This window comes from Pyxicephalus adspersus, chromosome 3 (genome assembly GCF_032062135.1).
Source record: "Pyxicephalus adspersus chromosome 3, UCB_Pads_2.0, whole genome shotgun sequence".
Lineage (NCBI taxonomy): Eukaryota > Metazoa > Chordata > Amphibia > Anura > Pyxicephalidae > Pyxicephalus > Pyxicephalus adspersus.
This window is the reverse complement of record NC_092860.1, coordinates 22,422,878-22,494,421: the sequence shown is the minus strand read 5'-3', so window position 1 is coordinate 22,494,421 and position 71,544 is coordinate 22,422,878. Positions and strand designations below refer to the sequence as shown.

The following is a 71,544-nucleotide window of genomic DNA, read 5'->3' as shown; positions in this document are numbered from 1 at the left end:
GAGTCCGGACCGCGGTAAACCGCGATCGCTGGCCGCGCGTACTTTCGCGCTTCCAGCGAGCGCGGATTTTATTGATGAATCAGGGGCAAAGTGTCTCTAAGTGAAGGTATCCTCATTGATAGATGAACTGGATTTTGTTCTTTGAGTGAAAGCTGATGCCAGATGACTCGCTGGGCAATGATCAAGTATCAGCACCAAACCTCATTCCAAAGCGTAGGAGACTACTAGACACAAGCAGAAGTGCCTTAGATGATTTCCCACTTTAGATATATAGCTATACAGCTGTTGACTGTGAAGTACATTGCTATTTTTCTGGAGGTATAAGGACAAAATGATTTTGAGTTTAGGCACAATTATATTTACTGAGTGTTCCCTATAACATAGCAAAATTTTACCTTTTGCATTTAGTTTGTTCTGCCAATTTTTCAGGTAAACAAAAACCCATATTTTCTAAACTATATTCAGGTATAGATGAAATCTTTTACACCCTGGCCTTTTAGCATTTTAGGAAATCCACCAACAAGTCACCTATTGCATTGTTTCTGGGTTTGCATTCTCCACCTTGGTGTTTTATTGTTTCTGCTTAAAATAATGATAATCTTCCTAGCACTCATATACTGTACAATCAAAACAATTGCACATGAACCTCTGCAACAGAGTGCATGCAGCAGAAAACAAGTCAAGTGCCTGTGTCAGTACCAATTCTCTATTTGTGCACATTTCTTGTTGAATAACTATGGCAATTATTGCGTCACTTCAGACATGTTTCTGCTTGTATCAGTCTGGTACCAATTGTGTTTCTGCATACTTCAGTATGATACCTATTGGGTCTTGGTGTATTTTTTGATTATGTCAGTACAGCAGATAACTGTGTAAATATGTTACTGCTTTGCTAATTATTATTATTATTATTAATTTGGTTTTGTTTCAGCTTTTCGAAGTATGATCATGCTTTCTTATTTCAAGTACAAGTGCGGAGATGAAAGCAAAGTGAGGGCGTTCCCCACATTTATTCTGTATGTCCCCGGAGTTGGGAATGCACAGTGCACAATGATATGGGTGCCTACAGTCTAGAATAGTTGATGAAAGTCACCAGGGTTGGCTAACAGGGTGAATCTTGACCTGGAATTGTCTTTGAGTGCAGGTGTCAGTAGCAGGCCACAGATGGACTTGTCAGGTGGCAACAGGTAAGCAGAAACAAACTGTGGTCATAAGACAGGTGAACAGCAACATGTTTAGGCACACATGTTTGCAAGATAGATAATGATATTCCAACATGTTACTGTCCATGCTCTGACACTTAAAGGTATATGTTTAATTCTAGGATTGGTGTGGGTATCTGTAGGGATGATATTTCAGCAGCGAGTAAATGCATGGTTGCCCACAATCCAAGGCCTATGGTTTTGTACAGTATCAGGTAAATGGTGATGTAATGAGGCAGTCACCAGTCCTGCCCATTGCTGCTTTTATTACTTCCTCAGGAACTCACAATAGGCATTGATGTAGGTCAGTATGTGGGGATGTAATTCCCAAAGAAGGACATCCCCTCCAAATGAGGGACAGTTGTTGTTATGTTTCTTATGGAAGACATATGAGTTGACAAGGGCAGCATTTTTTGCTTCTCCAACCTAAACTTTTCAACACTGAATGGGTACAAGTGCCTGAATGGTGTTCATAGCAGCTGGACATTAGGGATGAAGGGGTCAATCATATGTGACCATGTGCAGAACAAGAGATGCCAGACTCTGTTTTCAAGAATCGCTTCAGTACAGCGGAATCTAAATGAGGAGCCAAGACGTGGCACCGGGAGTGACGCACAGGAAGCAGGTGGTAAGCAATTGTCTGACTACAATAGGCAGGAGAGATTAGACATCTGTAAAGCTACACAATGTTTTTTTGAGAAGTTCCAAATATAATACTTATGATTTACACAAATAAAGGCATTTGTTTTAGGAATTTTCATTGTTTAATTTTGGGTTCAGTTGGGGTATAAATAGAATGTCTGGTGCCAAAGTGAACACCAGGTGTGAATGCATTCCTGTGCTCGTGCTAGTAGAAATGCATGAAAACAAAACTGCAGATGGAAAGCCACACACATGTGTCGTTGCCCATCAAACCAATTTTCTCTTAAAGCTGGGAGCTATAAACCTCCTAGCATGTGCAAAAACAAAAATAGCTAACTCTAGCAGACCTAAACAAGTAACGCTGCAATATTTATAGACCACATGTGTCACACTTACCTACCTCTTCCCCTCTAAAGCACAGGCATCTCTCTCCTGTGCATATGGGCAGTTCTGACTCAGGGCGTGCCTTCATTCCCAAGATTTATAACCTTCGTCCAACTCGCCGGCCAATCAGAAAATGGCCCCTTAACCTGGCTATTTAGCTAGCTTAGACACATCATTCAGGGTTTGTGCAACGTGTCCCCATTGTGCCGAGGCCCTAATTCTGTTGGGCTAGTTCCTGTTCACCTGGTGCCTAATTCTGTTTTTCCTCAGTCCAGCTCCTGCTTTAACCACTGGTTGTCCAGTCTATTGGTTTCCAGCCAACTTCCCTGTACTGTTCCAGTGTTTCTGTCTGTCGCTGGATATCCTTGAGTCACATGTGCCTCCTATTGCTTCCAGTGTCTTCTGTGTTCCCCGTGCCCTCAGTGGCCCCTGTGTCACTAGTGTCTGTTTCCTGGATCCCTGGCAATTGACCCCCTGCATTTGACCTGACCTCTCTTGCTTGCTGCCTGCCTTGACCCCGGCCTTCCTCGACTATCCTTCTGCTTTGTGATTTGGTACCGTGTTTTGCCCACCTTGGTGTGCCCAAGGACCGCAACCTGGCAGTAACCAGCAGCGCAACATCCTCATCATCAAAGGCTCTGGAGAAAACCTGGTTACTGCTTAGACCCTGCGCCTTGGCCCTTCTCAGGGCTCATACTACATCCGTGCAAGCCGTAGCGCCCCCTGGTGGTCCTGTCTCTCCGTGCGTGACAGTATGATGTAAAACTGCTTGGCTCCAAAAGTTAGAATTAAGTTTCTATTCTGTAGGCACCTAATCCTGAGTTAAACCAATATGCAAGGATTTACTCCCTCTCCCACGATATTTTCTTTACCGAGCCAATCTTCACTAAGTATATTGTTTCAATGTATGAAAAAGTTTAGAGATGATTGCAGTTCTTGGTCTCTTTAGCTTTGCTGACTGTGCCCTGACTTATGGTGAACTCAGTCCTGCCTGATGTAGAAACTCAGCATAGCAATGCATATGTGGGATTTCTGGCATATCTGATAAAGAATAACCACAAGACAATGCTATTAATTTTACTGTTATCATTCAGGCATTTATGACATTTATGCGTTAGTGTGTATTCATTAAGTACAGTATTTATGCTACACATTGTAAAATATTATCTAAGCAGTAATGGGTCTCTTGGGCATGACTTCCTGGTAGGTCGATCACATTTCGTATGATACTGGCTTCTTTCCATTGCTTTTCTTCCCCTTTCTCATATCTGTTGTGGCCTCACTATAAATACAAGTGCAATCTATCATAGTTTATGACTCCTCATAATTCTTACTGCCTTACTGATATCTTGCACATTTCTGTTTGTATTGTGATAAACTTGCTCTACTGGTCTATGTCTACCATACTTTTTTTGCAACATAGGGATTATCCGAATGGGATCCCCAAATTCTACCTCTCTCTGGGAGTAAAGGAAATCACTTTGCACCTCTCCAAATACAAACTGAACTTATTTCTGGCAGCATTCTTGTGACTTCAGTGAAAATTACTGTTTAAAATAAACAGCCTTTATGAATTAAACTCAAAAGATACCATGATAATCTGAGAACTAACAAGGAACAGCTGGGCAATGGGGATACATGGGACAGTGGATGTTAAAAGAAAAAGCCATTAAAGCAGACCCATATTGAAATGATAACTTAATGATAATAAAGCTATGGTAACTGTCCAGCTAGGATGTACTAAGAAAGAGCAGCCCAAGGCTTCTGCAAAATATGTTTACCTAAACCCCCTGCCTAGGTCTTTTTCTATTGACATTTTGCTGATCCAGTGCCACAAATGTGTCCACACCAGCCGGTCCCCAACAATTCCTTAGCGATGACATCTTCAAAAAGGCCCCTTGCAGCTGGAAAGCGGATAGGAAGTGTCCACATCATGCAGACTGTGATATGGAAAACCCAGAGCAGTAAAGAAGGAAGAAGAAGTAATCCAGAGGACTCAAAGCTATGTAAAGATAGCTTTAGGTAAGTGAAGCTCTGCTTTAATGAGAAAAAGAAGTAAGCAGTTGCCTCCACGCGTTTAATTTATAAAAGGTGTACATCTAAAGCCTACAGTCTATGCATAAAACAATTTTTTTGGAAGTCAGTAATTGCATGCCACCTTTCACACACACACACACATCCACTCAAGTGACCCTACTTAGGTTTAAAAAGTGACCTCGTTTAGGGATTGCAGTCAAAGTCTTGGTCCTATACCAAGTTGTATACTTTCGAATGGAAACACAGTGAAGAACGTGGCATAGTAGGTAAGAAATGTGGCCTGATTTATAGAAGCTTTCCAAGACTGGAGAATCTGGGTTATTAAGCAAACCTGCAATGGACTTCTTACAACTAATTTGGCATTAGTTAGCAAATATTTTCAATTTTTCAACAGATTTACTTCAGGTTTGCTATATCCCCCAGGTTCTCCCATGATTGTCTATCTTCTCCAGCCTTGGAGAGCTTTAATAAATCAGACCCATGGAGTCCGCAGGTGATGAAGATTTCTCTTGTTCACTGCACAAGATACTTCAATTAGCAGAATGCCTCCTCAAAATAAATGAATTTTATTTACTGTATATAAAGTGTACTCTTTCCCCTGGGTAATGGGATGGAAATCTGGAAGCTCCCCAACAAACCAGCCACATCCTTCTTGGGAGACAAGTTGTTCAGAAGAGATTATATCCTTCCAAACTGGACTCCATCTTTTAATATTGAGTGTGTGCATGGGGTCTGATATAGTATAATAGGAGGAGGGACATACGCTCAATGTCCTCCTTTTCCTTGCCATCTAAGCATGCTTAGATAGGAGTCCATTGTATTTACATTTTTTTGTAATTTAAATGTTGCCCTTTAGGCAAGTATGCCATAGCTTGCCAATTAACCTTGCAAATTAAATAATTTCTTTCCAAGATTCAGCCCCCATAGATTTTAGTCTTCGGTTCCAAGCATAACAGTTAATCAAACATCACAACAATTTTAAGAAATCCATCAAAAATTGGCAACTCAAGTTGGGAAATTTAGATAACCCTACTAACTTCTATTCACATTCTACTCACATATATATATATATTTATATTTATATATATATATATATGCTTTTCTAGAAGCACAGAATATAACTAGGAATTAAAGTTTTAAAGTAAAGATAACAGAGACTGTTATTCCAGGGAACATCTGATTGCCTCAGAGAATCAGGAATGATTTTTTTCCCGTCGAAGCAAATTGTACCAGGGTTTTTTTTGCCTTCCTCTGGATCAACTATGTCCATAGGATTTTATATCTGGGATATGTTTATTTCCCTAGTGGTTGAACTTGATATGGACTTATGTATTTTTTCAACCTGACTTACTATGTAACTATATTTATATTTATGCTGTGTATGTGTAAAATAGAAAATGAATAATCAGGAAAAGCTGTGTTTCCCTTTAAAAAGCTTATGCCTACAGCAGGGCATTGAAAGGAGAGCGGAGACATACACAGTCATGGAAAAGGGGGATGAATAGTGATTATATAGTACAAAGCTTCCCGAACACTGAGAAATATAGCTGAAACTAGAAGATAAAAGGAAGAAGGCTGCAGCAGAAGGATAAAAGGGAAAGAGTTTTAAAAAGAGAGAAGACTGAAATTATGAAAGGCAGAATATGATGTTTGATGTGCAGCTGTAATGCAGAGCACTTGGACAAATAAAGTCTATTGCTGCAGCTGTTCATGTCTGGCTTCTGACTGTAATATTATATTCCCAGAAATAATGTGATATAACGCTCTGCAGAATCTATCTCTAGGTGCAATGAGCTGCTGGGGAATTTCTGTTCTACAAATCCTGCTATATTGATCTCTATATCGTTAGCTCTCCAGGGAGAACATATACTGTATATCTTTGTCTATAATGCCTGATTAGTATTCTAGACACAGTCACTAGATACTACAAAACATGTGTGGTCACATTGGCCCTCAGGATAAGATGCAATCATGGCTCGGTAAAGCTGATCAATGTTTTATACGGACTGGCCAGCTTAGAAATTGGGCCTGAAAAAATGGCATCCTTATTAAATATTATGCCTGCAACTCAGTTTCATAAAGGTGAATAAATCATATTCCTAGATAAATTAATAAATAATAAAATGGAAGTAAATCCATTAGAAGCACCAATAGCTGACAGTAAATATTTACTGTAGCCCATTGGTCTTCTCAATATAGTTTAACTAGTTAGCAATTTTGTCTTTTTCTGATGTAGAAATGGCTGCAGATATGCCAGCAAATTGAACCCTTTAACTATACAATGAACATGCAAATTGTGATCTCTGTCCACTGTGCTTTAAAATCATTGGGAGCCAGAGGAAGACATGATGTTATGTAAGTGTATGTAAACTCCAACCTTGAATTTCTTTTATTGGCTTCTTTTGGTCTGTTCAACTTATGATTCAAGCATTTTGATATATTTGTTTGAAATACCTGTTGCTAAAGTAAAAAAAATAGCAGTGCCTTGTGTTTAAACTCAAGAACCAATTGACCTAATCAGTTCTGTTCTTGCACTAGAAAATAATTACACTGCAATAAAATGATTGAGGTTACTTTAGGTGTGTATAAGCAAGCACTGATTTTCGTGGATTTCCCATGAAGCTTGGTGTCTTTAAGTGAGCTCTTCCAGTGTGCTCAGTCAAGTACCAATGTTTGGAATTAGGATATCAACCTACAAATCCTTATTCCAGAAAGTTCAACTCTTTATTTGGTCATTGATTAAACAAATATAGGCAATCCCACACTTGCAGCCTCCATCTATGGCACCTTTTCTTTCCCTTTTTATATAGCTTTTGCAGTGGAATTAAGTGTGGGCACATAACACACAGGGTCATCATTATTTATGGTTTTCTGCAGTGGAGGGAAGACCTAATTAAAGCCCATGAAGGACTTCAGTGACCATCTATGTAGCATTTTCCTGGTACTTCAGGGTGCATTGATGGACACTCTAGGCTCACATCTAATGAGTTGGAAGGTACTGGGCGACTTCAATTCTTTATTTAAACAACTCCTGAGGAATTTGTATGACTAAAACTACCAAACATGGTTTTGTAGATAGACTGGCAATGACATGACTTCATATTTTTATTGGTGGAACCTCTATAATTGTAATAGAACCTGAACTTCTAAAACCATAGGCCTCTGAACCAATGATCCCTATTTCTTCCACAGAATGTCTGAACACAGGACGCTATGTTTGGGAACATTTCCTAGGACCTCCTCCAAGGTGCCATTTTTTCAATGTACAGAATGAGACGTGCCGCCATCAATGCATGACAATGCACAACATAGGACTTTCCACAGATATTAAAGATAGTTGTCATTTTTTATTGGTGGCACTAAGGAGAGAAGCTCAAAGCCTAACTTTAGGCAAAACATGCATTGAATATTTTGGATATTGGGAGGTTACAACCCTTTATCTGATTTTCTTTGATGTCTGTGATGTCCTTCTAATAATTTTTGAACACTTGGGAATGAAGGGATTTTAGCATCAGAGACTCTTAGTGATTGAAGAAGCTGATTTTTTTGTGTGGTTTGATTCTAAATAAAATAATCCATTTTAAAGCCAAACCTATAAATTCAGGGAAATCACTGCACAAGGTACTTCAATTAGCAGAATGCCTCTTCAAAGTAAATTATATTTATTTACTGTATATAAAGTGGACTTCTTTTCGAAGAATATCTTGAAAATTCCTTTTAACCAGATGGCTGTCAGTAACCCAGAAGGTACCGATTCTAAGAAACCTATTTAAATCACATTTAAAATGCAGACTGGTTAGTGTCATCATTATTACAGAATTTGTTACAGACCAGAAAATGTTCTACAGTTTTGTTGTGCAGTGCATTGTATAGTTTGTATTTGGTTGTGCAATGCTCTGCAGGTCTCTAGGGGTCCCAGGCTTCCTTTCAGCTGTTCCATAGCTGGCTCCATGGTCTTCCATGCGTGAGGGAGGGAGGGTGAGTCCTGTTTAGTGACCTCTTCTCTCTGGTGTTGGGGATGTGACAGCTCATACAGATGCTGCTTGTCACCTCTGGTTCTGCATGGTTCCACCAACTGTCACCCACGCACACATCACACAGGATGATGCCTTAACCCTTCCCTGTCTCCTTCTCTGGAGGTAAACGGGTTAACCCAACAAACAAGTTACAAAGCAAATAATGCTATCCAATGGCCTGGGAATAAGAAAAACAAATACCACAAATGATAAAATAAATTCCTTTATTAAAAGTTGCATTATTTTTTTAAGCTTGATTATTCGTTTCCTCATCTAATCAAAAGACATCCTGTGTATTCAACATGGACCAGCTGCTTTTTTATGCTTGATTATAGTGCTAGGTTTGCTTCTGACCTTTTGAATACAAATTATCAAACATCTAATGAACAATAACATTTTGGCTGCATATTGCTATGGAATCAGAATGTGTTGTGCATTTGTTTAATATATGGTAGTCAGGGCCAGCTAGAAAATCACAACCCTCGCTATAAACTTAAGCAACTTAAGCAACATTTTCTCCCACATACAGAAAACACATTATTGATGTTGGTTTTGTAACCCCTGGGCCACATATTATCTAGACAAATTCAGGCAGTGGTAGGTCTGTGGATAATGTACTGGGATGAATATATTTTATTGTTTGGAGAAGAATTGTTATCTGCTTGCCAGAAGTAGGGTTGACACCTCTAATAGAGAATAAAAATGTTGGCTTTCTAAAAGCCATCATAAATTTATTACTGATGATAAGGTTATTACATTTTGCTTTGTTGCACTGGGCTATGATGTTTTGGAACAAGCAATCACAGACACACAAATGGAAACAAAGATACACATAAAACATAGTTACATTATATCACTTAGATATAGATATTAGATTAGATAACTTGATTCTCTGATCTCAAATCATAGCATGCAGCAATACCATGTAATTTTTACTAGTATTAAATATCTGATGATAGTCTTGCTACATGTTAAAATAGGCTTGGTGTTTTGATGGGACCAGATATAAGTTGGTTCTCTGGTTCAAAGACCCCTAAATACATCTAGTATAGAAAGTACTACATCTACAAAGCCAACCTAGACTTGGACTTCATTGCATAGTGAATGGTTACTCTATCTGTGTGATCAACTGGTGTTATCATTTGGTCAATGAATGAAAGAGTTATGGTTTTTTAGCACATCTTTTGTGGCTGGAAAAACGTATTTCTTGCTGGACTAGGAAGTGGTTAGGAGCGAAGTTGAGTTTGCATCAGAATACTGCAGTCAACTACAAGTCAGAAATGGCCCTTAAGTCCAAAGCTCAGGCTGTAATTAAAAAACAGGGCAAGAAATTTATCATTTTAACAAACGAAAATCTGATGACAGATATAACGTTCAGGAATTTGGAAACAACTGAAGCAATTTTCAGTGCCCCACTATCCATGGTTAAAAGTTCTCATTGAGCAAATCCCAAAGACTTGCTGTTAGTGTCTTCATTTGGAAAGAGTGACCTTAAGTCAAAATAAAGGTTGTTGTCATCACAAAATGTGGGAATGGTTAGTATAAATATGTATATATGGCTTAAGCACACATATGGGTATACATACATACTATTTACAAGAGCAGAGGAAGGTAAGGGGATTGGGGAGGAAAGAAAGGGGGATCTACCTCTAAGCTTTGACAAAATCATTCTGACCCTAAATCCATACAACTTAGGGTTTTCTCTTCTTGAATCACTTGCAAGTCCAAAGAAAATCCTTGATGAAGCTTTGTACAGGAGGTCACAAAGTTCATCGATGTCCCAGGTGTATTTGAGATTGTGCAAATGATTATCCAAGATGCCTAACATCCTGATCATCACAAGACTGCATAATACACAGATGTGAGCAGTAAATAGGACCAGAGGAGCATTGTGCTAAGGATTCCCAGGCATCAACCAATGAAAGATCAATCAGTGTCCCCACTAAGCAAACAATAGCTCTTGATCTTCATCTACCCCAAAAAGAAAGCTGCTTGTAGCCTTTTTTTACTGGAGGCATTCATTATACTTATATTCAGGTTGTATAGATATGAATTTACCCAAGTCCAACAAGCACTAAACATCATAAACAGTTGCTGTTTTTAAAACAAAATTATTGATTGTTGTTTTACAGTTTTTGCAGGACTCAAATAACTTACTTGCAGCCATTTTCAGTCTACAGTCTAGTGATGGCAGCTTGGCATTTCTCAAGGAAGTTTTCCTAATAATGATAATGTTAGACTATGCCTGTGTAATGTGAGCTGAATAGGTGACTTTTAGCCTCTTCTGAAATCCCTGTAATAGGGTGACAGTATAAAAGATGAACAGGGAGGCAGAGTGTTGTCACCCCATTATTATTATTATTATTACACAGTATTTATATAACGCCAACATATTACCTAGCTCTGTAAAAAGTCCATTCAGCTGTCCCTCAAAGGGGCTCACAATGTCCCTACCATAGTCATATGTCAATAATACAGTCTAAGGCCAATTTTGGGAGGAAGCCAATTAACCTATCTGCATGTTTTTGTATTGTGGGAGGAAACCAGAGAACCCAGAGAAAACATGGGGAGAACCCGCAAATTCCATGCATATAAAGTCCTGGCAAATATTTGAACCTGGGACCTAGCGCTGCAAAGACCAGAGTGCTAACCACTGAACCACCCTAAGACACAAACTTATATAGTGAGATCATCATGTATTATTTTAATTAAAACATCATATCTAAAAAGGTCAAAGAAAAGAATGAACGCATGAACAGAGAGGAGTAAAGGGTTGAAAGATAGAATAAGTCTATAGCAAAAGTACAGAAACAAAGGTTAGAGAACTGTTTAACAAAAATCCTCAACATTCCAAATGACAAATAACTGTAATGTTTCAGGGTGAAGAATAAATGCATATTTTAGATACAGCCTTCTGAAATATGTATACATAGATTTTGAAACATCTGGATTTAAATTCCTTTTTAATGAGTGCTTTTTTTTTAACACAAGGAACTAGTAGAAATTCCAGGCTCTCGTATCATCAGTGAAAAATGGCCTATGTCAAAAATAACTAAAGAAAGTAAATCACTTAAAAAGAAAAAAATATTTATAGAACAGATGGTTAGCATATACATATGTCAGATTGGCTCTTGTATACTGGGTGAGGGCCAAACAGCCTCAGAGATGGCATCACACACAGCTGAGAAATACTATTTGGAGTTTCAACAATAATACAGTTCATTTATTGACTTAACTTGGGCTACGTCGATAATCCTAATATTTGTGTTTGAGAAATTTTCAGTTTTAAGGACAGCCATGGTTTAGTACCTAATGTTTGATTTTATTTAAGGCTGAACTCCATTCGAATGCCTAAAGTTAGAGATAAAATAAATATAGGGGAGCTGTTTTACATATTTATTATTTTATCTATCTAGTCATGTGATTTACATTGATCTGCTACAGGTATTGCTAGATGGATGACACAATTTACCAGTAAGGAGTGCAGTGGTGCTCTGATGATTGGACAGCGGCAGCAGTAGCAGACTTATGGGGCAATCAACTCATCACAGCAAATAATACCATTCAACTGCTTGGAAAAGATATTATACTAAAGAATTTACTTTTTATAAATACATGTAGAAAAAAATCACCACACTTTTTGAGTGTCTATTTGTGTAGCCTTGCAGCCTCTTGTCATGTGATTCTTTGCTGTGTAACTTCCATTCCGTCCCTTGCTCCAGTGTGCTTTTCGGGAGGATTCAGTGCAGACAGGAAGAAAGCAGTGCTTGAACTAAGAAATACACTTGGCTGCCCTTTAGCAAGTTCCCATTTAGGTGTTATTCAGAGCATATCACCACTTAGTGGATGTAGAAAGATGCAGCCGGATGATCATGACAGATTGATTTCATAGCGACACGATAGCGATTGTGTGTCTACAAGTCAGTTTCAAATGTTGTGCGTTTGTTTAGGACCTTTCATCTCAATGAATTCATGAATCATTACAACTGGAAATAAAAAAAAAACACACAAACACTCTTTGATATAGTTTGTACTTTAGACCCCTCAAGGTAGTTTGTCTGTACAAACTATATCCAAAGGCTTTCTATACACAGAACTGCACTTTACTGATTGCATAAGCAGCACTTATTTGGTAATGTTTGATCTAGGTTGGTGCATCTATAGCTATGTATGTCTCTGTATATCGGTCGTTCTGAATTTAAGTCTGGGAAACCCCATTGGCAAGCCATTGAAGTACATAACGACCTTGGCAGTAATTAACAGTAATTGGTAGGGGTTCCCTTTCTCAGTTACAGGGACAGCATTCAAATTTTCTTTTACCCATGTAATATGCACATCATCACTACTAGAGCTTATAGTAGGAAAACATATATATATTAAATACATACAGGGGACTGGGGACCTGGGGACCAACAGAGGTAGTGAGAAGAAGGGTCCATCAACCATGCTATTTTCAGAAAGGTAAAAGAGTCCAAAGGCCCAACAAAGAAGGCAAAAACTAACTTTGGTGGCTTTTGAATGGGGCCAACTTCCCCATACTATCCCAGATGGCCCTACTATGGGTCAGTCTGACCCTTAATAGGCATAATGGCATACAAGCATACAAGCGACCAGATCCCTGCTCTTTCACCTTGGAAATTTATTGCAAAAGCTATTCAATTAATATGTTTTTATCCTCAACAACATTGGTAATTATGGTGAAAAAGTTCCAAGATCTCTACCCTAGGGGGCTGCTAGATGGTGCCATTCCAAAGGAAATTGCACTTCCGCTTCAACGAGTCCAGTCTATCTAATTATCTAGACTGTCTGGATCAACATTAGGCATATTGCTTTTAAGAAATGATATTATAAATACATATTATTTAACCTGAGACCTGCATTGTTTTCTTTATCAGATGACTCAGAAATGACCTTCTTCCCTGCCTCACCAACGGAGACTGTAGTGTTTCCAAGCTGGTTGGCCTCTGTCCAGGTAATCTGAGAGCTATTAGAGTGAAGTTATCTTAAGGTATTAAGAGATGTAATCTGACAAGAGAAATTAGCATTAACCGTCAATTGTAGGGGTATATACCATATTGTATGCTGTATTTGTACATGTCAATCAGTATTTGATGGAAGGCGTAAATAATAGTAATAGCAAAAAATGGCAGATCAATTTATAACTAGGACAGGAAAGGTGCACATGGGCAGGGCAGTCCACTGAACAATGCAAAAAATTCCCAGTATTGAGCCACGTGCCCTATTACATATAAACATTCAGCAAAATATTTGCTTCACCATACTTTTTAAAGCATTAAAATTAATGCAGACTTTATTGTCTGTTGTGTTTCATGCCAAAGCCCATATTATTGGCCTGCAGGGATGCCCCAAGGGGTTAGCATCGGAATATCTAGCAGAGGAATGCCTGAAAGTTGGATATACAATGAATCCACCAACTATGTGTATTTGGCTTAAAAATATTCTCCAGGAATGAGTTAATCTCTTTCCAATTATACCCAAATGAAGACTGTTCATGATTTACATCCCCCAGCTCATTAACTTCCATGGGAGAGCTGAGGGTTGTTTGATGTCTCAGCCATTATCTTTGATCAGCTGTTCTGAGAAGACTGGCTATTAGTGGAAGTGATGCTAAAAATACTCATAGAACTATAGGTAGTCTCTTTGAAGGAAACATATAGTCTTGGAACATAGCAAAGCAACACATAGGTGGATTATGCAGAGCACTGCTGAAAATGGAGCAGGTCCAGTTGTGTATTGAGCATAACCGCATGCTAGTGTTCAGCAAAACATGCTGTACTCCATATGCACCAACACAGCGCAAATGTGTGAATAGGCCCTTAATATTTCAACGCACCTTGTTTCTGTGCCAATTTTGTAATTATATATACAAAATATATGGAGGCTCTACTGGCAGTGCTATATAAAAATTCAGTTCTACTGCCTCTACGGAATGCAATACACCACTTGTGGCTCATATCTAACCTCCGGCACTTTGCCCTAAAAATGGGCAGTGCAGGACAATCAAAATAAATGTACTCTTAGATGGAGAGGAAGATAAGACTATGTCGCTGCTTTCTGCACAGAGAAGAAACTGCATCTAGCAACATCAGTTCTTTAATTGCATCCTGTGCATCTGACAGCTTGCATAGACTGTGGACTTTAATGGTTCAGGGTCATTATCCACTGCAACTTTTACAACATTTATTGATGCATAGGGGGTCTACCAACCTGTTTCCCCAAAGCTAGGGAGATAGTAGCATGTATTCCTTGCGTGCAAATATTCAAAAAAGTACCTTTGTGCTCACATGGGCCAGTTTCATGAAGAAGATCTAAGCATAACTGGATCTAGGGGACAGATACAAGTTTTTTGGGAAAAAAAGATAATAAATACTCCACTAGTCTTCTGTTACTCCAGATGGTCAGCTATGCGATAGGCTCCCTGTTCCCAGGAATACAAAGAGTGTTCCAAATATAAGAAACCTTCCTTATACCAGCCAACTAAAACTGAGCACACATCTGGAACAAGGAAAATCCCCACTGCATAGCAGTACAGGATTTTCCTGAAGGCAGCTGGAAGACAAAACCAGTTAGAAGGTTCGGAGAAATGCTTTCTCAGATGTGAGTAAATTTAATATTTTTATTATACTTCCTGGGGTTCAGTGCATTTGGATTATCACTTATTATAAATACAAACTTTTTCCAGCTTTCTCTGGATCTTGCAGAGGTGAAGGTTTCATCTGGTTTGAAATGTTCTGTGGGATTGTAACAGAAGATTTACATTTTAGCTATGTCAATACACTCTCACTGATATTAGTTACTCAACAGGATCTGCTAGCCTTCAAAGACCTTGAAATGTAATGGTATACAGTAAACATTTTCTGCTTCTGTGAGTTATGATCTACCAGTAAATTGAGCTTAACTTTCTTAGATTAGCAATTAAATTCAATCTAACTTTCTTAGAAACTAAATAATTTGACTAACTGCTACTAGCTACATTACGTGATGATCTGGATAAATGAAAACACAGATAGTGCAAATTCCTGCATGTTAACATTTACTAACTTCTTTTTGGAGGAAGACAGTTAGACGGAAGACGGTATGGTTTTTAGCAAAAAAAGGATAAATCTTCCATTACAATATCTTAGGTATCACTGCACAACTTTTTGTTGGCCACAACTTCAGAAAAGTACAGCAATGGGGGAAGAAGACACAAATTTGTCTGGACTTAATAAGGTAAGTCTAACATGGGGATGAGATACTGGAATTATGAAAGTCATTCATACTGATAAATAGTAAAATTCACCTGACATGATGTAGGGAATGTATACCACTGTCTTACCTGACCATGTTGGAAAATACATTTTATAACTAGGGATTGAGATTAAACTATATCAGACTTCATAAGGACTAGAGACATCTCTTTGAACTACAGGGTGAGCCTTGTAAAACCTCCTCCACCACTCTACTAGCAGAAGCCATAGAACCCCTATGGCTTAGGGCGCCCAGAGACATAAAATGACAGTCACCTCATCTGGTAGAATGGGAAATTATCTTAGATGGCCACAAATCTACCAGACAGCTGCTTTCGAAGAGAACTGCAGGTATAGTAAGAATCTATGGCATATCTCAGTCAGACAAAAAAAAGATTCCAGTACAGATCCAATAGTATGATTTTATTTCTATATCACAGTAAAACAGTATATTGTATGGACAGACACATTTTGACACAAAATTTCACAGGCCAGGGGCATATATATCTCTATTCCACAATACAACTCAAAAAATCATCCAAAATATTTTGCCTCTGTGTCCTTTAATTTTCATGGCTCATGAGCCTGCCGACTTCCTGGCCAGGGTAAAGTTTCCCAGCTGATATACTGTAATGTTAAGTAAATACTTTCTTTATATCATATACTCTAAAGTCATTAATATCTTCTTATATTTGGTCCCATAAAAATTTCTGATAATCAGGCATAAAGTGAAATGATGGGCAAAACTGACTGGTCTCACGATAGCATTTCATCAAATGAGAACCAGGCAAGCTAATGATTATAGGAAATGAAGACAGATCGCCATATACAAGTGCATGCCAAGCAAAACTGTTGGGTTTAGGGTGGGGTTGTAACTGAGTCATGAAGTCCTGTTAACCCCTTCACTTGGAGGGGTTCGGTTTTGTACTAGGAAGTGTTCAAGAACCATCTGTTTCTCATGCCTGATAGTACTTTGAACATGTGGAAAATATGGGACAGAGAAGAACAGGGCAAGGACAATCTCAAAATAGCCTGGCTTTCAATGCTAGATTTTTCCATTTCTATAATACTACATGGATGATGTACAGAGCAGCCACACAGTAAAACCTTAGCTCCTCTGTCTGATATGTCTCTGCTCCCAACCCGTTCTTTGTGCTGTTATATAACCTGCATTTTAGGAGTTTGCAGCTTGCACCGCACTTTACTGCCATAATAAAAAGCCCCACCCTGGTTGTAGTGACCCTGTAGTTATAACCGCATGCCCACCCGATTACCCACCCCTGTATTCCCAACACCCGTACTCCCTCGCTGCCCCAGGTTCAGGAGGCCTGGGACAGCCAGGAGATGAAGTCCTTGGCTGGGCTCTCTCTGGAAGTTAGATGGGTTCACACTGAGTTACTGGGGTACTGTGTCCAGCCCACCTCCTTGTATGTTGCTTGTACGTGACTGTACATGAGGCTCCGTAATTTGCTCCAAGCTAGTCGTACTTCTGGGGTGAAATCTTTGGCAAATGCTTCTTCAATGACTTCCAGTATCACCCCAGTCAGGATCTAGTGCAAAACAAAATCAAAGCAAAAAAAAAGATAAAAGATAGCAACTAAGAGCAACTGCAATAATCTGCATTATGCAATTATAAACTGTGTATGTGTAACAAAAAATCTTCATGATAAACTATCTACATATCCACTTATGCTATTACTAAACAATCTTTAACATGAAAAGGTCATTCTATAAATATACTTGTTCTCCAAAAAGACAGAAATATTTTCTTATAGAAGAGTAATTTAAAATAATGAGAGCAAGCACTGGGATGCTGGCTCAGATAGGAGAACAAAAGCTGGACAACCCAGATTATCCCTTTGACCTGAAAGTGCATGGCCACAAGATGTCTACCAGGGTTGCAACCAATTGGATGTTCTTTTATCACATTTATTGATGCTAGTGTTTATAAACACTATTAAACATTTTCCTTATGTCCTCACTCAAATTGCACAGGGGCTAGAAGGATTCTACCAAAGGTGATATGTCCAGTTTGTAATTTTATTTACCATGATTTATTTAGCTTTTGTCTTTATCACTAAAGTAAGAATATTTCTCTATGGGATATTTTAACCTTTTACCCTCATCACAAACATGTTCTCTGTAAGGTGTAGTAGCAACCAACCGAGGGAATCAAGCAAGGAAGACCTACAGGAATGCAGGAAGAGTTGGCCCTAAAACCAAAACTACACAATGGAAGCTACAGAAAGCAGACAAGTGGGATATAAGGGCCCAAATACTTTACCCTAAACTGGACGCATCAACAGCATTATGGAATTTTAATACCAGTTATTTTAGAGACCAAAGTAAAGGAAAGATTACATATAAGCAAATGATTGCATTTAGAGTTTTGAATGATTAGTTTTTGTTATGTAACTGCTGTCTTCAGCTTTGGTTTCAACTGATGTCTCTTTGTTTTCAGTATTGAACCTGTTAAGTACTTGGCATTCAAGCAGGCCTTTGTAAATTAAACTTGTGCCCAGATCATGCAAGTATTTACAAAATCTGAACAAGCAGAAAATCTTTTAGGCAGAGGGTTTTTACACATGTGCTATGCTACATCTTGATGTGCATTGTCTTAAGAAAGCCAGCTTATATAACTAGGCTATCCAATGGATAAGGAAACAGCAAGAAGGTGTATGTACTATTTTGAAAAGAGCACCACAATTCACCTTAGTTTGTTGTTGTGAGTTGTGATGTCTGAAAACTGCAATTGCTTTTCAGAATGAATGGCACTTCATTGGGTCAGCAAGTTCTTATTGACCTCTGTATCTATAAATGTAAATTATTTTTCAAAGTTCACTACAAAGGCACTGTGGTTTTCTTTTGGAACAGGTCATAGCAGGCTGTCTGCCTTCTAATAAAACCAACCAGCAGGTATTTGTAAGCTATTACTTAACTAGGCACTGATACCCACCTGTAGGGTCTTTGTTGTGATCTTCGAGGAACTTTGAGAAATAATTAGTCTACAATAAAAGTGGCTAGAAAAATTAGGGGTAGCTTTTTACAGTCAGGGATATGTAAATAGTTTACCATTCATGGTTGGATCCATTTTAAAACCATCCTATGGTAAAAGGATCTACTATGGCAGTGATGTACTTTTGACGCCTCACAAATTAATTATTAATTAATCGGCAGCCTTTTTTATATTAATTTTAGTTAAAACAAAATAGGTGCTTTCAGGTTAAGCTTAAATTGGGTTTATTATAAAATGTTAACATTTTGGTAATCCCTTTACTTTATAAAACCTTTACTGGAAAACATTCTGCTTTAGATTCCCTTGGGTGCCCGCCAGATGTCTAAAGGTCTAGGCACTAGATAATTTGATAAAAAAAAAGATCAGAATTCACAATAAATGGTCCTCCATTTTGGCAGAAACGGTGTGACCTGGAGAACTGGCCATGTGACAAGAAGTGTACACCGGATTAGAATGGCATTTCTTCCTGTAAAGGTTAACATTTCAGTTCTTCTATTACTCTTTATATAGCCATCTATCCCAACAAGACATTTAACAAAGCGTTAACATTTGGGAATAGTACCATTTAATAGGTCTGATAAAAACCACATCAAACTGTGATAAAGCTGCCTTACCAGGACAGACAAGAGGCAAAGCAATACAGCATTATTGATGGTATATATGGTTGTATATCAAAATATGCTCCTTATCCCTTTTACTGAAACTCTTTACTTACAAGAAACATTCTGTGTTTTAATAAAATATTCTTACAAATAGTAGGCTATAGTAGGTTCTAGGTTCTGGGTTTCTTTAGGTCAAAGGTGTCCAACTTCAGTACTCATTGGTCACATACACATGGGACATTCATATATTCTTTGAGTCACTATGTTTGTAAATCTAATCTTCTTCATTCACTGCTCTTTGTTGGGGAAATATTACAAATGTGTGTGGATCCTGATGGTCCGGTCTTGAGGACGGAAGTTGGACACATCTGTTCTAGGAACAACTAGGTTTCTTAATGAAAAAGCTATGCAAAAATCTAAACACATTCAAAATATAGAAATAAAAAAAATAAGATGGTTCCTGGTATTTTCAAAGAACAGTGGATATGTTTGTTTTTTGGGGTATGTGAGTTATTTCTGAGAATAACAAGCTTCTTCTATCTGAGCACACACAGTAGCTAAAGACACACTAAAGACCCTCCCATGAATAATTAGTACATGTATTTTAGTCAACCATTATAAATACGAATCTACATACCTTAAAGAATACAGGGTCCACTTTGTGTTTCACCGCATGGCTTTTTGCCACAATTCCCACAACAGTAGCCACTTTTTCAGGGTCCCCAAGGTTCTCCACCACACTGTTGATAGCCCCCATTACCCTTCGGCCATGCTTGCGTAACTGCACACTTTGTTCCATCTCCAGGGGGTCTTCCATGTCCTTAAACTGGCTGAAGTACTGCTTGGCAGTTGGGAAATTGACAAAGAACCTTTTGAGAGAGAAAGAAAAAAAGGGAAAGGGACAAGTTTAGTTAAATTTAGCAACTGGTTATAGATACTTATGTTTAACAACACAGGAAATATGATTTGGAATGATTGTTGTGATTGAAACAGCAAAGTATGTTTGCTGCTTAGTAGATGTTGGTTACTGAAATTAGCAGACTACTTTCTGACTTATGAATGGCCGGACATTAGCAACCAGTATAACCAAATAAAAATTAGGCTGATTAGATAAGAATCCTGTTGTGGGTAATACCAAGTGTTTCTTATACCTTAAGAAGTTTAAGTTGACACAATTTAGAAATACAAAGTACAAAATAATCACACGCTCAAGTATGTTAACCAACATCTAAAAATATAATAGGGTTATTTACTAACAGAATATAGTAGAAGTGGATCACATAGCAAGGAATATTTCACTTAGTTTAGTAAATGAGATGAGGCTCTGTTGACTTCAACCATCCAGTCAAGAACTGTGTAAAGGACATTTTATTTTTTTTAAGATTGTTTTGAACATTAGGTATTCTTTGCAAAGTGAACCACATTCACTAAGCTAAATGAATTAACCCTTGCAAGATTATATTTCACCTCGGTAAGTAAACAGCCTAAATTCCGTTAACCCCCCCCCCCTTTTGCAATTTATTAATAAGTTATGTTTACGCAAACTATAAATTTAGTTTTTTTTTTCAGGGCCACACAATAAGGTAGTATGGAGGGCGATCTTACCGGCAAACATTAAATCCTTCACTACAAAAATGTAACATAAGAACACTGCTTATTTTCCCTGCTTTAAATAACCTTTTGAGAATGTCAACTAAAATTTTTTATTGCTAAAACTGTAATATGCTTTATACTGCGAGTTTAAAGTGCACTTGTTCTGAAGAACTGTCAGCCCTGCATCAAGCATCACCTAAATGCCAAGCAAACCAAAATGAACATCCTGACTTTAGTTTTACTGGTATTTTACAAAATCAACCTTTCCACTGTTCAGAATACTTGTCACCACTGCCTGGAATCTATCAGCCTCTACCTGTTTGTCTATCTCCGCCTGCTCTCTGCTGTACTGGGTATAGAGCAGCATGGCCACCTTGCCAGGTAAACCCATCCAGGGTCATTGTCACATAGACAGTCACAGTAAATAGATAAAAAAAAATCAAGAAGAGAGCAACTGATATGAGCAGCTAGGTATTTAGAAGTGTCAGGTTTATGGCTGACCATAACCTTGCATGCCCTCATACTGTCATTGGAAGGATTAGAATGAAGGTGAGATACCGTAAGTATAAAATGTTCAAGGGTCACTCAGCAACACACTTTCAGCTTTTCTACAACTGAACCTCCCAAACCACATGCCATGTGCAAAATCAAAACTGCTATGATTGTAAGCACCTCCAGTTCCAAGTTTTTGTTCCAGAGACCTAGGACAGACTGCTAGGCTATGATATAAATTATGACTAGAACAGAAGGTCAAGTTTTGGCCCACCCCTATCCACTCACATCTCCCTATTGACCATCCTATTTACTGCCTAACATACATCTGGCCTTTACAAACTCTAGTATAAAATTGAAAAACAATGTATACTGGATATTGGGGTTCCCAGTACATTCTGAAAACAAAGGCTACACAATGGAACATAGGAGTAGCGGAGCAGTTTATCAGCGTTACAGCATATACACAATATTTGTGGCTACACACGGTCAGCGACTGCTTTCTTCAAGATCACAGGATTAAACAGTAACAGTCTGTCTGGTCACTTTATAAATGCATGCTTGGACACAATATTTAATGCTTTCTTACCACTTTCTATAAACCTTACTGTGGCACCTGGCACACTGCAACCCATGCTAACATAGCCTGCCTTTCTACAGTATATTGGTCTATTAATGTTAAACTGTAGAGCAATAAACACCTAATTTCCTTCCTTTTTCCAAAAAAGCCATTTTAACAAAAAAAACAATTATGTTTGGTCCAACCTAAGATTCTCGATCGTCAGTCATTGGAAATACCTTTAACAACTCCTTCTGCAATGGTGGTCTGTGTATATCTTTCTTATATTGTACATAGGTGGCTAACAGAAATAATTTTGTATATATAGCAGTTTCCTCCTGGTGCTATAGAATGCTCTTGTAGTACATCTCATGAATTTCAATGCCCTCCAAATCTTTCTGATGGCAGAAAAGAGAAGGCTCTTCTGAGTCTTCCACTCGGTTTGGCCAAAAAAAAAAGGGTTGGTTTAATTCATTTGACTTTTTTTTTTAGTAGTTGATGACTGCAAATTCCATGAATAAGGTTTTTTAGGATTAAACTATTTTTTATAATATTCTCAGATTTATGACCAAGTTTTTCTAGTGACCTTTTTCTATGTTTCCATACATTTACATTTTAAAATTGAAACATATGCAATCAAGAACTTTACAGACACCAGGATTTATATGACTGTTCCAATAAACTCAGTTAAGGAAGCAGATGCTGACTTTGAATGACAAGGATGGCTAAGTTCTATTATAGAAAAAAGGAAAAAGAAGTACTGTAATCTCTCTGAGAAAAATACAAGTTTGTAAATTTTCCACTTATACATTACTTAGCATACATGCATTTATTATTTGAACATGAAATCTAATGCTAGGTCATCTTTTTAGAGACATTTTTACTTTTTCAGTTCTGGGGAAAGGGTGCTTGTGTAAAGGGGGTCCCCTGAACTTGTCTTGGCTGTTGAAAATCCCTAGTACTTCTAGGTACAATGGACCATGTTTGAGAATGTTTTTGTTTGGCAGCCAATCACAAGGCTCAAACACTGTCACATGAGTGCTCTTCCTAGCCTCCAAAACCAGCTGACAATGGGAATTTGGGTGTCGGTTGACCAGTTGAAGGAGACAGGGAAGGAGAAGCTGTGGAGCTCTGGCAAGGTGAGTATGAGGGGGTCAAATGTTCTCTTTGAGCAATGTCACTTTGGCCTGAATGTAAATCTATCAGTATGGAAGTAAACAGGGACAGATCTTTCCTGTTATAAGTGGGTGTTTAATACACTTCAACAGGTAAGGCCACTACCCTATCCACATCCACTATCTCATCATCTACTAAAGATGTGTAGGCAAATGGTGCACCCACTGCCACACCTTAAGTTCAATTTTGTTTAAACCCATAAGTACTTATTTCTCTCTTATTTTCTATGAAATAAATTTACATAACACGTGTGGTAATTAAATAGATTATAGGTCTAACCAAGATGCACAACAAGAAGAAAAGAAGGATTTGTTTCCACAAAATATACAAAAAAAAACCCAAAAACAAGCTAGGATAAGCTGTGAACTATATGTCTGTTCCCAGAGAATATTAAATAGCAACCAAGGATGTCAATGGTGGACTATATACAGGTAGTACCTGGGACATCCGACATACAGACGGCTCCTACATATGAATGGGACTTCCCTGCTCCCTCGTGTTTAGGACAGAGGCTTGGAGGGGGGAGGGGGCAGTCTGCATGACGTTTTTTTTTTGTTTGTGATTAGCTCACAGTGAGGATTTTATACAGTACCTGATACCACGCTGCCTAATATTATGTTGAGACAAACATCTGTCCTAATTGCATTTATTAAAATCATGTACCTGTTCCGACTTGCATACAAATTCAACTTAAGAACAAATCTATACTCTCTATCTCGTATGTAACCCAGGGACTACCTGTATCTTGTGTGCTACAACAATTTTATTGACCTGGGAACACAATACGTAGACAACTGTGGAGTTGATGAGATTTGTAAGAAATTGTTAGCTGAATTCAATTTTTATTGTCTACAAAAAAAAACCAGAAATATCAATTTTGGGTTGACTGGCTCTTTAACTAAGTACACACTTTTACATCTTTGTGGAGGACTGTATCTTTATGCAATAAAGGACAACTGTATCTTTTATTAGGAGCTGTCCTATAATGAATTTTATAAATTCCTTTAAAAGCCACTCAACTGGTTACAAACTTATCCACTTGTCCGTTATAGCGTTATTCATTAGGGCTTGCTTTCCTTACCTTTTGAGCAAATAATCTCAAATAAATCCCACATACAGTTCCCTTACCAGTGCTGTTTTCAGCAGGGAAATGCTGACTCAGCACTGTAGATGTGCCTGATAATCCCCTTGGAATGATGTATATCTATTCTGGATGGTAAATGGCTACATGCAGCTGAGCAGCTCATAGGATCTGTCTATATCACACAGATAATGGTGTAGACACTTGAAAAGAACACAGGTAGAAGATGGAAGATAGAAGACTCGGGTACCTAAAGCTACGTACACACTTCCAATGGTTCTCGCCGGATAACCGGCTCAGGGCCGATATCGGATGAGAATCTGAAGTGTGTACAGTGCGTGTCGTTCATCGTTCGAACGATGGACGACAAATGATCGTAATGCAAGTGAATAAGGAGAGTGCACAGCAGGGGGCCGCCCTGTCGCTCTCCCCCTTCCCTCTGCATGGAGCAGAACGGTGGATCCATGCATCGTGGAGTGCTTAGTCTTTGGAAAGGATTGTGAAAGATCCTTTCCAACATCTATAATTGCAAGTGCATATGCAGCTTAAGGGCCACAGATTTAGGTAAAAGTCATTTTATAACCATGATGAGCTCCAGCATTCTGCCGCGGGCTTAGCCACGGTCCCAACCTCTACTATTCAAATTAATGGGAAAGTTTGGCACCCTTCTTTTGCACATAGTTATGAATTGCAGTGCAGTCCCATAAGAAAGTAATTTTTGGCCTTGCAGTTCCCTTTAGATTGTCCGTGGTATGATTTTCTTCTCCTGGCTACAAAGCAACAGTTTGTTGTGTGACCAGGATCGAAAAACGACGCATTTTTACAAAGATGGTCTGTAAAAGCCCTCAAATGTAATTTTTATTTTTTGTATGCCAGTAGTCAGTTAGAGGAGTACGTGATTGGGTTTGTAGTTTGCCCAAAAATCAACATTAACAATAATTCATTCAATACCAAGCAAAAAACAATACCATATCTAGCTAAAGTATACCTAACTAAAAGCCTGTGTCTGTCAAGTGAAAAGTGAACTGAGGGGCTCTTACTGGGGTCTGCAGTTTGGGTTCATCAATGAGGGTTTGCCACTATTGTGTTACTATGGTCTGCATGGGGTTTCTATCACTAGGGGGTGCTATTGGGGTCTGGAAAGATAGTTGGTGTAGGAAAAGATTGACCAATACATCAAACTTCACTTTAGGATAGACTCCAGGAACAAAAACTTGTTATTTTGTAACAACCATTATATCTAGAGCAAGTGGGGAGGTAATTTTCTTTTTGAACCAGACAGAAGTAATGTTTTAAGAAAGACTGAAAAACATTCTCATTTTACCAAAGTTACAATGTTTTTTGGATATTATTAGGTATTATATTACTTATTTGGAATAATATGTTATTTTACAATATTGTACTGCCAATTTAAATATGTGTTTGGCTTGAAAGATACCCATTGGTCATTTGGATAAGCCATTATTCATCATCTGACATTTCGATACACATTTCTATAAATGACATCATATACACATCCCACGATGAAAATTAAAAATATTTTTTTCTCTGTATGAGGCCTGTAGAACACATGGAACTAGTTTATTGTCAAAGAGAACATCCTTTATCCGTGAACAGAATTTGGGGGGAGTCCATAATGTTCAACCTTTCAAAGATCCCAAAGTTTACTGTCACTGAGCCAGAAGACAGAACAACACTAAAGCCTTTCCAGCCTGGCCTGAGGGAAGGAAGAATTATTTCCTGCTTACTTCAAATTTGCCATGAGAATATGTGCTACATTAAGTAAAATACCATTGAGTCTAACTACAGTATTTATATTTCTGTATGTGAAGCCACTGAATGTACTTGAAGTACATTGCCCATGCAAGGCCAAGGAACAGGTATGCAATAATACTTACCCTGAAGCTGCCTTTACTTTCTCCTCTCCCTTCCCTAAAGCCCCGTACAGGTGTCTGATGAAAGTCAGAGGATTATCAGTGGAAATTATTTTTTGTGATCATTACGAGTGATGAGTATACAAAGGAGCATGGTACATAATGGAGAGGGAATATGGGAGGATGAGTAAGCAGTACCCCATTGTGCTCTCCTCTATGGAAGTGAACAGCAGTCTTTAATGATCAGTCATCCCCAATTGGTCACTAATCAATCCCCCGCAACGAGAATGACCGGTAATCTTAGGAGACTATTATTTGATGTGTGTACCTGGCTTAAGCCTAGTAAAACCGTCATACTTTTATATATAATAGGTTACATGTGACCTAATATCCTTCCTATGTAGCTACAACTATCATGGAGCAACTAACAACATAAGTATTAGAAGAGCAGGTTTATATGACCAAATCAGTGGTACAGCTAAATAACACTGTACATGATCAAATAGCTGTCCTTGCAGAAAAAACTATTTGACTAAAGCAGTATATAAAAATAAGAGAGAGGAAAAAGTGTAACTCTTATTGCTTAATCAGTGTTTTGTTTGCCTACCCCAGAGGTAATATATCAAAAAAGGAAGACAAAGAAACAAGACTGGGGTTTTCAGTGGCTATACTTCAAAATATGTTTAATATAAATACTTATTTTCTATATGAAAAGGTAATACAATATTGTACAATGATAATATATTGAACATATATTATAGGGCTGGTTCTTCTGTGTAAAAACACAGAGAAAAAACGCCAGGTATGCTATACAAAGGCTACCTGACTAGATTTTATTTGTGGGAATGATAAGCGATCACATATAATGTACAAAATTAAAAAATATATAATATTATAATAATACAATATATTCACAATTACCAATGCTTTAAGTATATACTGAATATTCATAGTAATAAATAATTATGATAACTCAAAAAGTACAAAAGAAAACAAAACATAGGGCCAAAACAACAGACCACTAATATCAATTATAATACATTTTATGTCATTCTATGGTCTTCCAGAATAGACTGTGGAGCCAGTAGCCTCTATTTTCCACTCATGTAATGAAAAGAATAATAAAACATTTTATTACTGATGATCAGCTTTTCATTTTATCTTCCTACTGAGACTCATATATTTCTAATGTAGTGTATGAGAAACAGATATTCGGAAAATGAGCAGTCGTCATAAAACTGTGCTTTTTATACAGAAACACATGAAAAATAATGGACTTTCCTTTTAGCAAAATAATTCCCTACTGTCTAGCAGCTTGTTTTCAAATTACTTTGAAAAACCTGTAATCACAGCACGGCAGACCAGCAATCATGTACAATGCACAATACATTTACTCATTTTAAAATGCAGTTAGTCCACTGGGATATTCCCAGAAAGCCTATAACTGCAATTTCTAGAATATGAGATAAACAGTAAGCATTTAAAGGGAAAAAGCACTTTCATGAAAATATTAATCTTGTCTATTACACAAGCATGTAACTAATACAATGATATTAAAAAATGTAACTTCCAACCGGCTCGCTTGGACTGGCCCAGGGGTCGCATGAGGCAGACTCTACCAAATTCCCACTCCAACTGGTTTATGGTTAATTTACTTTAAAGTCTTAGGCTTTTAAAAATGCTGCAAGTAATGAAAAATATCCATTGTTCTTCCAGAAATCTAATGCCCTGCTTAGACTAACTTTGGGTCTAACATTGGGTCTCTGTGGCACTGAAATCCCAAGAAGCATTGAATTTAACCTCATCTTATCAACTATCCTCATCATTCCTATCCCCAAACAAGAGTTTGCACTGATTCCATTCCAAACAAAACAAATATACTGCATTCTATCCACATACTGTATGGTTCTTGGGTGATGTTGATCCGGAGGCATGTCTACATTAGTAGTAAATGACCTCCTAGCAGCTGCAACATAATTTTATGGGGAGTTGATAAAGCTGGTACGGGAACATGATAGGGAGATAAAGGTTTTGGGATATATTTTGGTCAAGGCTGGGCACGCACACAATGCAAACCTGTAGCTTCTACAACAAGCAAGATACTGTTTCATGATAAAAAAAAGTTCAACCAGGTATATAAGACACAAATGAACACTGCCATATATTCATTAATAATTTATTACAATTATTATTTAGTTCTAAGATTAACCCCATAATGCAGCTCAGACAGGTGTATGACAACACCTACAACACAGGTATTTGCATAGTTAACTAATCAGCTGATGAACTTTAAAACGTTCTTACTGTCCTCTGTAGCTGACAGCACTGTGGTGCAATTCATCCTCAAGATTCATATCAGAAGAACTTATGACTAAATGATTTAGTTCAGCAATTCAGCTCCAACTGATTCTCCCTCCCAGATGTTGATCAGCATCTTTCAAGCAATTAAATCTTTAATTTTAACACAGAGCAACAATGTTTCTGTGATTTGTTTTGGAATCATTATTCCACAGGGGCTGCAGCTAGAGAGGCCAGAAAGGGGTGATCTCAAAGCTCATTTACTGCTTGCAAATTATCAAATGTCCACTGCCTGTCCGAAAATTAATTTAACAATTAGGGAAATTCTCCATTCTGGCTTTTTTTTGTAAGGGTTCTTAAAAAACCAATTTGGGAAAATAAAAAATAAAAAAAATTGGCTCATTTAGAATTGCCTCCCAAATTTCAAAGGCTATACAGTTCATTAAGGATAAAAATACATTCTTCCAGACAAATGTACATGAAAATTTGCCATGGACCACAAATCTCCCACTCACAGGATTCACTTTGAACCTAGATTAGCGACAGAACTGAACCTCATCCCTAGTTACCAAGCAATACACTGCAATGCAATGTAAGCCACAACACAATGTTTTTAATTTAGCCTTAAAGGGAACAACATGTGGACTTATAGGGCCCAAGACTGGAGACGCCAGACTATCATTTTAGAACGTGGGTGATCCAGCAAATCTGGAATTGATCTAGTGCAGGGCTGGAAACATTTGCCAGCTAAAAGCAAATGACTTTAGAAAATCCATTCCAGGTTTGCTGGGTCACCTAGGTTCACCCATGATAGTCTATCTTCTCCAGTATTGGAGAGCTTTAACAAATAAGGTAGGTTTGAAAACAAATGGGATTGTATCCACAAAGAGGATATAAATAAATAACTGGCAGCAGTGTTGCTAATACAGGATGCCTACTATCAGTTTTAAAAAGACTTTACGAACCTTGCAGGCGGAGCTCCAGGTTTTTTTCCCCATATTGCTAATCCTGACTGTTTTGGTGAAAATGCCTGTTGATGGAGATGGATAACTGACGTTTAAAATACATGAGCTACTCGGTCAAAGGGGAGACTCATCTCACTTTTCTCCCATCTTTGCATAGCTCAATGCAGAGTTTCAGTTAGAAAGAGACATTCTGAAAGAAATCAGTTTCCACTGTCTTCTCTCTTTAGAAAACCCGCAATGCTCTACATAACTATTGTCATTGCTGCATCTTATATAATATCTGCATTATATAAATATTAAACATATAAAACAGAAGCATGTAAACAAATACAGAAATTAAATACAGTAAAAACTGAACTCTAGGCTCCCCCTCTCCCCTCCACATACACACCACTAAGGGTAGCCTTTGAAACCATTATGATTCTTCTTTAAACAAAATAGTTGCAGAGCAATTAAAGTATATCTAAACCCAAAAACAAGTTGTGGCTGCATTAGGTTTCTTTTATTATTTTATTATCTTTATACTTGGTGATCCTTTCAGTAACACAACTAGAATCCTAATGTGAAAACGCTCCTTCACTGTATCCACGGTGGATCAGTACTTTCAACCTAGGACAGGAAGTATACTAGGGCCACAGAACACTCACTTCTGTCCTCATTTCCATTGCAATAAGTATAATAAGTATAAATAAATAGCAATTTATAACAATCTGTGGATTCTAGAGTTCACAAGATTTCTAGAAGGATCAACAGGTATGTTTTATACTTCTTGAACAGATATAATAAAACACTTCCAATGGTAAAAATTGTAAACCAAAAGGAAGTAAACAGGAGGTATACAAACACTTTCAGGTTCTAGAAATGCCGATGCATGACGGAAGTCATTTGTTTTATGAACACATACATAAAGGAAGGTTCATTTGGTGGACCAACTTGTGTTTGGTGTTTAGCGGCCTTCAAATTAATTTCCGGCACGTCTCTGTGAACACGTCCTGTGCTGATGAATATGTAACTGGGTCTGCTGGCACAAACACTGTGTAGTAGTCAGTGTCAATGTGTGCATTCATGTCTGTTCTGATGTATTGATGGTGCTACTTTCCAATAAGAGTATTCCCGCCCCCTGCTGTGTGAATCTAATGTGTATCACGATCTACGAATGACCCAATGAGACACTGCCGGTGGTCTGCTTAACACCCTGGTGTACTGCGGGTTGAATATCAACAGCAAAAGGCACAGAAACACTTTACTGGGGGAAAAAACACATCTCGGAAAGGGTTAACACTTCTCAATGCCAGAGGGCCTAGAATTCATTAATTGCATGAATACCCACAAGTATATACGTTATATAAACACATTATATATTAATACATCTGCACAGTGGCAGGGCCTGGCCCCTCACAGACAGCATGTAATTCCAATTTAATGAGCAGATGCTAATTAACTATGTAATTATAACAGCCGCCCTCGGCTAATTCACAAATGGTCCAGGAGATGCCAGGGAAGCAGCAGGAGGCAGCTAAAGAAGAGGAGGAGAAAAGGGTCTGAGGGAAAACAGAGTAGGAGGAGGGAACAGGTATTGGAAGGAAGGAAAGAGACCGTGAAGAATGGCTGAGGTGACAAGAGGAACCCAATTCTATGAGGATTCCCCTGAGAAAATGCCTCTGTTTTCTGTGAATTCTATTTCTCTCAATGTTAAATTCGTGACTAAATCTGGTCACATGTGGCGAGGTGACTGATCTCATTAAGATTTTTTTGGCATTTAAAGGAAACCTTTCTTGAAAATAGAAGGTCTACCAATACAGATCAAGGCCTCTCCCAATCCACAAATCATGCACTATAAGTAGGTAAAAAACAAATCTGTAAAGGGTAAAGTTAGAATTTTACTTACCTTACCCTACTAATCCTATTTATCTCCATGGTAAATTTTTGACTACATCTGGTTACATGTGGTGAGATGACGAACGAGATCTCATTAGGATTTGTAAGACATTTAGAGCAAATCTTTCTTGAAATTAAAGGTCCACTTATACAGATCAAGCCCCCTCTCAATTTTCAACTCACATACTATAAGTAGCTGAAAAACAAATCTGTAAAGGGTAAAGTTAGAATTTTACTTACCTTACCCTACTAATCCTATCTATCTCAATGTTAAATTTAGGACTACATCTGGTTACTAGGGATGAGCGGGAATACCTCTGGCATTCTCGCGAAAATTTCCTAGAACTTCCAAACTTCCTGCCGAAGTGCCGAACTTCCTGCGAAATTTCGGCAAATCGATTTTGCGAAACCATCGGAAGAGGAAATAAAACAGGAGGATTTCTAGACCTGCATTCAGCCCTGGGAATCTCCCTGTTTGCGATGCCCAGGCAGTAGAGGTTAATTAACCTCTAGTGCCCTGGGGATTGCACACTGTTCTCAATGAATGCAGCTACAGCTGCAATCATTGAGAAGATGCCCGGCAAAGGAGAACCTCCTGACATTGTAATATAAGTATCTCTTACAAATGACCTCTAGTGCCCGGGGATCCCAGAGGATTTCCAGGGCTGCTTGATGCAGCTCTGGAAATCCTCCTGTTTGGCGAGAGCTCGACCTCTCGGCGCATCAGAAGGCCGTTCTCGCTTACATTTTCAGTAAGCTAGAAATGCCCGATTCGCCGCGAGATTGAACTTAATATTCACGCTTGCTCATCCCTACTGGTTACATGTAGTGAGATGACTAACGAGATCCCATTAAGATTTGGATGACATTTAGAGCGAACCTTTCTTGAAAAAAAAAAGATCCACCAATACAGATCAAGCCATCTCCCAATTCTCAAATCATGCACTAAAAGTAGATCAAATAAAACAAATCTGTAAAGAGTAAAGTTTGAATTTTACTTACCTTACTCTACTAATCCTATTTCTCTCAATGTAAAATTTGTGACTAAATCTGGTCACATGTGGTGAGGTGACTAACAGGATCTCATTATGATTTGTATGACATTTAGAGTGAAGCTTTCTTGAAAATAGAAGATCCTCCAACACTGGTCATAGCGGTAGTTACTTGGAAGAGCCTGTGCCCCACAGAAGAACAACACTAAAGGCCTCTTTAAGGATAAGCCCATGTTAGTCAGGTAATTTATTTCGTTATTAAGCGTTGGATAGTCCAGTTACTCCATCATGTAAACTACACTAAGACTAAATGCTGATTGTTCTAGTCCTGCTAATATGTCCCCCATTGAACATGTAAGCGCTTAGAAATGGCCAGGATGTAATGGTACTTGGATGTAAAAATGGACAAAATGTAATAATACTTGAGAGTGATTGAGATCCCTAAAGTGTTTTTCTTTTTAGAGCTACTGCATTCATGAGAATAAAAGAAGGGTAAGTAGCAGGTGCTCATTTCCAAACAGAGTTGCTATTTACAGCATTTGAGATCAGGTTGAGTGTCCATTATTCCATGAAAAGGTATACAATATGCAAACAATAAGGTATTATCCTCAAGATTTTAGAAATCAGATATCAGAAGCAAACCAAAACTGCCTGAGAAGATTGGCAATTAGGAGAGAAATATGAGCTAATTTACTGAGTCCGTGAGCAGTGTCTATGGAGATCCCACTAGATCAGTCTTTCTCAGCCTTTTTAAACATGGGGGAACCCTTGAATACCTTTCATGTCCTCAGGGAACCCCTTCAATTATTGCTATATGCACAGCTCACACTATATTAGCATGTGGTCAGTTCCAAGAATGTCACCCCTTACAGAAAGCCAAAAAGATAATTGGTGTCACATAAAATGACCTGAGAGACACAAATTGCTTATTGCTTTAGGGACCCCTAACAAGCTCTGGAGGAACTCCAGGATTCCAGGGAAGAGGTTTGGAAAAAATTAAACTTCTCACCAGTAATCAAGAAACATTTTCTATTTTGTATTTGGCTCTTTTATTCTGTAATATGACTTTATTAAAACTAGAATTATATATAAGAATGCATAATACAAATACACACCTCAACAAACAAATCAACTTTCTTAACATGAAGCTATACCTTATTATTTTCAAATGAAGGAAAAATGGTCATGTAACCAAGATTTCAATAAAAAAAAGACTTGTCCTCCCATAGTTCTATCCTGTCTGAGGCTACATTTTTCTAGTATTCTACCACCATCACTGATACAGCTGTAGAGTATGTGATATAAGTTATTTTTGTTTGTCAGAAAAATCTGCAATATAGGACATGAATCTTTCATATTTACCACACTCAACCAGCAGGCGGCGCGGTAGAGCACACTGCCTGTTCACGAAGCTCTTTATGGAGTATCAGTTAACGAAAGACAAGGTAAAAGCGACCTGCTAATGATGGATTGTCCAATTATAAAGCCAAACATGTTAAACCAGTGCAACATCATTGAAATTGTATTTCCACATTGAATAAAATTGTATTCAATGTTTATTTCTGGAATCAAAATATTATACAAGCAATATATAAACTGAAATAGGAAATATCTGTGTATACATTTGTACTATACAAATAAATAAAACTATTTTTTTAACACAGAACTATTCTTGTTTGATGGAATAAAATGTGATGGAATGCAGAAAAAAAATACTGCTGTGATAATGAAGGCATTTTACACTGTCTGGATTTATGATGCTCAGTGATCTTTGTTACAACTGGCAAATATTAGATCATTCATAGATCTTGAAAATATTGGGTCATAGCATAGTATTACTTTCTGTTACACATGTGACAAAAGGCTGTTTTTTTCCATAGGAAAGCACAGTGGTTATGACAGGTTCTCTTTTCCCCTTTATTGGTAATTGACTATACGGTTCTGCCCTGACTTGATCACTGCCTAAACAATCAGGAACTTTGCATGCTCTATTGGGTTTTGTCTTGGGCAAAATATGGAACAAAACAAACCAATCCTGCAAAACTACAGATGGGTTTTATAGCTGACTGCAGTGGGTTTTGAGGAAGGCAAATGTCCCTTTGCACATAAGTGCAAGTCATTGTCAGGTTTGGAAAGTCTTGGTGCTGGGATTGTTAGCAGTCATCATTAGGCCTATCAGTGGATAATTTTAGATCCCAGGCTTTATTTCTGTGTTACACAGTGCCTTGTGCTACAAGTAAAAATGTGATGTCATCTCTCTGACATTGTCACCATTTTCTGTAGGGGGTTAAGATAGTGGTGTTCAATTGCCCACCATTGATTCAAATGAGGCCTATTTAAGTGAACCCGTTGATTTGCAATATATATATATATATATATATATTTTTTTTTTATATATATACTGTTTTACCTGCCACAAGGTAATATAAGCACAGTCTGCTTTGGCAACGTATGTTTCCCAGGTTCAGTTAAATACCACTTGCAGGTCCCCCACTCAGCCTATGAGTGGACAGTGAAAGAAGAAACAGCAGACTAACAAGTTATCTCTTGGCCACTGCCCTCTCCTAGTCTGAGAACTGCTGTGCAGTGACAACAAGAGACTGAATTAAAATCAAATTAGGTATTACAATACATATAATGATGCTGTATGAATGTGGGTGAATTGCTGTGGAACACTTTTTAATCAGGTGCAGTTATTGGAAAATAAATTTCTTCAATGATGATTTTATTTTGTTTTTTAGGCCATGGGCAATAAAATGATTAAATATTCCTAAAACTGATTTTTGGGAAAATTGACCCTTGCAGTTGGTTTCCTCTGAAGAGCAACAATAATAATACTAACACAACCACCACATCTAAAAACAGGTAAACTGCAATATACAGATTTTTTGGGGTTTGGATGCACTTTAACAATCACTAAATGGGCTCTTGAACTAGCTCTTAACAGTTAATGGGGGGGGGGGGGGGGCTACAAACACAGCTAAAGTGGCACTGACTGCTAAGAAAGTTAGATGTATCGAAAGAATATGTATATAAACATACTATAGAGCCACTTACCAGCCCTTAGATGGAGTGGCCGGTGATCCTGCCAGTAACACACTTACTGCACTTCTGGAGGAACAGCATATTCACCTAAATCTGTTTGCACCTGTTTTGGAATACAAAACATCTGCTCTTTTCCTATTTCTATAACATACAGAGAATATATTTTGTTGTCCAATTAGTTATCCCGGCCAGGGCTGATAACACTTCATAAGACTTTATTGCCATAGTGGAGAAGGCATAGACAAAAACTAGTTTGTTTAGGAAGTAGCTTCTTCTAACCACCAGCTTCCCTTCATTCTTTCACAGTAGTATGGGCTTTCTCCACTACTAAAATGTTTTTGCTCTGATTGCGCTCTGTGAGCTCCCATATTGAGTGTTAGAAGCTGCAGCAAGTCCTGGCTGGAGGATGTCCAGTGTCATCCAACCTTACTCAGGTAACCTGACCCTGGCCTCCCCCATTTTATTCATTGAACTACAGTTCTTTTTAATCAGGCTCAAGATCATGCGGGTAAAATCAATGGCAGTCTGCTGTGTTAGAAAACTTGTGTACAGCTCATCCCACTAACCACAATCTGCCTATATTACCCAATGATGATGTCACATGGTCTACAATAAGGCAAGTCATGAAAATGGAAAGAATTGATTAAAAATATTCTTTCAACTGTTATCCCTTCCAAATATTTCCAATATATACGCATATTTGTTGCCCACTTTTACAAAAGAATTGTCAGCTACTAATGTGAAATTGTTGCAAGATGATTTTCCTGATCAGTACATAATGGAACATGCTATACAAGGTTACCTAATGGTAAGGAAATGTACGAAACATGGAGGAAGTCACAGTTAATGATACTACATAGGGCATACAAGGTATACCGACCCTCCACGGATGTACAACACACAAGATTATGGCATCTTCAATGTCCTATGTGCAATTGTGCTAATGTATCATTATCTCAGCATCTGTGGTTTTGCCCTAGTATTAATGTTATTCTGGCAACAAGTGCGGTTATTGATAACCACTGTAACGGGTCATAATGTTCCAAATATTCCTGGACTGATGCTGGATATTTGGACCATACCATCTCTGATCACATGCCTTATTTGGCAAAAGCATGGATTAGTCATTTGGCTGCAAGACGAACAATCATGCAAAGTTGAAAACAAACCCAACCGCCTGGACCAGAACAAGTTATTTCATCATTAAAGGTTCTATTCCACAGAGAAATGCTGGACGCCCAAATACAAGGTGATTACTTTATAACTCGTTTCCTCCAACAATGGTATCCGTTTTTGACCCATGCCTTTACAGACCCTGACAGGAGTCTAATTATGGACTCTTTCAAGTATTTGACATGGTATATTACCAATATATCCGGCTATTACGTCACAGTTTATCTTTCCAAATAGGATGATGCGGGTGCTCCTTTTCCCTTTTTATTTTTGTTTCTGATCCTCCACTGGTTGTTCTTACTATTTTCCATTGTTACTAATCTGTTGCATGCACAAAACTATTTATTAAAAACTGTTTAAAAAAAATATTCCTCCTAAAGGAGGCTAAAGTTTGACATTATGAAACCATTACTATTAGGTCATATTCAGAGAAACAAACATCACCAATGACAATGATTAAAATATTTCTTTAGAACCCGGGTCATGTTTATTGGTGCAGGAATTTGGCAGCACAGTTGTGTGAACATTTGCATTTAGGCTGCACCCTAGGATTATGTTAATTGCATACTACACGACACATGTACCTGCCAGACATGACACTGGCGGCACATTGAGGAGCATGTGTCTACACATGAGTATTCCTCTACTTTAGCAATAATTACTTTTCATAGGTGTGGTGCATTAGCTATGCACATTTTAGTAAATATAAATCACAAATATACACTTGACCCAAGCCAACCAGCCTTTTTGTATCATCTTTGATGAGTTATTTTTTCCATAAGAATTTCCCCCTATGAATTATATTTTGTAGTCTTCCTGTACTAAAATAACTGACCTTCCAAACAACCTTTTCATTTTTTTTACATACCTTATTTTAAACTCAGTGACACCATCCCTCTGTGCTTATGTATGTAATGTAGGCAGATCATGGGCTCTTAGGAGGGGCTGTACATAGCTTCCTGAAGCAGCCTTCCCTATGTAATTTTTACATGAAATGCTAAAGCTCCATGATTAAAAGAAAATGAATCAGGGAAAGAATTGGGCAGATCATTTAGGGTGGCTTGATCAAAGTTGATGCAGCTTCTAATGCTCTAAGTTTGCAGTGAAATTAGTAAAAATTTCAGTACAGGGGGGGAGCCTGTACAACTGTGCAGGAAAAGATGAGGCTGAAGTTCAGCTTTAGAAAAATATGCACATACAGCCATCATTCAAACTTGTTTACCTTTGAAGTATATGGATATCATTCTATGCATTAATAATTAACAATGTCAGCATTCAAACATGTTTACCCTTGCAGTATATGAATGTAATTCTATGCACTCATGGTCTGAAGGTTTTTGTCATATTTTGCTTTTTATATATTGATTTTAGCAGATGCTGTTTTTGCTTAGTAAGGAATACAAATTGAGCAACAAAATGTACTGTAATTCAAAACTTCATAACTAATCAGAAATACCTTTACAGCTTACTACCTTTATAATGCTTCTAATTGCTGATGAAAAGTATTCCCGTGTGAACTAGAACGAGTTATGGAAAACCTGCCCATTTGTTTGTTCACAAGATTACAGATTAGAATCTCCTACTTACACTAGTAAAAAGGGAAATAAAGGCGTCCTAGGCCACCGTCTAACATGTGGCATTGTGCCAGACAAAGCCCCCTGGGGGTGTGCATGACATTTAAACATTGTTTTGTATATATGGAACCAAAGATCACCCATTTTACTATGTTATAGTTTTGTTGATTTTCTATATGTATTTTTCTCCCTTAATTTCAAAAACTTTCCTTCTGTATTTTCGTCTCCTTTTAATAAGGGTACCAAATCACCCATTATGATCTCCCATTAGGGTGATCACTATATATCTTTAGGTAGTCTAGAACCTCTGTACACATTCCTAAAATGATTATCCTAGAAATAGACCATCACAAAGTTGGCCTTCCATGTGTTGTCCATATTTTTTCCTTACGGTGGCATTTGGTTTCCCTAGGGCACAAACATGAATACCTAACTGATACAAATAAATATGCTAATGCCACGACTGTTCTAAGGAAGAAGCATTTGGTGGTTAAATATTTTGACTACCATCTCATTTATGGCACCTTTATTTTTATTTATCTTAAGTCCTAATGTCTTGCTATTTACTTTTTTTGTAGTAAAAATATTCAAGAAAAATAGTATTGAACTTATTGTTAAAACAGTCTTTTACTAAAAAGATAATAGTAAGGTGAAGCTTGACAAATATATATATATACAATTGTTTGTAAAAACAAAATATATAATGTATAACAAAAATATATATATTCCATATTATAATATATATTAATAACATAGCAAACTTATTTTTAGAACTGTTAACAAATAACATTTGCTATTCAACATCAGTCCCTAAGAGTGCGAAAAACAACAAAAAATTGTCATATACAAATGCTTTCAACACATATGCTTTCTACCGTAGCGTGCAACCAATGGATGCTCTTGTGCATGTCCATGGGCAGACAGTAAATCTGTCCCAGGATTCTTTGTGCTAACCACTGATAGCATAAATGATAGTACTATTTATATGGGGAACCTATTTAAACATCACAACACAGAGAGCAATGGTGGTGCAGTAACCTCTCTCAACCAATCAGCTTTCAGCAGCTAGGTAAAGATTTTTTTAATTAGTTTTATACAGGGTTGGATAATACTGGTGTTTACACCTTTTAAAGAGGCCAAAAAGGTCTTATGATTCCTTTTTTTTTTTGCTTTAAGAGAATCCAAAAGATCTTGCTGATGTGAATTTAATGTAAAATGTCAATATTCATTTTATCTAATTAGGCTGAATTTACAAAACCACATGACTGTAATATCCAAATCTAATTAGACTGAAATGAGAATAACCCTTTGCTTTTTTTGAATCTTTTTATCCCCGTGCCTAAGCATTGTTAATTGATCTGATTGGCTGACTATAGAAGTAAACAAAAAGGAAAACAAAGTATCTCTTTTTATCACAAAGGTTAAACAAATCTAGGAAGCCAAGATGAATGATCAGATACACCAATGAAATGATTTTATGAATGTTTAGAGGGCATCAGATGTCCTCATTGCCCCAGAAGTAGCACACTTGTCAGAATCCCCCAGCTAAGACATGAAATAGTAAAAAATAGAAAATGTAACATAAACAGAAAAGTCACAGGGTGACTTCCCTCAGGATAATATGACATCAAGATCCCAAAGAAGTCATTTACCTACTTCAAGTCCTCTTGTTAACCCCAACATTGCCTTGTATGCATGAAGGATGGAAGGTGTACAGAATATAAATACCAACAAGGGAGGGGTGGGGGATTCTTTGAAGGCAATCAGGACAGATTGCTGTTTGCAAGACTGGGAAATCCTCTATCTATGGCACAGAACATTCTGTGAAGATGGCAAACCGTGTAAGTAGAGGAGCTCATGTAAAATGTATGTGATCATGTCATAGTGTGGGAAGTCCTGTGCATGGTGGCATTGGATCGTGCATGGCAGGTAGAGAGTGCCCAGCTCTGGGCATGTGCTGCCACCAAGTCACTGTGCCATGTGTCAATGACAGCTAGAAGGGTCACAGCATGGATCTATGCGTGCATATGGCATGAGATCTTCTGATCCTTGACAGATTAGGACAGCTTGGCTTTTTTAATCTTCTGCTCTGACATTACCTTATCAGTATTGAGACCCCAACATCCTCACAGTTTGCATAGAGACGTTCCCAGGTCTCCTTGATGATGCCCCTCTCGGTGTCTGTTATCTCCTCCGGTCTCTCCCACCGCTCCGTGTCATTCTCCTCTTGGACTTTCTCCATGGACCCGTCAGGATGGAATGGCACAGCCCCAGGCAGGAATCAGAGCCCCCTGCAGAGATCACTGGAAGGAGGGGGTTGCTGAGCCTTGTCTGTATGGAGAGATGTCTAATGCTCAGACCCTCAGAGCTCTGTCCATCACTGCTGTGTGTCTGCTTGCTTGTGAATGTCAGCCAGAAATAAACTGATCAAAAGTAAGATATTTCAAGGCATTGTCAGAATGCTGAAGCTAAGAGCAGATCTCCAGTCCCACCTCTTCCCCCTCCTCTTCTCTCCTTCTCTCTCTTTCAGTCCCTGCCTCCTTCCCTCCCCTTTTCACCTTCTCCTTCTTAACTCTTTCTTCTTGTCCTTTCTTTCCACCTGCCCACCTATCCACCACTATGCTCATGTTGTCCTCTTGGATCTCTTTGATTCATCTCTGCAAGCTATCATCTTTATGATGACCTGTTAAATTTCTCATTTATGTGCAACTACTTTTCCATCCCAGTTAAAGGTGACCCCCATCCCATCGGGGACGTAGTTACTATTTTTTAGGCTTTAACTGCTTAGGTTGCACTAGTTCTACAAAGGTGTATTTAAAGCGTTACATGTAGGGTTACATATGAGATAGAGACTGTAGGTTTGTTCTTAAGTTGAATTTGTATGTAAGTCGTAACAGGTACATTATTTTAATAAATGCAATTAGAACAGATGTTTGTCTTAACATAATATTAGTCAGTTATTGTATAAAATACTCACTGTGAGTTAATCACAAACAAACCAAAAAAAAAACTTTATGGAGCCTAGACATTCATTAACTTCTGGAGCAAGCCGTGCTTTGATATGCAAAAAGAAACAACTGCAGAGTTTGTCTTGTTCATTAAAGAGTTACAAGGTGCTACAGATCAGCTCAGTTATTTATATCACCACAACCTCAGCTGTGTTTAGCAAAGGATATCATCTGCAAGTCATGCAAACAGCCCACCATGAAGCCTTGGTCCTGCACACAAGGGAGCAGGGAAGCCCCGTTCGTATCTAGCAGTCGTCCATATGTCGGATGTCCCCATATGGCGGAACCCCCCTAGCCGAAATCACGCCTGTGACTCGGGTTGGATTTTACATGCTAAAAGCGGTAATCCCGAGTCACTTTCGGGGATCGCTTAAAACTTTAAAAAAACATACTTACCTTGCTCCGTTGGGGTCCCCCAGCATCCTGCTGGTCCCTGCAGGTCCTCGGGTGGCGTCCTCCCTGTTCAATCTTCAGCCGGGAAATGCAGAGACCTTCTCCGGGGTTTCCCAGTGGGGTGGTGCGGGCGGGAGGAGGTGCGGGAAATTCAAATAATTTTGTATTGGATATAATTATAATATAAAAATATATATTATATATGTTATTGTACAGTTATATTGCATGTTTCACTATTTTTTTTAACAGATTTTTGTGTTTTTTTTATTAAAATTTATTAATAAATTTATTAAATATTTGACATATTTTGGTGATTTATGCCTAAGAATTAAAGCCTACAATGTAATATGAATTTCCATGTAAAAAAATGTAACCCTTTTTGCATGGAAGTACGTTCAGAATTAGAACGCTAGGGGGGTCATATCGTGACTATCTGTATAGGAGCATTTGATCATATGTCTGTAATGGTTCTCATTCATCCAGGTCATTGTATATCTAGTAGTAGTAGTTAGTCATATTTAACTGGACTTGTTGTTGAAGACGTTTCCCAGCTGTGCATGCTTCTTTATCACTTTCAATGTTACAAAAACTAATCTAGTCGAATGTGACTAACTACCACTAGTGTTTGTTCAGTACAGTTGCCTTACACGGGAAATGGAGAAGTACAAGGAGCTGTGGCTCATGTTTTGTTTGTACTGCTTCTTCACAAACATTCCCAAAACACCATTCTTAAAAATCACCTAAAAAACGCTTAGCATATGTTTACAAATCATTTCCTCTAAAGTCTATGGAAGTGGTTTACAAGAAAATTGGCCATGAGAAGAAGTGTTTCAGAACAATGATTTGACCACAAAGTAAATGCAATGCCGGCAAAGTGGTAGTAAAAACACCCTTTAAATGCTTTCATTCATTTCCATTATAATGAGAGGACTTGGCAGTTTGTTAGCGTACTTTAAGCAGTCAACCAGCTACAAAACTAAATTCTCCATGGCTGAAAAACCATCCATGTGAACAACTCAGGGCTAAGGGCTAATTTTTTGTCAGAAGCAGGCATTACCGCTGGAAATTCAAGTGGAAAATACGGCATTTGACAAGAAAAGTCTGCTTTGCCTGCAGTTCAAACGCACCTTAATAGGACATGCTGCATCTAAAGATAGGCAAAACAGGTCCAAAACTCGGACTCTGAAATGTGTACTGCTATATTAACGTTTCAAATGCATATCATATGTACTCCTGAGTACAAGTGCTCCGCATACTTCTTTATGGTCTGATGAATAGATAAATATAACAAGTACATTTATATGTTTACATTTTCAGGACTTCATATTACACTGTCAGGAACTGATTTCATATTTGGAGACACAAGTGTAAAGGGATTGTAACAATGTCAACTATTTTTTATTTTTGTTGTTTTGCAATGTGATTAAGACATAACAAAGTAAATAGAGGTGTAACAAGGTCATGTGTTTTAACCATTTTAGCATCACAACCTGATCTTTTTATCTTAGAAGATTGGAAGGAATGCACTTTTAGGGATGGTGGTGGTCAAGACCAGGTAGGAAAAAGCAGTACAAATCAATGATTGATTGCTAAATTGGTCAGGAAAACTCTTGTTTACCATGGCATTATATAAATTTTTTTTTGTTTTTACAAGTGTAACATCCAATCTATTGAAATATCAACCAGTGCAAGAGAGCCTTTAAAGGGACGTTGTCATGGGGGAATAACAGAGGCTAGCATTAGTAAACTTTCCTCTGATAATGTAATTTTTCTAACTGGCATTTTGATGTTTTGATTTGAAAGCTATCTGTGTTGCTGATCTGGCAAGTCAATATAGATAACAGTTTAGAGCAGCCTTTCTTGACCTTTTTAACATAGCAAAACTCTTAAAATATCTTTCATGTCTTAGGGAACCCCTATTATAATTGCTATATACACTTGCATTGCTGGCCAGATGGCCAAAAATATCATTGGGGTCAAGCTGACCGGTGAGACACAATTTGCTCATTGCTCAAGCCCTGAAGGAACCCTGGGGTGGTTGAGATGGTAGACTGGGTGTATATTCCAACCATTTCTAGGGCAGCAGATCTTTTAAGGCCTTCAGAGACTTGCCAGACAAGTCAACCATAACAACTTTGCATGTTTATTATAATGCAGATGAAGAAGGAGTGAAAATATGGAGCGCCTGATGACCTCAGAGGAGAATCTAATCTTTCAAACTGGTATCCTCCCCAAGGGCTGTCAGCCAGTGGGCATCTGTCTGTCACCAAAGCTTAGACATGGTGGAGAGTAATCTCATGTATTGACTACATAAAGATAGTCTGATAGAGGAAGAACATGAGCCATGAAATCAATAATATGACCAGATCTATGGATCATGGATCAAATGGATCAACAAGAATCCTTAAAACCCTAATTAACAGAACCTCGAATTATTAGAATGGTTAGTATACAGAAGCATCGAATTGGAATAAAAGGTGCACATCACCATCTCTAAGTTTTGACTGGGGCCTGGTTTAGTAAAAGTAAATTGCAGCATACAGCTAAATACATACATGGGTTCATGGAATGCTGTTTATTTTACTATAAAACAATCCTCATTTCAGTAACCCCCTTAGGTGTGCATGGATAGTTCTTGCGTGGGCTCCCACAAGGAATGTCTTTATTGCTGGAAAGGAATTTATGCCTAAGAACTGACTGCTAGGTCTACATAAAAAAACTGTATGCAAGTTGCCATTTTTGAGATCCTGTTTGGTATTCACCCATACTTTTGTTACACAGTTCATGTGACTATGCATTATCACAATGGCTGGAAACTGCCTCCTGTCTCACAAAAGGGCTCCTTAAGGGGGAGCTGTTGACTTGTTTTTAGCTATACATGTGCAAGTGATCGGATAATCCCCAAAACAACAATCTCTGATAGTATTAAATTTCATAGAAGTTAATAGACAACTATATTGTGTGCATTTAGCAATATATCCAGCTTTTAAAAACACAATTAACTGAGCTGGCTAATGCTAATGCCGTAGAGAATCTTTTACACAGGCTTACAGCTCTTACAGTGAAAAAGCCTTTCTGCATGTGGAGATAAAACCTCCTTACCCCTAAATGCAAGATGTGCCCCCTCAGTCAGTTGGAATGACCCTAGAGCTTTTTGGTAAATCTGCTTACTTTTAGCGATTTCAGGTTCCTCCCTTAATTCTTCATCAGCTGATGTTTTCAAAATCCATGATATACCCTATTTGTACTTTGATTTGTACTGTAGTATATACATGTTTATCTATATAAGTCATTATTTTTTCTAGGTTGGTTTACCCTAGGGCCTAATATAAACTACTGATTATGGTTATTTCATAATTGGGGATTAGAGTGTTTTAAATGTTTTTATTACTATTATTATACTGTATTTATATAGCGCCAACATATGCAGAGCTGTACATTTATTAACCACCCTACAGCTAAACCCGACCTTGGTTCGGGTAAAAAAAAATTACAATTATCGATAAACCCGAACATTTCTCACTGTATGAAAATACAGTGAGAAAAGTTCGGGTTTATCGATCACTTACCTGGTCCCGCTGCGATCATCCAGCGTCGTGTTCCAGCATCGTCCTCCAGCGTCGATCTCCAGCGTCGGGTGCCTTCTCCGAGAAGAAGAAGCCGGCCGGCTTCTTCTCCATCTGTAGCGTGTACGTGTCCCTCGGCGATGACGTCGGTGCGTGTGCGGGAAATTCAAATTGAAACTTATTCAAACACATTTTGTATTGGATTGAATACAAACTCCTGTATCCAATCCAATACAAAATAATTCAAAATAAATACAAAGTATATAACTGGTAAATTCAAACGATCATTTTGTATTGGATTGGATACAAACTCCTGTATCCAATCCAATACAAAATAATAGAAAATATATTTATGTGGTTTTGTCTATAGGTATGTGACGTTGGACACTAGGGAGGTGTTTTAGAAAAATATATTACTATACAGTATACCAAATTATCGCATTTTCAGTATTTTTCATTTATTTATGTATTCTTGTTTAAGCTGATTTTTGTGTCTTTTATTTAATTTTATCAAAAGTAATTTTTTTTTTTTACATGATTGTGTGTTTTAAACCTTTTTTATATTCATGATATCTACTAGACCCTTGTTCGGACATATTTCTGTAAGTTACAGGTCTACAATTTAAAAAAAAAAAATTTCATGAAAAACAGTGTACCGCTTTTGGAACAGAAATCTAGACATCAGTGTAACGCCCAGGTGGTTGAGGGTTAGTTTGGAAAACCAAAGATTGGTTAAAGTGTGTGATGCAGTTTTATAAAAAATGTATGCGGACTGTTTTGTAAAAAAAAAAAAAAGTATTTTTGTGCTATATTTATGGCCACTTGTCTGCACACACATAGCATTTTTTTTTTTTTGCTGCCCATGTCTCTCCTATATAGAACCCTTTGTTTTTCTGTTTGTCCTTTTGACCATATTCACCAAGACATAAAAGTGATAGGAATTTAAACAATTTAATATTGTTAGCATAGCAAAAGGTGAGGGTTTAACGTCCAATAAGGTCACACACTGACAATGTCCACCCTTAATTTGTGTTAGTTTATTCTCAATTCCTATTTCCTCTTTAGGACTAAAAACAAAGGGAATCCAGCCAATAGGAAAAAGATTTAGCTCTTCCCTTCTCTATCTATTAACAAAAATAGCCTTACATACACTTCAGCTGACCCCCAGCCTCTCCTTCAGTCTGGCACAGTTGTACAGGCTTCTCTCTGGTACTGAAAATATTTATTCTGAGTTTATTACACACTTGTGAGCTTCCCAGATAAAGCTGAAACAAATCAAAAAGACTGGAGAACATTCAATATCATCTACCCCAACCATTCTAACCAGGGTTCCATGGATTCCTAGGGTTCCCCCAGTGCCTGTTAGGGGTTCCTTGACTTTTGGCCATTTGACCTCATTTGGCAGAGCCAGTAGGAGGACACTGGTGACTTTTTTAGCTATCTAGCAGCGTCTGTATAAAGAACTTGCTTCTGAATTATTCTCTTTAGGGTCTTTGCAAACGACAAGGGGGAACTCATTGTGTCTGGAGGAAAATAAGTTTAATCTCCACATAAGAAAGAGATTCTTCACAGTAAGGGCTGTGAAAACGTGGAATAGGCTTCCTCAGGAAGAAGTTTTAGCACGTTCTAGGGATTGCTTTAGGAAGAAGCTGGAAGCTTTTCTAGATGCACAGAATATCACTGGGTAATAAAGTTTAAAAGGAATGACACCAGAGACTGTTAACCCAGGGATCTTCCATATGCCTCATGGGATTAGATAGGAATTGTTTTCTTTAATAGTTTTTTTTTGCCTTACTCTGGATCCGCTATGTATATATGGTTTTATCAGGAATATGCTGGTTTGTAGTATGTTTATTTCGCAAGTAGTTGAACTTGGACTTTTTTTCAACCTGATGAATATGTAACTCAGGCGACCCTGTCAGAGACCTTGGGGAACTTCAGATTGCCCCTGACAAACGTTTCACTATGCAGGCTGAGCCAAGCAATGTTGTACAGCTTTGCTGGTAATCTTGTACCATTAAGAAAAGCCAAGTTCTCCTGTAGTATTCCCGTAGTATAGTCTGTGAGTACTAATGGAGTGCAAAAGAAAGTACAAATTCTATTGTATAATTGCCTTTTTGTATTACTCGCAAGGAAGGACTTCTCTATTCCCCTCTTCCACAGAGACCACAAATGCTGGCCAAGATTCTATGCAATACTGTATTTGTTTCAAACATTTATGAACAAAGCTGTAAAATAATGAAAACTGTTGCTTTCATCCGTTGGGTTGGTTTCCAATAGTTTTAAAGCTGAAAGCTGGATAAAAGTGCTTAAAATTGACACAGAATTCCAAACTGTTTGAATTGTTTGGAAATTAGTTGTATATACACAACATCAACCTTTACACTATATTTTTATGTTTTTTTGGCAACAAAGAAAATTTTATTTCATCCAACTTTTTTATGTTATCTTTGGGTTTGTTTTTACTGAGGTCAATTTTGGTTGAAAAGGCTCAGGCACACATGTACACGTTAGATCATTCCAGATAATTTCCAGGAACATTAGGATAAGTGAGTGCTATATACACAGCACTGTTCAGTTATATGGAGAACGGTGGATAACTGGGGCAAACCCACTGTGATGCTCTTTATCGGAAAATATAGCTGTCATCTTCGCTGTTCATTCATCCACCAGGACAGATAGGTGAAAGACATCAGAGGAAAGATGTACGCATGCTAGATTTTCGAGCAAAGCAAAGATAATGGTCTCCAGTGACAATCTTGCGTATTCACATAGCTTAACCTGAGAATTGCTCCTTCCATTAGTTAATGGGTTATTTATTTTAAGTGTGGAAATTCATAATACTTTTATTGCTTTTGCTGAAATACTTACTTCTGGCAAGGTCCTGTGCAAACTCCATGCTTGGTGTTCCAGCACTGGTACTTTTCCAATTCCCTTTGATGATTAGAATCATTGAACCCATTTTCTGTGAAGACAGGGCACAATGGAAACACCTGAGGGTGTGGCATCATTCCTGGGCTCACAGACGAATTCCAAACACAATGGTTTTTACGGCACCATTAAACACCATTTTCAGCACCATAGAGGAACACTTACCACCACTGCAGGGAACAAATAAAAAATGTAATGCTTGGAGGGACATGTACCCAACCTAAACAGTTTTTTAGTATGTTTTGTCTTTAGTATGTTTTGGCTGACACCAGAAATGATGGATCACCTCTGTCTAATTCAATGACCAGGAGACTCCGAATCTTGCCTAGGCTGTGCACGCTGCTGGAATTGAAGACACCATCTACAGAAAGTGTGGTGACCAGTAAGGTTTATTTAATTTAGGCATAAGGACGGGAAGTACAGAACACTTTAATGTGTTTTTCACCTTGGTGCTTAGTCAAGAGCCTCATGATTAAGAGTTGTTAAAATGTAAACACAACAAAGTGGTATGTGGTTCCATCTGTACTTGTGCCTGATTTTAATGAGTCTTCAGAGTCACCTCATTTCTTTCCATGGATTTTGTCTTCTGTTCCAGTTTTCTTTCGCAAATAGTTTTTTGGAAATGGTTTCCAATTTTCTACCTGATGTACCTGACAATAAAAATGCTTCCAGTTTCAGGCTGACAATGCCATACCATTGGCTCGCAAGAAGTAGCAGCATGGTAAGCCTAATGCATGCTCCTTTAGATGGCTGATGGGATGTGTATTGGAGAGACCTGATAGATAGCCCACAGGCAGCTGAATGAGAGCATACAGCAGTCTAATAGTGTTGATGCGTGAAGTACTCCACAGGTAGAAAAACTTTGTAACAAACTGACAAAAACTGTATACAAATATATAATAATGAATAATAATAATGAAATATAAATGCTAAATGTAATGAAAAACTGATCTTGGGATTACAAACACTTTAAAGTAAAACTTTCACTAAGCTACTGGTATATATGTAAAGATTTTCAAATGCATTATGCATATGGAAATAAATCAAGCCTTCACTAACCTCAGTAGCTGAAGCCATGAGTACTTTACCCTCAATATTTTCAGCTAAATATTTTTCATTTAATTATGTGGTTGACAACCAAGCAAGCAATCATTCCCAGGGGCTTCATTTCAATGTCTATAAACCAGGAAGCTGTAATGAAAAGGTATTGACATACATTTATGAGTGTTTGTTGACCATTCTAGTAAGTTGTTGTGGTGCAGTTCTCTAGCAGTTCTCATTTGCTGTCTTTGCGAACACTTTCAACAGCTTTCCAATTGCTTGCAAAAGCTTGCTAATGCAGCTGAAAAAAGGTATTTCAAAATAAGCAGTGTTTGGTACTGCTTGATAGCAGTAAACTGCAGCGGTACAGCAATAAAAAAAAAACAATCTGAACCCTATTTTCACTTTTTCTCTGTTGTTCAGCTCCCTATTGGCAGTGATTTGGCAGCCTTCAACTCTCTGACTACAATCAAAGAGCTAATGAACAGCAAAAGGTCAGTAAGAAAAGTGCTAAGACCCAACATGACTTTACAGCTTCTTTTCTGAATTTTGAGAATTAATTGCTCTACAATAGGTTATACTACAAAGGTTAGTGAGGGTGTAAATGAAAGCTTTTTTCTGTGGCTTAGTAATATGTATATGTTGATGTTCATAACCTGATCTGTGTTTTAATATAAAAATCTGACCTGCCATACAGGCACCCAGGAAAAGGGTGTGACTAGTCTCTACAGCAGAATAAGCCAGGATTGCATTTATGTTGGTTGACCAGTGGTACAATAGAGGATTCCTGAATTTAGCAATGCTTTTACCTGTAACCAATTTCTTGAATCTGATTTTACTGCACTGTAAGAGGGTCCTTATCAATAATTAGTTTTTTACAGCATTTTTATTTGTTGCTATCTGCCTATAATCTTTTCTTGGCTGTCCCCCCCCCCCCCCCTCGCCGCCTAATATTTCCCATTCTCTTTTCTTCTCTCCTCTCTTTCCCCCTTGGCTGATCTTATTCTCCTTCAGACATGACCTTTCTCTGTGTTGTCAGGCCACACATAACTTCTCTTTCAGTCTAGTAAAGTCCTCTGCATTGGGAATATCTTATAACAGTAACATGCTGGTCCAATGGCACACAGTACCGCATATATATAAAATTACTAATGTCTGTAGTTACACTTGACGTAATGACTTCACGTTCCTTGTTCTCACAGTACTGGGTGGCTACTAGAGAACCTGTAGGATTGTCTGTCTGACACTTATAAATCTGATGTTTCCGTCTACATGGTCTCTTGAGTAAAATGGACTCATTTTTTCCCCATTTTTTACTTCTCAGCATTCCTTAGGCTTTTTTTTTACTTGAAAACTATAATTATAGCCTTCTCTCTTTCAATTTCCGTTCATTTGCTCTGCCTGATTGGCTAATGTTGACTATTATTCCAGTACTCCCTTTCATACCCTCAATCTTTACCTCCCTCCCTCTGGCCTCCACTTCATGTTTATCGTCTGTCTTGTTTCCCCCTGTTGCTTTAACGATCTCTTTTTTTATTAATCACCCTCCTACTCTGTTTGTCCTACCTTTGCCCTACTTGTTTCTTGTTCTCATGATGATTTTCAATCATTTGTTTCACTCTTGTAATCAACAAAAATCAAGTTAATACAACATCTATATCATCTAAAAAAGCACAAAGATGATAATAAATAGATGGAAAACAACGGATGTACTTCTATTGACAAAAGTAATATAATTTTCTGCAGGCTTTTGTAATGAATCTCTCTAAAGGCTCAGCCAACTGAAATATGTGAGGTTAACCAACTTACTGTTTTTCCATATGCCTGAGGAAATCTTTTGGTAAGATCCATGGTTGAGTTTATAGGTTTGTATATCTGCTGTGGCTGTTTTATAGAGTATACCAATTACATTTTAAAAGGAGTAAAACAGGATTACAAAAACCTTGAAGGATTTTTATAGATATATTCAAAATGGTATTTAATATTAAAATAATATTCACTAAATATTAATAAAACCAATAAGGACAGTCAATGCAGATAGTATGAAAATCCAGATAAATAACACTGATTCAATAAGTATGGATTTGCAAACTTTTCCTGTACTGATGTCCAGAAAAACTACCTTAGAACCTGGAATAGATCTGGTCTAGGATTTACAACATTTGCCAACAGCAATATTTTTAGGCAGAGTGCAGAGTTTAAAATCATTAGAGACAAAGATCTGGATTTACTAAAGTAGTGGAGTTTATTTAATCTCAAACTACATTTCTCTTTTAAATGAGGTTAAAATCCGTCAGAAAATTGACTTTTAGAAAATAAAAAAGACTCATTCACTCATTCCTCATTCTTTTTTCATCCAGTTTGGAGGGGCAGCCTTATCTGAGGAGGGTCCTAGTTGTCTGAAATACTTTTCACTTTTATACAATTATAGATTTTACTGTGCTCCTAGAGATGGATAAAACATATATGATATCTCCTGACAAAATTCTTACAATTGATCAAAGAAGCCAATTACATAGCTTGATGTGGAATGAAGAAAGTAACTAGTTGCATCTGATTATGTTTACAAGTATTTGTTAAGAAGGGATGTTACTTTATCCATCTGAATAATTCTTTTTTTTTTTTTTTTGCTTTTCTGTCTTTCACTTGGATGCTATGAGTTGCATTGAATAAATACAACTGGAAAAAATAATTTTTGTGTGTGTGTCTTCATTTCAGGCTGCAAAACAACAAAATGAGAATATGTGGAGGTCTATAAACTTTTCCATATCAATGATATAAAATAAACTTATACAAGTCATGTAAGGTGAGTAGGAACATGGGTAACAACAGCCAATGACAGATTTAATGTGCAAAGACCTGGGATGCCAGTTGTTTACTCAGCTCCCTACTGTGTTAGGTGCATTGGTGCTATTTTGGCTTTATGTTAAGGTATTATTTTAGTTTTATATAATTTTTTTTTTATTTTATATTTTTTATATTATCAATGTTTAAAAAACCTGTGTAATATGGAGTTCATCAGGAGGAAAAATTAAAAGATACATGAAATCTAAGAGATCCATACTCATGTACGAGTCAGTTTTTCTTTGAATTTCAGCAGAAGATTAGCCAAGATGAAAGCAGCGTTCAGCAATGTGTGTAGCATTTATTACATTTTTTTCATTATTCTTGATTTGTTTGTAAACTTTACTTTAGTGACAAGATCTCTTTAAATGAGTGCTTGAGGTACCAATTGTGCCTCTGGATCTTGAGAGACAAGCCTGATAGAGATCTAGGCTTACTTTACTATAGGGTAACCAGCAATGTCTTTAGAAGCATGTTTATGATATATTGTGGCAGTAAACCACAAACTAAACTTGCAAGCCTTAAGTTTTACATCATGTCTATCAAAATTCCTAAAAGGAAGCCAAGAGTGACAAAGGGAAACCTAAGTGCCCAGGGGTCACCTGGTATGAGCCTATATTATGTTTCTTAACTGAAAACTGTACTCTTTGTAATCATAATGTAGCACCAATAAATGAGATTTTGTTGTCATGAATCATTAAATGCATTTTTAAATGCAGCTAGGTTAAGAATTAGAATTATTCAGCCTTCTGTCCTTCCTTACACAGCAACAAATAACTGGGAAGTAGATAAGAAACACCAGGAGATGTGCAGAAACCTGCTGACAGTAAAGGACAATGAAGCCCACATCAGTGTATCAGTGTAATAATTCTTCCTGTTTCTGCCCTCTAAACTCTGCACAAGGTGTCAAAAAAGTTATTATATTCAATGTTTTTCTTGTGTCAAGTATCCTATAGAGGCCCATTCAGCTTTAAAGTGCAGTGAACATACTGAACCTGTGTTCTAAAAAGTAGAATGTCTGCTTAGTAAATCACAAACTACAAACAGTATTTTTTCCCTTATTCGTGTATTTACAAATTTGTAAAATTGGATACATGTGTGAATAATGGTTTGCAAAAACTGTTTAAATACTATTACATAATTCTACTAATTATACATTCATTAATTATTTAAAATTTATTCCAACAACAAACAGGGTCCATTTTCCAACATCGTAGACTACAGGCACACATATTTTGGTTTCTAATACAACACTTCTCTGCTACAGTGATGTGAAAGGTAGGTACATCTCATGGAAATGGTTGTGTTAGATCTTTATCCATGCAGTGCTTACAGATAAAAGTAATATATTTGAACAAAAAAATGACGCAGCATATACATTCTCAAAATCTAAAGTAAATAAATCTAAAGAAAATGCATGTCTATCATGTGAAAAGAAAGTAGTAAGAAAAGTATTTACCACCACCATTTAAAATCTGTAAAAATAGTCAGGTGTTACAGATTAGGTGCCAATAATAGGAACCTATCCTAGGTACTACAGGGTATGCTGATGAAACTGGTCCTATTTAAACCTCAGATATTGAGGATCTGGTTCACACTTTGCTACTGAGGTGTGTAATGCCATCATGCCAACATTGAAAAAATCTGCACAAAGGTCTTACATACCTATGAATTAGGCATAGGAGGTGAATGATTGAAACAGAAGTATCCATGAACCCCCAAATCAAACCTCAGGTAACTTGCAAGAGTTGGTATCAAAGTGCATAAATTAGGAATATATTGAACCAACTAAATCTACATGGGGGATGTGCCAGGAAAACAAAACTTTTGTTATAAAAAAAAAACAAAAAAAAAACACTAAAGCACAATCACTGTTTGCCATGGAATATAACTGAAATCCTCAGTTCAGAACAATTTAGACAAACTGGTTGACAAATTTTAGATTTTAAATGTCTCAATTTCAAACACCATTACAGTCAATAGGAAAGGAATTTTGGTGGTTTGTTCTAGTGTTAGGAGATTAACTACTGCAGCCAAATGCACCATATGGCATTGGAAGACCACCAAATGTCTGAGGAACCTTACGGTAATTTTAAAAATGCTAAAAATGTATACAGTATACACTTTTAGAACTGTAGAAAATGTGTAACTACAAGTAAAGCTGTGTACTTAGTTATGACTAAATAATAACCCACTGACAGCACAAAGCAATGCTTTGGAAAAGTGGAAGCTCTGCTTGCATAATCTGTGAGCAGGCAGGTCCTTATTGCAGAAAGGGACATGCAATGTGCCATCTGCTATAAGACATACTCTTGTTTGCTATCTTCTTTTTAGAAAAAGACACTGTGTTGTTTATTGTCTGCTCTTATATATGCTGCACTTGCAAATAATCTAGTTCAATAAATTCCATTGACACCAGATGCCAATGATGATATTGTCCATTGACACCATCAATGATGATAATGTTGCTTTACAACATAGGTACACACTTACACTACATAGACCTACACTACATAGACTAACATAGACCCTGCCTGAATAATAAATACAATAAATAACTCTAAATTCCCCAGTTTCCCAGCCATAGGAATCAGCAGTGCCTAGCCCCCACATTATTCTTGTAGAACTAAACTAAATACCAGATATTTTGGCCGAATGTTACTTTGACCCAAATCCGAACAGCAACACCACCAAAGAACATAAAGACAAAGGCCAGGCTTTCTGGAACAATATGCTGTTGATTGATGAATTAAAGATAGAGTTGTTTGTCCACAGCAACAGTAGACATATTTGGCAATAAACCTGAGACAACATTTCAGGAGAGGAACGTACAATTTACAAATTACAGCTGGGATGTATAGTGATGATAATGTTTTCTTTTGGGATTTCTTTGCTGCTTTAGAATGTAGGCTTTGAATTCTGCATACAAATGTATTGTATTTGGTTGCACCCTGGTATTAGGTTCTAAGCATTTGCAAATGTCTCTGGTGAAAATCTAACATCAATACAGATAACTAACAACATCATTTAGCAATCTGCCTTCTTCCTGTAGGGAAGAAGCAAAGACTAGTAAATACTTAAATACAGACAGCAGAAAGAAAGATATGATATATAGGAGATATGAAAAGAAGTAATAGGACAACTAAGGAAAAACAGTGAGCTGTGTATATGTGCTAGATTATCATTGTTGAGATAACAATTGTGGTAATCCCAAGCCAAAACCTTGCATGTGCACAACTGTCCCCTGATGTTTATTGATCCGTCCTGGCGGATAAATGAATGACTGACGGGATGATCATTGTACTTTTGTATGGTGCCCCCTCCTTATCCTACTCCTTCCCCTCTCTATTAAACTGAACAGTTTGTGTACTGAACGCAGTGTGTACAGCGCTCGTTTGTTTTAGTGTCACTGGAAAAATCATTTCCAGCATCATTAATCTAATGGCCCTGATTTATTAAAGCTCTCCAAGGCTGGAGAGAATACACTTTGATCAGTGAAGCTGGGTGATCCAGCAAACCTGTTTCTGGATCACCAAGAGATGTTTGTTGCCTGAGATGAATGTTCGTGCTTGTCTTGAGAGATGACATGTGTACAGCATGTTGTTCATCAATTGATCCTGGCAAAATGATGAACCACTGATTGGGGATGATCGCTATGCATTCCCTCCATCTTCCCTCTCCATAGAACAGAATTGTGCTGTGTACAGTGGTTATTTATATATCTGTCACTGGACATGACCACAAAATATAATTTACAGCCACAGTGATCTCTCTTCTGTACAGGGATTAAGAGCTTGAAAAAAAGAGATACATTTCAAACTCAATCTGGTTTTTCTAATTCACTTATTGTCCAAAATGCTTCATAGATCTTTTTCTAAATTAATTATGTCTAAGAGGATCCTGGAAAACAGTAGATATTTCTGTCATCATTTTCTGATAATTCTGATACAGATGTCTTCAGGTTAAGAATATTGTCATTTTTTTGACAAAGAGTACCTGTAAACCATGCAAAGCTGGCCTCATCCCTATGGAGCTGCAACAACCATTGTAGGACTTAACCTACAAAAATAGTTACATGTTCATGCCTAATTCCACGGCTCTTAGGCATGCTCTCAAGGCACATTTAAACACCATGAACATAAGTCTAAATTCTTAAGGTAGGAGATTTTGTATTTCCCATCACTTTTCTTTTTTAGACTATGGAATGGTAACACCCACATACAGCAATTAAAAACTTAAAAGTGCATCTATCCCTTTTTAGTACTTTTCAAATTTACAAACAACTCATAAAAACTTGTGCCAGTTGAATGAAACAAAATGTCAACATGAAATAATACAAAGCAATGATTGCTGACATGTTTCCTGATGTGTTGACATGATCCTTTAAGTGTTTTAATGAATCATGAATAACCTTGACTTCCATTTTAAGGCATTGACATAAGATTTGATGTGTTTCACTGATTTCCTTACCCATCGATACTCACTTTCTCTGAGTCAAATAGTAATGGAATTTATAAAGAATTAACTGTGCAAGGTTGACTTTCAGGCCCAAGATCGGCAGACATGCAGGAGGTTCCTATTCTCCATACTTTAAGGGACTGATGACTGGGAGGGATCCATCAGTGAGTGCTTTAAATGTATCAGAAGGTGAGGAATTTTTTTCTTGCCAGAAAACAAATCAGGGCAAAATGATTCAAAAGAAGGTGTCTAAATCATTATGAGTGGAAAGAATAAGATATCCTATTATGCACATTTTTGCATGTGGTCTGTTGTACTGTCCTGTACAGCAAGTGTCTGGGCAGTCTGTTCCTGTGATTTACTTATAGCAAAAAGCTCACCTTAGTAAGGTCCAGGAGTGGTGACTGGCCTTTTTTGTGAGGTGCGTAAAAAAGTCAGCAGATAACCTTATTGTATTTAGACCCTTTCGAAAGAGGATCTTATATTGAGGTTTAGGTGACTCACTATTTACCCTGTTTGTTCATGAATGAAAACTAATACTTAAATAACCCAATGTTCAATTAGAAGCAATTTATAATTATAAACCATTCCTTGGCCAAGGAAAGGGTGAAGTTTGGTGATAGGAGGGCAAGAGGTCTTTAAATGTAGGTAAAAGATGGTCAGATTGGTTGGAGATTTCTCCAGACCATGGACACTGTTCCACCAACCCATTTTTTAGTAGGATCTTGGTGGAGTATAGTTGGTTACAGCACAGTAGTGGGTAAAGGGTCTTTTCAAACTGAGCTAGAGGGTAAGGGTTATGAAAAAAAGGGGCACATCCCTGGTGGTATAAAGCCCTATTCAGTTGGCTGATGTCTGGGTACATTTGGATTTCTGAGGCATTCCAGATTTATTATGTGCTCAAGAAAAAATGGTAAAGCTAAGGGCGGAGGATTAAAGCATTTTTTCTAAATGAATGCTCTTTGAAATAATCTTCTATTAACCTTTGCATATCAGTAATAGTTTTATGTTGTTGTTTTTATTTACTCTTTGCCCAAATCTTTGATAACCACCCTAGATTTGTTTTTTTCCTGTTTTTTTTTTATCATATAGAATGTCCTATTATTCATAAGAGTAAAAAATGGAATTGTTGATCCAAAGATTTTAAATTTTAAAAGCTAACCCGACTTGTTATTACCATATACAATTAAGTGCACTCACATTATGACAACATACCTGAATGTATTTACTCTTCCCACTTAAAAAAACATATATGATAAGTATTCATGTAAAGAATACACAATATGCATTAAAGGGATCAAAGTTTTTTTTTAAACCTTGTATAAAGTGTCGTTAGCAGCCTTCTTTGCTCATAGTATGCAGTCTTAGTGTTTTGCTTTGACATGCTGTAGCACAGTTGCACTTTACTGCTCCTTCTCAAAGTGCAAGTCAGGGAATCAGCTGACTTGTCAAAAACAAAGCACTCACTTTAAAATTGCTCCAAAGCCAGAGAAGATACTTTTTCAACAGTGAACCTGGATGATCCAGCAAACCTGGAATGCATCTGGTCCAGGACTGAAACATTTGCTAACAAATAGCAAATTACTTTTTAAAAAAACATTCCAGGTTTGCTATTTCACCTAGGTCCACTGATGAAAGTGTCCCAGCCTTGAAGAGCTTTAATAATTCAGGCCCAAAGAGTAATGTTAATGGTAAGTCTATGCTGCCCTCAGAAGTTTATCTACAATTTTCTGTATAAAATAGCAATAGCAATAGCAAAAATAATAAAGTGTAAATATGGTTAACATTGTGCATTATTTCCAGGGTAAGCTCCATGCTGGTTGGAGTCATGAGCACAAACCTCTTGGCTGGCTGAACAGTATTTCACTGTTTGCTGGGTGTGTTGCTTTAAAGAAAAATCACTGACAAAGAAATGTGTAAACCTGGTCATCAATTTACCAGTTAGTCAAGATCTCTAACAGTGTAATAATATATTGTGTCAACAAGCAAATCAAACAGAGCAAGTATTTAGCACCAGAAAATATTCAACCAATATAACCTATGGGGAGGTTTTTAACCTTCTAGATTATAATGATGTGTCACAATGAGTTATAATGTAGGTAAACTGCCAACATTGTAAGTAAAAGGCAAGTAGACAAGTAAAAATAAAGTAAAAAGAGGTAGATAATAAAAAGGCCAACTAGAAAATCCAAAGGAAAAATAATATTACCATAGGGTATCAAGTATGTGAGTGCAACAAAACACTACTTTAGATTGATGATAGCAGGTCATAATCTAATTATAAAAGGTAAATGGTCTCTACATTATCCCAAAGAGTTAACATTTTCCCAACTACATTTTTTAGTATTGCTAATAGTTTATCATGAACATTGACAAGGAAATACCTTTCTCCACCAGGGTTTAACATTAGTAATTTCTGCCTCCCATATGAGTAACCACTAAAACAAATGATCTTTTTAGCTATCTGTAAGGATATTTGTAGGGAGCATTCTTCCTGATGACCATTAAATTAATGTACAATGAGCTGAAGATATAGTCATTATCAGCATGGGTTCTAGAATATCATTTCAAGGGTTCTTACATGTTGAACAGTTTAGGAAAGGCTGGTGTAAAGTTATTATGTGTTTTACACGTGCCATTATTGATTCTGATACTTATATTCTTTTTTTCCCACCCCAATCCATTTAGCCATCAGAAAAGCCCCCTCTATGTCCTTATTGTTGTAGCTTACACAAGCTTGATTGACCCAATACTGTCACTTGGGTAGGCCACGTGCTCCTCCATACCTGTAAATACCAGCTATTTACTGCGGAGTGGCAGGGGAGTAATGAAAGGTAATAGTATACTGTTAAGAATGAATAGGGGGAGTTAATAAAAGAGAACTTGCTGCTTTGCACTGAATGGACAAAACACAGATTTTATTTAAAGTATTGGTCTATTGTATGCTGTTTAATATAAAAGATAAAACAATGCACATATAATGGTAGGGTAGGTAGATTTTTTTTGAAAGCAATGGACTCCTAAGTCCTTTTGCAAAACTGTAAGGGTGTATAAGGTGTCTATAAGAATACCTTTTAGAACACATGGTGGGGGTTTCTTTATTCACAATCTCCTTTATAGTTTGATCAATCATTTAGCCATATTACCTAGAACATTGGGCCCCAAGCTGAATACTTCACATCTGTCAATGTATTTATTCATTAAGACCGGATATCATCAGGGTTACAGGGTGATACTGCAGAGTCATAAAGTTTCAATAATTGGAGCAATTTTTTTCAGTTCAGTGCAACACAGCAATATAGAAATAATTAAAAATAAATATACTGTAAACACAATACACCATAAGTTCTGAATACTACTATGTGGTTACAATTTTTGTAACCTTTTTTGTTACAATATTTATTTTTTTGTATATTCCAATGCTGCACTGTGTAACAAATGACTGCTGAATAAACAATGAATTAGTAATATTGTGCTAATTTTTTATTTGAGATTATATACAGCCTATAGAGAGAGGTTTTAGGATGGAATATGAATGTGTAATGTGGAACTTCTGTGGACACAGAAGTTGTATTTTTATATAATGAGACCTGTGATGCTTCTATGGTTGCTCTTATATGCAACATGAGCATTTACATTCATGGATAAAAAAAACATGAGCTCATTCTGGTTTTAAAGAGACTGAAAAATCTAAATGGTGCAACTGCAGCTGATAGCTTGAAGCTGAATATACGGGAACTGTTCTGTAATAATCAACCTCTACAAATTCAAAGTTAAGTTATTGGATTCATTAGTATGTGTGCTTATTTTGGTGTTCTATATCAATACAAATATTCAAGGATCAGAGGAATTGGATGTCATTTAAAATCTACAGCATGCTGATTTGTATGTCTTGCATTTAATTATTGGTGAAAGCATTTAGACTTTGAATCTTTTTATGATATATTATGTGTAGCTACAATGTGGATCTTATGTATGGTATGTTCAATCACTGCTCTGCATTTGAAATTTGTACATTGTTAAGATTTATGATTGAAATTTGATCCTTGGCTCTCCATAGCAAAACAGGCAGCCTACAAGGTCCATCTTGACTTTTCTTTCCAAAATTTAGGATTAATTTTGTTTATGTTGGCAATCTATTGAATTGCATATTTAATGACAAGCGGGTATACTATAGTTATTTCCTAAAGTTAAAGCCATGGTCAACCTATTTTATGATGTCTCGAATAAGGATGGTAATTTATTTTGAAATTAGAAATATATGGAATAATTTGTCATATCTACGCTGAACTTTGTCTGTTCTCTGTTATAAATAAGCAAAAATAAAACAAATAATAGTGTATTTATCTGAACACCAGGGATGTGGTTTAGTGAATGGAATGTGTTGAAGGATGGGTATTTGGGGACCCAAGGTCTTTTGTGCCTATAGGCTCAAAATTCAGCTTTAGTCTCATTTATAACCGAGACAAAAAAAGCAACTCTGACATTAAGTAATCTTGTTCTCTTACCATTTCTTAAGGAAGTAACATAATAATTTGCTGCATGAATGTTTATACTGATGATACCTGGGAAACACAATGTCATATTAATGGTTGGCATAGAGTATGGGAACGGAACTGTCTGTCCACCACTTTTCCAGAATCTGTGAAGACCTGATGTTGTGTATTAAATGTTGCGTAATCTATATAGTCATTACAGCTTGAAATATGCAAAATATGTCTACGAGATGTTGAGAGACACTCAGAACATGGAACAAAAACACAAACAGTATGACAATTGAACTTATTTAATGCCAAAAATGCAGTGGGTAATTTATTTTACTCATTTTACTATTCTTTTATTTTTTTTACCAAGTCTTCCTACGGCAGCAATGAGAAAGATTGTGGTGTGTAGAACAAACAAATCCCCAATTTACACAAATAATTTGGATACTTGGAACTGTGTGTGGGTAGATGATGAAAAGATTAGTGAGGAGTGATCAGAATGATTTGTAGTGGGTGTGAAATACTTAAGAATCAACAAATGATTTGAAATTGGCTTCTAACAGAAAATAAATCTACGTGAGTAAATGCACATGTTGTAAACTATTACTACAGATCAAAAAGCAAGTAACCACAACTTCCTAGAAAACCTTGGAGTCTAAACTGTTATAGCTTTGGGCCAAATATATTGAATTTTTTTTATTTGTAAATGTTATTAATCTGAAATTGTATATATACTTTTTACTATTGATAGAAAAAAAAACAATTTATATAGGGTGCATCAAGAACAAAGAATTTACAATGAATTGTCTAAAAAAAAATCTGTATATGTTTGAATTGAAAAAATATAAATCTATGCGTTAGATCAGGGGTCAGCAAACTCAAACCTTTAGGCCAGATACCGCCTAGCAGGTAGTTGGTTCCAGCCTAACGCCCTCTGGCCAATCGGGCCTAACGCTGGAGCCGTGGGTTGCCGGCCGGATGGGCCAGGGGGCGTTAGGAACTACCAGAGCTGGAACCGCCAGAGCTCCAGTGCCACCTCCTTGCTGTTGCTCTCCTATTTACCGTGGCCGGTGTTGATACTTCCGCTGGCACGGTAAATAGGGAAAGCTCTCTGAAGGAAAATCCCTCTCCTCTGCAATGCATATGGAGGAGAGGGATCTCACTTTAGGAGGCGTTCCCTGGTGGTGGGCAGAGCCATTAGGGCAGGACTCGGAGTCTGGCCTAATGTACTCCCGCCCACCCCATAAATGGCCTAGTGGCCATAGAAGTTTGCCGGCCCCTGAGTTAGATAAACGGATAACCTAGCCCTTATGGAAACAGGCTACAAGCATCATATTCTCCTAAAGCTAGGTAAAAGGGATATATGATAACCATCTAATACAATGTAGTCATATGCAACACGCTTTTTTCAGCCTGGGGAAGTGATGAACCTCCTGCACAGGAACTCATTAATAATTGGACTAAAAGTATGATTTGGTTCAGACATGCAAATAGGTATGGTTCAAAGGGAGAAAACCTTGGCTTGTGTGGTTTGAAATATAGAATGTTCTGATGTTTTTTTGGAGCTGGACCCCTCTCTTCTCCTATCCTATTCCTGTGTCTTCTTTAGCGCTTCCCTTTCTTGTAAATAGTATTTATGTATGTCCTAATGTGTAAAAACGAAACCCTTCAGTAAAGTTGAGTGGTCATTTATTAAAACCATGGCCAGGGTAGCTTGGACCACCTATCCTAGTTTTGAACCACCACACTCCCCCTCCCCTAAAACCCCTCACCCTGCTTACCAACCACCTACCCATTAATGACACAGACACGGTTATGCACTTAAACTGTCTGGCAAGCAGCCAATTATTAAACATAAATATTTTAATACCCATTTTACTAAAACCAATAAATAACAAAAAAATAACAAATAAAAAACCAATATAAAATAAAATAATACCAACTAACTAAACCTCTTTAAACATTCAACTTCAGCAAATAATAAACAACCAAATTAACCCCCCAATAAATATCTAACTAACTGGTAACCAAATATTTTCCATTAATTAAAACATAACCTTTCACACCAATTACCCACAAATTACAAACTCCAATTTCAAGCAAATAACCAACCAACCAGGCTGCAGGTCTCAGAAGGCAAAATCCGCCCCACCAGGAAGTTATCCTTTAAGCAATTCCACAATAGGCCTCTAGCTGCCCAGCACCGACTCAGGGGCCTCGACCATCCTTTACTACCCCCCCTAGCCAAAAGCCATCACATACCATGCACAGGATCTTTGCCTTCCAAAACCCCAACCACCAAACTAAACAAATCCTTATTACCCAAATACCTACACCTTTAGGGAGGTTGGGCAGGGAAACTTTCCTTTTCTAAAAGAGGACCTCCCACTTCCGTCCCACCCCTTTTAAGCCCCTCCAATACCAAAGCTCCTCCCTCTTCACGCTAGCCCAGCTTCCCTACCCCAGCTAGCCAACTAAATTTAACCCTTACCAAACCTGGTCTAGGCCTCCCACCCTGTCATGCAAGCCCTGCGCCCTAATGCTTACAGCTACGGGCCTTTCTTGGCACCCTTAACACAGCATATTCTACATTAACACAACAATGTCTTGAAAGTTCTTACCTATCTGCTGTACCACTGATACTTATTCCATAAAATTTTTCGTTGCTTCCTTCAACGGCAAAAAGTATACTGAATTATTATATCTAGCACACCCTACAGATCTATTTTTCTTTTCTTTTGTGATCGACCTTTTATGGTGTATTTTTTTTGCCATTTAACGGTAATTGGCTTCCCCCCAAAATTGACCGTATGCTGTATGAAAGACATTAGACTGAGGTAAGGACATTGTGAGCCTATTTGAGGGACAGCTAGTGACCTGACTATGGACTAAGTGCTGCGTCATATGTTGGTGCTTTATAAATACTGTGTAATAAATATTATTATTATATTTCACAGTAAAAGGCAAAAAATACATCATGAAGAGAGCTTAAGCTAATGAACTCTGTAAACAGTAATTTTCAGCAAAACAGGAAAAACTAGTTTGGCCAATTTGGTAGCTGAGTATTAAAATACAAAATATTCAAGCATTACCTAATCACAATTCTAGAAATCATTATAAGCAAAGGCTTAAAATGAAAAAAGAATCAATGGTTGCAATATTCCTCTCTCTCTGGCGCTGTCACCAGCAGTATTTCATTTACCACTTCTAGATATCCTGTTTTCTGGGTTAATTGATACTGGATATCATTCAACCCAGAAAATGAGGATATAGTTTGAGTGCAGGGGTTTTTAGAACCTCCCCAAAGAACTTAACCAAGGAACTCACAGTGTAATGATGCAACAGGCCTGATGTTATCATGTTTGTGCAAAATGACCCTGTATAATATGTGACCTGCCTAAAGATTTTTTGGTCCCAATATTCCCATAGCACCATGCATGTCAAAAGAGGATTCTTTGAGCTGTTACTAAAACCAGATTTAATCTAAATTTTGCCATTTACAAAAGCTAGTCATGTTTACAAAAGTTTCTTGTTACTGGTGTGGCTGTGTTGCTTTTTACAGCAAGTCTATAGCATCATAAAAAAAAATGTTTCCTTGAGCCACTAATTCAATCAGGTCATGACTAACAGGGTAGCTCCTGCTGGGTTCCTCGAAACAAACAGACAGCTCTATACCTTTTACGTGTTTTGGCAGTAGTCAGTCTTTTTTCCCAGCATCAAGCTCCTAAAGCAGAAAAGACAAATCACTGAGTCAATTCATATATGAAAAGTAAGACAGCTAAAACTAAGGCCTTGTTCACATAGATGGGTTTAAGGAATTTGTGAAAATGGTTCCTAGAATCAAGAAATATCAAAGAAAACATCAAAGAATAATTAAGTCCTCTCTAATAATATTCAAACTAACAGGAGTGGTCGAAAAGTCTTTTTTGTAGGTGTTTTGCAGGTGGGTAGAGACTCAGGGGTTAGCACTCTGGCCTTTGCAGCGCTAGGTCCAAGGTTCGATCCCCAGCCAGGACATTATCTGCATGGAGTTTGCACGTTCTCCCCGTGTCTGCGTGGGTTTCCTCTGGGTACTCCGGTTTCCTCCCACATCCCAAAAACATGCAGTTAGGTTAATTGGCTTCTCCCTAACAATTGACCTTAGACTACATTAATCACATATGACTATGGTAGGGACATTAGATTGTGAGCTCCTTTGAGGGACAGTTAGTGACACGACTATGGACTTTGTACAGCGCTGCGTAATATGATGGCGCTATATAAATACTGTATAATAATAATAATAATAATAATAGAGACCGAGTTTTTCTCAATGTCATCTTCATCCTCTGGCCACTGGCAGGGGAAGTACCACTGTCCAGAAGATAAACTACTTGGCTTGAAGAGAAAAAAACTAACAGTGTGTTAACAATCAAAGCTTTCATACATGTCAGCAGGTCATGGGAATGTGTTTTAGGAATAAAAATTGATGAAGGGGAATGTTCCTCTGACCTCTTGATGTTTTTGAGTTTTTTTCACAACAAGTAGTTCATCTTCAGGACAGTGGTTCTTCTCCTGACAGGCAGGAAGTTGACTTGAGGAGAGAATCTCTGTGTTTGGTGGTCTATATGCTTCCTTTGCTTCTAATTTTTTGAGAGAAACTTACTCTGTGTGAGTACAAGACATGAGCAGACATTTGTCTGGTGTGTAAAATGTTATTTTGGATCGATAGCACGATTTTACCTTTGATCAATTTCAATCAATTCTTGGGATTGACTACATATATTTAATGTTCCATCTTCTTGATTGAAATTGATTTGGTATTACAATAGTTTTGACTATTATATCTTATTTAAATATTGATTATGACACAATAGGTGTTTTCGATTTTCAACCAATGCTGAAACAATCAACAAAAGTAAAGGCCTTATCAATTTTTAATTAACATTCTGCAAAAAAAAAAAAAGCAAAAATACTACGATAAATACTCTCATAATTACAATCATTTGAATTATTATTGATTGGTTCTGTGTTTTTGTCAAATCAACTGAAAATAAAATAGTTTATGGCTAGCTTAAGACCCTTCTAGATCCTAAAAGCCTCCTAAAAGTTGGCAGCTCTTTAATCTTTTTAGTTCCAGGAATGTGGTTTACTCCATTCCATTTGTACTAAGTACCCCCTCCATGCTTCCAAATTACTTGCAGCTGGCTATCAGTCTTATTTGGTCAGCAGGAGCCGCTCAACAACAAGACGGCACAACATGTCAGCCAAATTCTAGCTCTTGAACATGATGGGGACAATAACCCTGACGTGAAATGAAGCAGAACCTCTGTAATGATTTTTTATACTACAAATATTTTTACTTGTAAAATACACAGGCAGTGGTACAGGATAATATCAAAATGATAGTTTCAGTTTTAAAAAAATCTTCATGTGTATTTTGTACCATAGCTTTATATGTTAAGATGAAGAAACATGTACTGGTCAATTTTTTTCAATTTTTTTCAGACAAACAATTAAAAATTTCATGTTTCTTCATGCCAGCTTTAGAACTGGTACATTTCTGATCACACAAGGGATCTGCTTGCATGTACCAGGCCTTTTATATAACTAATCACTAATTAATTAACTAGTTAGTTGAAGGAGACTGTTGAATAATAGGAATGCCAGACACTGATGATCAGCAAATATCAGATTATTTACATCAATGTGTCTCCTGAAGTGCACGCCCCATCTCTCACACCACCATGGAGGTCAGTGTAAATCACGAAGCCTGTAATCTCTGCTGATCCATAATCCTCTCTAAAAACCCGTGACAGGTGCACACAGGGACAGAGGGTGGCAGAACACTCTGCCTGCCCACAGGGCTCAGTTCCTGGATCCTCAGGCAATATATCTGGAACTTTGCCACCGTTATCTCTCTTCTGGTGCTCTTCCTGGTTGCCATGCAATAATTTTGCTCACTTATCCTGTGCCATGCTGGTGATGCTCCTGGCAGAATGTGTACCACGTTTATGGTGATCAGTACCCTTGCTTTGCTACTGAGAAGGCATTTCTTCAACAAGGTGCAGCCGTACGTATTTTGGGAAACTGGCTCCAAACATTGTATATTGGCATTAGGCTAGCATCTAAATCACCTACTTATGCTGGGCTGAATAGTTACAAATACAGAACATTCTAGGCACATTGCTTCTTTATTATTGCATCTTTTATATATGCATTAAATACCCAATGTGCCAACTATTTATGATTCTCTGGCACAGGTGGATAAATGCTGTTTTTGTCATAACTCTTTTCATTCATAAGCTGAATTCTTTAATATCCTGATAACCTTTTTTACTTCCATTGTCTGAAGTAGATATTTGTGATCAATTTTTTGGTATTTTTTGTAGACTTTCTGAAGGAGCTGATGAAAACCCAACTCAAGGGGTGCATATGGCATCAGCATCACCAGGCGGGTAAGTTAGACCAAAAAATGTAACTAGCTTTTTACGAACATTTTCAAGAACACATGGCTGTTATTGTGATGTATCTGAAACTTACTATGGACAGATTGCTTGATGTTACAGGATTTTGCTATGCGACCTGAATAGCCACTGCATGGCCCATAGGTCCAGAAGAGTAAACTTATAAAACATAAAAAAACTCTTTTTAGCAACATATTAAAAGGGTTAAAATAAGTATAAGGTTTTTTTTGTACTTTGTGTACCTTTCTGTTCCCGTGACCTCCTACTCCTTCTTGTTCTGGTCTCATAGGGATTAAAGGGTAAATCTCCCTGCACCAAATGCCAGTGAAAACCCAGATATCTACATGTAAAAGTAGCAGTGAAATCATCACTTTGTTGCACATATCCCGTTGAGGGAGGGAACCAGCAGCTCTATTCAGTACATACTGGCACCAAACAATGAGAGGGGTCAAAAGTATGTAATGCATAGTGATTTACAATTTGGTCACACCCATCATTTTCTTTACTATAGGCAATGTTTTGGGGAATAAGGGGGAGGGGATTAGTTTTGCACAAGGATCCACCTTTGGCCAAGACCTATCAAACTTTTGTTGGGTTTTAGAGAAAGTTCATGGTTGGGGTTTACATACCCTTTAGAGTTACAGAGAACTAAGCAGTCATTGGAAGCAATATTGGCATTACTGCATAGCCTACAAGAAGCACACAATCTATAATAACCATTGGTGTACTACGTACTAAAGACCCTTGGTGAAAAGTTTGAGACACTCGCTATAATGAAGCTTCACATCCTTAGTGACATAACATCTTTGTGTTGTATACAGGGTTACAGGTCAACACTGATTTGGAGACACATTTCTCAGGAAGCTGTGAAGGTAGGAGCTATATTGGTATACGTATTTTCATTTACCTGGAAGAACATTGATTTTGGATGTAAAAAGTATCTGCAAATATTAATGTACATCAGCAAAGGTATGTTGCATGTTTGTACCATCATTTGATGGGTGGATTGCGTTATTAACGTCTGCAGGAAGTCAGGATGCGTAAAATATTAAACATTTGATCATTTTTATATTAAATGATCACATTACTATCTGTAAGGTCACTAATAACAAATGTACAAAGGTATTTGTTTTTTGCCTAAACATTCTTTGAAGTGCGTTTCCCAAAAACATGAAATCCAATGGCCCTGATTTATTAAAGCTCTACAAGGCTGGAAGGATACACTTTTATCAGTGAAGCTGGGTGATCCAGCAAACCTGGAATGGATCTCTTAAAAGGCATGTGCTATTTGTTAGGACATGTTTTTAATCTTGAACCAGATCCATTTTAGGTTTGCTGTATCACACTGCTTCACTGATGAAAGTTTATCCTCTCCAGCTTTGGAGAGCTTTAATAAATCAGGCTCAATGTCCTCTTCAATGTCAGAAACTAAATTATTAGTTATATATTTCTCACTTGATTGCCCCCACCCTGGTCTATTAAGACTTGCTTGAATTATGTGTTTCGATCAGCGTTATGTGTAATTGGACACACACACTTGAAAAGTTAATATAATAACACCATAATAACCATATTTACCATTAGAGTAGGCTTGTACCATAGGGCTTACGTGACTAGGCACCCTTTTTTGTTGAATGGTAAATGTAGCTTTGTTGACCTGCTTTGTCTGCCGTTCGAATGCACCTCAGTAGGACATTCAGTGATCAAAGAAACACCAGCACCATGCAATTAAAGTCAATGGGATTTTGCTGATCTTTGTTTGATGTGCATTCAGCCTGTCAAAATCAACCTCTATGAGGTCATAAAAAGGCAGCTTTTTCTGTACAGTTATTGTATACATACTATATTCCCATCAATGTCAGATATACTGCCATCTCACATCAAGTTATCAAGTATCTCGGCTTCAGTATTAAAGTTTGAACCTTGTGAAAACTGTATGTACATATATAGAATGATACTATATGATAATTCAAACAGAACAGAAAGAGTATCATTCCAAGTTATTACTGATACCATTTTTATTGTATTATGTGATAGAGGTAATGAAAGCCAACCTTCTGTGTTTCTAAAATCACAATTATAATTTGAATGAATCCTAATTTTCAAAGGGTGACGCTTGGATATGTGACTTGGCTTGTTGCCTCACTTTTAGCCAATTGGATCATAGACTACATCCATATGAAAAATTGTCAGTGTTGATTTTTTACCCCTGTTTTACGTATCCCCCCCTGGTCTTGCCCAAAGGTAGACACAGACTCTAGAATTTCATCACCCAAGGAGAACGTTTGCAATTGTCTTACCTGAAAATCTAGCATCTGTTTCCCAACATCACTTAGTGATTTGTTTTCTGGGCAGCATGGTGACACTGAAAACAATAAAACATAATTGGACTGAAAAGATTAAATGTGGCTGAAATCTTACTCGAAAGTGTCCCTAGAATGACATCCAGATCTGGAGGACTGTATGATAAAACAACATACAAATATCAGATAATAGTCACTTCTTATTTCTATAGCCGGATAAGTCAGATGAAAATTTGACATGGGTACAACAGTCCCTTGACCTATTGGGGATGATTGCTATACATTTCTATAGAGGAGAGCACAGTGGGGTGCTGCTCACTTGTCCACCATAGAACAGAACAGTGCTGTGTGTACAGGACACTATCAGTCATCTGTTACTGGAAATGGTCACAAAAGATTTTCCAGCAAAAATATTCTAACTACCATGAGATGTCTGTAGAAATGAGAGTTTAAATGTATCAAATTTTAAATATGCGTCTGTGTTGCCCAAATTAACCAGATTCCAGAAAATGTAACGCTTTCCCAGAAAAATGATTGCTGCAATCTCATTGGTGGACAAACTGTATCAGCCATTTTCCTTTTAGATATTTAAATACATTTGACTCACTATAATAAAACAGGTTAAAGTTTAAGTAAACCAAATTTTTAAAATCTCATTGAACACAGCCAAGTAATTTATATTTTTGAAATCTGCAGATCCTAATAAAATAATATTTGCTAATCCTACCATGAAATACCCTTTCCAGGCACTTCCTGTTAGAGAGTGACAACACTCTGCCTTTCAAATTGTTTTCCTGCATTACCACTCTCTTAATGGAGACTTCAGGTTGCCATGGCAATGCTCGCTGCACAGGTACGGCCTACTGTAGCCACGTGGTGACCTCTGAACTCTATGCATGTATTTAGGGATGCAGTACAAAAAAATTTTAAAACTATGGTGAAAATGGTACTTGTTTATGATACACAGCGCTGCAGTAAACTACAATAGCATTCATTTAGGGTTACGTGTACTTTATAGATGACAGGACTTGTGTGTGCTTGTGTAAAAGCCTCTATGAATTTTGAGCAAGCTACAACAGGCATGACAGAAATAAGACCTTTGCGTGAACAATTACTAAAACCCATGACAAATTGTACAAGCCGGAAAATATATACCATATGAAAATATTGGACAGCTCAAGTTGCGGCCTATAAATTTCAGCAAAACATTGCATAAGAGAATGGTGAAACCTCTGTCATGACAGGACAGTTATTGGGCGATTATAGTAATTCTGTCATGTCCCCGGGATTGTCAGACTGCTTCCAGTATGTGAACTGATTTGACACATTAACTTTTACAGATAACATTTATTCTGCGCTGGAGCCATTGTCATTCGTGTACATCAGGTGTATGACAGCCTAAGGACGGGGACGAAAGCCCCCTCCTCCTCTGCACAACACAGCCTTGTAGGGGGAGGTGTGAAGATGGGGAAGGGAACTCTGTAGTCCAGTCACGCTGAGGCTGAGCTCCAGAGCACATTGCCTGTGGAGGCCAAGCATGCTGGGAGATGGGGAGCAGCGGGGAGCTACAGAAGATTACAAATACATGGCATAAATCTTCACTGCAAAGAGGAGGTGGGGGTGACTGTATGTCCAGAGATGTATATCGAACACAGATTCACGGTCCATGTGTGTGGGTGTATATCTTGTAAACATTCATGGTACATTCTATATACATAAAGACCACATACTTTTAGTGCCGTGCAAGTAGTAACAACTTCATGCGTTACACATAAACAAACATAACTTTACCTTTACAGCTGCTCTACTGCATACATTTTAAATGGTTGGGTTCTATAATTAACAACACACTGTTAATAATGTATTTGTAATTCTATATACATCTACATTTGAGGTACATACATGTCAGTGTTGCAGCTGTCACTACCATGTGATGCACATCCATTAATATCCTGATCTTTTTATAGCAGAGGTGATACTGCTATCTGATCTTTCTAGGACATAGTAGTGTTAGCTCAACACCAATGTCTGCATTAATTAGCCAATTCATAAAATGCAGGTCAGTGTGGAGCCTGTGGTCCTTCAAAAAGAACTTTGACAGGTCCCAACACTGGACTGTACTACAGCAACCAGAGTATGGTATGGCCATACTATAACCAGTATGGTCTTATTATGAGAAGTATGTCCTTACTATGACTGGTATGGTCTTACAATGACCAGA

General features: G+C 37.5%; 1 protein-coding gene across 1 annotated transcript; it reads right to left on the bottom strand.

Moving 5' to 3' along the window:
* Positions 1-15,933: 15,933 nt before the first annotated feature.
* On the bottom strand, positions 15,934-40,326 carry CYGB (cytoglobin). Its single transcript, XM_072403874.1, has 3 exons — positions 39,949-40,326; positions 19,787-20,018; positions 15,934-17,081 (listed from the first exon to the last, which is right to left on the bottom strand). Exons 1-3 carry the CDS (start codon positions 40,089-40,091, stop codon positions 16,917-16,919), a joined length of 540 nt encoding a protein of 179 aa, XP_072259975.1. The 5' UTR covers positions 40,092-40,326; the 3' UTR covers positions 15,934-16,916.
* Between the last annotated feature and the right edge of the window lie 31,218 nt (positions 40,327-71,544).

Excerpts from the sequence above, each read along its gene's own strand:
- CYGB (XM_072403874.1), bottom strand. The coding sequence starts at position 40,091 with ATGGAGAAAGTCCAAGAGGAGAATGACACGGAGCGGTGGGAGAGACCG. Across the intron at positions 20,019-39,948 it reads GGGGTCTCAATACTGATAAG|GTTCTTTGTCAATTTCCCAA; the intron begins GTAATGTCAGAG and ends CTCTCTCAAAAG. Across the intron at positions 17,082-19,786 it reads TGGACCCTGTATTCTTTAAG|ATCCTGACTGGGGTGATACT; the intron begins GTATGTAGATTC and ends GTTTTGCACTAG.